This window comes from Silene latifolia, chromosome 4, assembly GCF_048544455.1.
Source record: "Silene latifolia isolate original U9 population chromosome 4, ASM4854445v1, whole genome shotgun sequence".
NCBI classification, from domain to species: Eukaryota; Viridiplantae; Streptophyta; class Magnoliopsida; order Caryophyllales; family Caryophyllaceae; genus Silene; species Silene latifolia.
In genome coordinates, this window is record NC_133529.1 from 98,096,511 (window position 1) to 98,168,599 (window position 72,089).

Here is a 72,089-nt window from a genome sequence, read left to right on the forward strand (position 1 = left end):
GATTTTACAAATCTTAATAAAGCATGCCCTAAAGATTGTTATCCCTTGCCTCGAATAGATAGCTTAATAGACGCAACGGCAGGCTACACTATGCTGAGCCTGCTCGACGCCTTTTCAGGGTACCATCAGGTATTCATGGCCGAAGAAGACATGCCTACGTGCGCATTCATCACCATACACGGCACATACATGTATAAAATGATGCCGTTCGGTTTGAAAAACACTGGCGCAACTTACACTAGGCTGGTGGACAAAGTGTTTCAAGATCAAAAAGGGCGAAACATCGAGGCTTAAGTCGACGATGCTATTGTAAAAAGCAAGTCGACAAATGAGCACTTGGCCGACTTGAGCGAAACATTTTGTTCACTAAGGAAATACAAGATGAAACTTAACCCAATGAAATGCAACTTCGGTGTCCGGGCAGGTAAGTTCCTCGGTGTACTTGTCAGCGCCAGGGGAATTGATGCCAATCCAGAGAAAATCCAAGCAATACTGGACCTACCGGAGCCGAGGAATCGAAAAGAGGTTATGATGTTGACTGTGAGGATGGCGGCTCTTGCTCGTTTCATCTCTCGGTCAGCCGACAAGAGCACCCCATTCTTCAAAGTGTTGAAGGGGAATAAAGACTTCAGCTGGGGGGAGGAACAGAGCACAGCTTTCAGGCAACTGAAAGCTCATCTTCAAACTCTCCCAACCCTGTCCAGGCCGATGCTGGGGGAGACGCTATATCTATACATAGCAGTTACCTCGGTCACGGTCAGTGCCGTAATCATCAGAGAAGAAGACAAGCAGCAACACCCAATCTACTTTGTCAACCATACACTGTTGCCCGCCGAAAGAAATTACCCACTGATTGAAAAAGCAGCTTTTGTTGTCGTCGTTGCCGCAAGGAAACTGAAACCTTACTTCGACGCGCATCCCGTGACGGTCTTAACCGACCAACCATTGGAGAAAGCATTGGAAAAATTTGAACAATCCGGCAGGCTCATCAAATGGGCAGTAGAGCTATCCGGCTTCGGCATTCAATACAAGCCGAGGCCCTCGATAAAGGGGCAGGCACTTGCAGACTTCCTCGCCGAGTGCACATACCAAGAAGAGCCAAACCCCGGAGTGTGGGAAGTATACACCGACGGGTCCTCCACGGCAAACAGCTCAAGGAGCCGGCATCCTTATCATCAGCCCAAACGGGGACGAGTTTGAGTACGCCTTGAAATTTACCTTCTCGGCCTCAAACAACGAATCCGAATACGAGGCGGTGATAACTGGAGTCGAGCTAGCTAGAGCTGCCGGAGCAGAACACATTGTATTGAAGACAGACTCACTATTGGTTACTAACCAAATCAGAGGAGAGTATGAGGCTCGGGACGACGGGATGGTAAGATACATGGAAAAGGTAAAAGCTGACACAGCAAAATTGAAATCTTTCCAAATCCAATGCATTCCCAGGTCTGAGAACAACCGAGCCGACGCTCTCTCAAAACTTGCCAGTTCAAGCATCAAGAACGTCACCGGACCGTCTTTGGTGGATATCGGAATGCTAAAAGCATCACCGAGACCCGTCGGCATGGTGGGCGACATAGAAGCCGAGACGACGTGGATGACTCCGATAATGAAATTCAAACTTACAAATGAGTTACCGGAGGACCGCAGTCTCTCCCAGAAGATAAGAAGAATCGCCGCAAGGTACTTAGTGTTTGAAGGAGAATTGTATAGAAGGTCCGTAATAAGACCACTTTTGAAATGTGTCGGCCCCCACCGACGCAGAGCTCATCTTGACAGAGATTCATGAAGGCATCTGTGGACATCACATGGGGGCAAGAACACTAGCCCACAAAGCTCTCCGAGCCGGCTACTTCTGGCCTACCATGCTTGAGGATTCCTGAGCTAAGACCAAGAAGTGTAAAAATTGTCAGATGCACGCTCCGGTGATACATGCACCTTCCCGAGACCTGCAACCGGTGCTTAGTCCCCTTCCTTTTGCACAGTGGGGGATGGATTTATTGGGGCCCTTTCCAACGGCCTCCGGAGGAAGAAAGTACCTGATTGTCGCCGTTGACTACTTCACCAAATGGGTTCGAGGCAATCGAGACACGCCAAAACCACGGCGGCCGTAAGAAAAGTAATTTGGGAGAACGTCATAACTCGATTTGGGTTGCCCCAAGTCATGGTGTTTGACCACGGCCGAGAGTTTTGGAGTGACATGGTGATGAACTGGCTAGAAGAGCTCGGTATCAAGTTTGCATACTCCTCCGTCTGCCACCCTCAGAGCAACGGGCAGGTGGAAGCAGCTAATAAAACAATCCTAAACGGGCTGAAAAAGAAGGTTGAAGATCTAAAGGGAAGGTGGGCTGATGAACTACCCGGCGTCCTATGGTCCCTTAGAACCACGGAGAAAGAAGCAACGGGGTACAGTCCATTCCACCTAGTATATGGGTCTGAAGCCGTCCTGCCAATTGAAGCATCGGTGCCAACATTCAGAAGGCAAACCTTTGACCCAGCCGAGAATGAGGAAGGTCCGAGAGTCTCCTAGACACAGTCGAAGAAAGCCGAGACACGGCACGGCTTAACTTGGCAGTATATCAAAATCGAATGAGAAGAGCATACAACCGTAGGGTCCACAAAAGAGACTTAAGAGTAGGAGATCTAGTCCTAAGAAAGTCAGCCGCCACCAACAAAGGAAACATCCATAGCAAAATGACGGCCAACTGGGAAGGACCCTACAAAGTGGTTGAAGAAATGAGGTCGGGTACATACCGGCTGACAGACATGGAGGGAGTGCCTCTAATGAGCCACTGGAACACCGACAATCTTAGAAAATACTTCGTATAGCGGCGGAGGTGTCCGAGACCGTTGTAGGCACCCCAACGCTTGATTATATCTAATGAAGAATGTTCCAAGTTTTCTATCAAAGTGAAATGTCCCTCCCATAGTCATACCCAGATATTTACAACAGCAGTCAAAACGTAAACTCGTTCATCTCGGCCAAAGACGGGAGTGACGAGGGAAACGCGACTTGCCCCACAGCAGTTGTTACTCGCCACAACGACCAACATGCTTAGGAACGTATAAGTACGGTTGAGAAATGCAAATCGGACGCCTCGGCTAGACCGAGAGTGAAAGAGGAAGCGATCAACACGTCTCAGATCTGACTGTAACGCGCGTAACCCCGATTGCCTCGGCCAGACCGAGAGTGACGGGGACACAATGACCGATACGCTAACATGTTCACAAAGGCGGTTGGGAAACGCAAATCTGACCGCCTCGGGCGGTGGAGGAAGCGACCGACACGCCAACATGTTTAAAAACGTTAAGTACAGTTGAGATACGCATTCTAACTGCCTCGGCCAAAGCCGAAGGTAGAAACGAAAGAAAAAGCCCTCAATTAATAACGAAGGAAGACAACTCCGACAAAAATGAGAAAAAGACCTCGGCCAAGCCAGAGGCAAAATAAACAAACTCTTATTAAAAATGTTTACAGGTAATACAAGGAAGAAGTCGACGGCCGTCCCCATAGGGATAGCCTAAACACTACCTACTAAAGTTTACAAAAAAGAAGGAACATCAAAAGGGTACAGACATAAGACATGAAGTGGCAAAAGATGGCAGGGAGAAAAGGCTTAATAATTGGCCCCCGAACAGCTGAAGCTATCCGAGATGCCGGGTGAACCTGGTGACGACCGCGCGTCTCCCTATGCTCGGTGTCTTTGCTCGCCACCGGCGACATCGCAAAGCATCATCTTTGGTGGGCGACCCGAAGGAGCCGACTTGGCGGCTTCGGCTTCACCGCCTTTGCCCTCTCGGCTTCCTCCCCGGCCGTCTTCACCTTTTCAAGATGGGCCGCCTTCTCCATGACCTCCTCTTTCTCTTTCTTCACCTCCGCTCCTCCTCATGACCTTCGCCTCCGCGGCCTTCGCCTTAGCATCAAGCTTATCATCAAACAGCTCGTCAAATTTTTGCCACGGGAAGGAGCCTTCAGGAAAGAGCTCTCCGATCACTTCCCTGGCGGCTTCTTCGGCCAGGTCCCGGTATTGGGCGCACATGTTAGGGAGGACGACGCTTTGGAGCATCTCAATGTCCAACTCCCTCTGGGCGATGATAGCCCTCGTGTTCCGATGCGCCTTCGCCTGGGCCGTATACAGGGACTTCCATTCCTCCCTCTTCTTGACAGTGAAGTCGAAGGCAGCCTGAAGCTTGTCACGCTCCTCCAGCAGCTTAGCGGCATCAGCCTCCGCAGCCTCAACCTTGGCTCTCTTAGCAAGGACCGCCTTTTCAGCGTCCTCCCTAAGTTTTCGCTCATCAAGGACAGCCTTTTCAGCCTCGACCTTGGCCCTCTCGGCTTCCTTCTTCGCAGCAGCGAACTCAAGCCTGAGCCGCTCAAGCTGTGGGGCAGCTTCGGCCATGACCTTTTCTTGCTCCATAATATGAGCACTGGCCATATCAGCCCACTTCGCCAAAGATCTTCCTAATGCGGGCGGGGAAGGCTTCGGGAGGAGGAGACGACGGCGGCATCTTTATCACCCTTCTGCGCAGGTCGCTTCTCAATACGCCGTTCAGTAGGACCGGTAGACGGCGGCGGTTGATCTACAAAAAATTCGGACAAAGCATCCATGTCAACGTTCATTGACATGCCAGAGAGCCTGTCATCAGGAACGCCTAATGAACCAGCTAAATCTGAGCCACAGGTTAGATCTGTACCAGGCTTGGCCTTCTTGGTTGGAGGACCCATTTCTTTGCCGGCCTCGGTAGCAGTAGCAGCGGCAGCAGCAGACGCTGTCTCTTTCCTCTTACGTAAAAGAGGAGATTCCTCGGCAACGGTGACCTCCTCATCGGTAATGTCGACGACCACCACCTTCTCCTTTTGGACCACAGGGATCGAAGACGGAGCCGGAGCCGTAGTTGACGCCGTCGCCGCCATAGATATTGCCTTTGGTTTACGGCGCGGCACTTTACTGGCAACCTTCGCCTGGGCCGCCGTCACATCTAGGGCCTTCAATTGTTGATCCATGAGGTCGTTTGGCGCCGGTCTGCGATCACGTGTCTCGGCCTTCGGATGCAACTCAACAACTTTCTTGTCCTTGTCAAGTCCCATCCTCTTGAGGATATCCGCAGACAGATCCGGGCCAAAACGGTTTGTAAAAGAAACGAAGCAAGAGTTAAGTAAAAGAAATAAATCAAGGTTCAAAAACAGAAACATTAAAAGCAGAGATGGGCCTCACACCGACCCCACTCACCCTGTTCGAGGGCCGGTATGAGGCCGACGTGGTGAGAGGCTCATCTCGAAGAATGATCTGCGTCGGGGGCATCCATCCCTTCGGCGTCCCATCCTTCTCAGCCTCAAACAGCTTCATCGCCCGCCTTTCGTCCTCATTGAGATGGACCCTAAAGGCATCCATCTTAAGCTTACTCCGGGAGACATATTTCTCACGCTCCCCCCGACTCTCACACCGCAAATTGACGCGGCTTTGGAAGGACCGGGGCAGTGGATAATCCCCTGGAACCTCAACATATACCCACCGTGCCTTCCAGTCCTTGCAGGAAGTAAGCTTAGAGACGGTGATATAACCTGGCTCGGTCTGTATGCTATACCACCCCTTGCCACCTTGGACATTCAGTCGAAGGTGATGAAGCCGGCGGAATAGGTTCACCGTTGGGGCCTCCCCCTTAAACTGGCATAGCCACACAAAGCCAACAATCGTCCTAATGGCCAACGGATGCAGCTGTGCCACAGCGACGTTCATTGCTTTAATTATGACAGCAACGTATGCATTCAGAGGAAACCGGAGCCCATACTCCAGGTGTCTCATGTATACGCCGATACAACCCGGGGGAGGGCAACAGACGGCCTGACCCTCTTTAGGAATAACAATCCTATACTCCCTGCCGAAGGAGAAATGATGTTCGAAAAGTTCAGAACCAGAACAACTGGCGAACTTGTTGGTCCAAGCACGATCAGGGCCGATCTTACAGGCGTCGCCGTGATCCAGGAGATGCGGCCTCTCCTCATCGGAATGAGTCCTTTCCTCATCATCACCATCATCATCAACATCATCACCGTCATCATCACCATCATCATCATCCGAGAAATCCTCCAAATACTGATCGTCAACCTCAGGAGAAGGAGACCTAGGGCCCCCGGACCTTATCGGGATGGCGGCCAGTGCCTCCTCTTCATCAAGGCGCGACGGGGAACCCCCCGGCGCAGGATTACTAGGTCCGGCATCAGCAGAAGACATGACAACGAATATTTAACAAGAAAAAGATTGAAGAATTTGTTTGATTACCTTGGAAGGAAATGTTACACCGAGTAACGCTTCGAGAAATTAGAAAGAGAAAGGAACTCTGCGAAAGAAAACGAAACGAGAGGAAATTTTGAGAAAATGAAATTTGGAAGGCCAAAATGAGGGGGTAACTGCCCTATTTATAGAGCAAAGCCCACTCAATCCGACCAATCAGGGCAAAGCCCATGAAGCGTCAACCAATCAACGCCGAGCCACGTGTCAAGCATGCAGCCATGGAATGTCAATCGACAAACAGTTACAAAACTTCTTCAACACGCTCCTTGACAGAATGCCAATCGACGTATCTTCTTCAAAACAACCCTTGGTATCTACTTGCCAAACGGCCAGCGGTTCAACCGAGCTTGGCAAAGACCGGTGGGGCAATCAAAAGCACACGGCACTCACAACCTCGGTCTCGGCCGAGCCATTTTCTTTTCCACATTTGATGCCCTTTACACATCCATGTGGAGGGGGATACTGAGACGGCCTAAGCGAGAACCAAGCCGAGGAAGAAGAAGCCGGGGCGGAAATTTTTACTTGCGCAGAATACGCTCAACACTCATCGAAGGTCCATACCACGGCATAGACTACGCTGGGGGCAAATTGATGGGGCATATTCTCGCACACCACGACCGAGTCAACATATTGAGCAAGGTCAAAGATATCCACTGCAAGTCAACACCTTGGACGACCCTAACCGACGCAAATCGGCTGTCACTGGGTCTCGGCTAGGCAACTAGCCAGCCGGGATACACATCCGCGTACTCACATCCAAGACCCCTCGGCATGGAGTCAACAGGGCCCGCCGGCCTGCCATGGGTCCCCCGGCCGAGGGTAGAACAGTCTTTCCACCTGCTAGCCACTTGGCCACTTGGCCACTACGTGACAAAAGGTGAAAGTCTATAAATACTCCTCAACCCTCATTGAGGAAAGGATCCGCAAATAATCAGTTAAACACACTAATCTGGTATAAACTCCCTTATCTCTCTACAATATACTTTGTGCCAAGTAACACACAACTTAATCCCCTTTAAGTTTACTGACTTGACCGTCGGAGTGAGTTCGCTCGGTACCAAGCCGAGCCCTCTGTTCATTGTTTCAGGAGAGGCCGAAAGGAAGAGTCAAGCAAAGCCATCATTCTACAAGCTTACGTGGTAACAAATCTGCTCTGGAATTACACCCGGAACAGTTTCTTTAAATAATAATTTCATCTAAGTAATGAAACAATTCGATTACTCAGACCGTATCTTATTTAATCAAATTTCAATAAGACACGTAAATATTACTTCCAAAATCGTCCGTCAATTTTAAGTAATTTAATTGACTCGTAACGTTATACGATCAATTAAATGATCAATTAAGAGTGTTACCCTTTAGGTATGACCTAAGGGGATCAACTGGTCACCACCGTCTCACGACAGTAATGTCAAACTCTAGTCAGCCAATCATTACCGATATGTGTGGACCAGTTGACAGTAAAATATTACTTCCCAATTGTAATCTTTAAAATGAGACTTAAACATGTGATCATCATGATCAACAGTTGTGATCGCATTAGTGTCGGAGGACACATATTCCAACAGTAATGGCTTATATGATCAAAGGGATCTGCCGTGCCATCGAAGAAAGGCATATTTGGATTTGTGAATCCCTTTGGCATTGTTGTGATGGATATGGTGTCCATGAATGGTGAGTCGGCGTAGCCGTCAGAGTCGCTTGCTTTCGAGTGGGGGTGGCAACCCCGGGACCCGCTCGTATTTCTTTTAACTCAATCCGCTTGATTTGTGATCTTTGTGAATCTGGGTCCGCTTTGTCTTTTTTCTTTGGTTCATTATAATGCCTCCGATCCGAGCTCTTGATGGTTACGATGCGTTCATTTGCTAGAGGAGTTGTTGTATTTGTCCCCCGCCGCCAATCCATTTGTTGGTTTGACTCAGATCCTGCTCCAGGCGTCTGATCGATCGTTGTGGGGCTGCTGACAGGGATGCCACCTGCTCGTGCTTCCATACTGCTGGCCGCCGGCCAGTTACCCAGCGTGAGGTATCCCAACCCTTGTGGGGTTATCCTTCCATCTGATGGTATCGTGGACAGATCCAATCTTGTTAATAATTCAACCGGCACTGCCGAAGTGGATTCCTCGCCGCCGATGCCCCGCGTCGGATCTACTAGTGTAGGCCTTCCCACGTCTGTCCTGCTTGCTGGGGTGACAGACTGCTGTTTCAGGATGTCTATCTGTGCCCAGAGCTCTCTGTCCCTCTTTCTTGCTTCAGCTTCAGCTTTCCTCTGGTCTTCTCTCATGTTTTCCATAGCTTTCTGAAGATTTTCTACGCCAGTGAGCAAGATTTGTGTGGGACTAGGTGGCGGAGTGACGCCTGTACTTGTTGTTCCCTTATCTGACCTGGCTTGGGCCACGACAGCAGACTCCTAGGAGGTAAAGAGGTTTTTGTTGTCGGTATGATTCTTGAGGTGTGTCCGGGAGCCTGCGTGGCCACTGTTGATGTTGGATTTTGAGTAGATGGTGGCGGTGGCGATGGTTGCCTGCTCCCTGACACGGCTTCAGATGCTTGCTTATCCATTGTGTACCTAGAATATCAACGATTGATGACCACAATGCCCCACGGTGGGCGCCAAACTGTTTAGGTTTTTTTACCCAAGTCGATTAATTAGGGTCAATGTAGTCTTACTCGTTGGTTGATTGTATGATCGTTCGTATGTCAATAAGTAAATAGAAAAATAAAGCGCGTAATGTAAATTGACACGTAAGATTTGGTGACGCGGAAAACCCAATGTGGGAACAACCGCGAGAGGGACGGTACCCTCCCAAGTATTGCACTATATGAATAGGAGGATGATTACAATTGTGGCACAAAGCTAATCCTGCTGGCCCTAGGCGTCAGGCCTGCAAGATCTTGGACGAACGTATATTTGAGTATAATATTTCGAGGTGTGATCTTGAATGTGGATGTGTGAATACGGGTGTGTTGAATGAATGAATCCCCTTCTTGATTTGCTTTCTTGGCTATTTATAGGGTAAGAACCCTAGATATGTCCTACTTCGAATATGGAAAGGAAATATAATTTCCATAAGAACTCTTTCCATACTTGGCCGCCTTTCCCAATTCTCCCTGATCTCCCTAACTTCTCCCTAACTCCTATTTCCTTAATCCGGACGTCTTCTATGATGGGCTCCTGATCTCCCTTGAGCCCGTTTCCCCTTCCCCCAACCGCGGGCTTCCTTCCTCCTTATCACTTCTTCCATAGCTTTTATTTTATTAAGTGGGCCTCCTTTGTTGTGCTAATTTTAGCCCAAACAACCGGTTTCATTTAGGATGTGAGTAGTACTCTCTGTAAGGCATGTAACATCAATTTGCATAAGCATGAGTCTAGTCTTCTTAATACCTATATGCATTCGGTCTGTGGATGGTGACACATGTTAGGAGAGGCAGTTCCCTTTTATTTCATTCTACCCATGAGCCCCACATAGCCAAATTGCCCTTTTTGTCCTATTAGCTACAATCTATAATTTTTCCTACCCTAGCCGAGCTAGTGATGCGTAGCTGTCTGGAATGTTTTACTGCAGTTTGGTTATTTTTATCTGATTTCAGAAGTTGGTGGAAGAATAGAAGGGAGTGAAAAGAAAAAAATGATGAATGAGAATGAAAAGAAAAAAAAATGAAAAGAAAAAGATTGGAAATACGAAAAAGAAAAAGAAAAAATCATGTGCGAAAAAATGGAAAATTGTATGGATGATTTTCACTCCCATGTTTTACTTATATTTTATGGGGAGTTGACAAGTTTATGGCGTATTGTGAGTTGAGTGCATTGAATTTGCACCGTTTTGTTTTGTTATATTGAGTATGAAGTTGGGATACAGTTCAATATTTGGATTCGTTGTTGCTAGCCTGGCTATAAACTCCACATATCCAAATTCATCTTAGCCTCTTCTTACCCATTACCTCACTTACCCAAATGTAAGTCCTCGGCATGTGTCTTGGTCATTAGTATGGTTGGAATGCGTATGTATGGTTGTAGAGACTTTATTCATGTTAATTGCATGCATGTTCTTATAGGTCGAGTTAGATGAGTGTCTTTACTTCTTTCTATCTTTCACACATATATACTCACCTCGTGCCCAAATTTGAGTGATGAGCGACCCGTGAGAGTCCGATACTTTTGAGTCTTGCAAGGTCGACGGTTCAGTAAGTTTGAAACATTGATTTAATTCGTTTGCACTTATCATTTGCCACTTTGTTAGTTGTTGCATTAAACTTGTTTTGGTGGGTGACTTGTAGTTGATACGTTGGTCCCGTTCCACTTTTTATTCTTAGTTGTATTCATAGTTTGCTTGGGGACAAGCAAAGGTTTGGTTTGGGGAGATTTGATGCGTGTATTTTATATAAGGTTTTTACCTCATTTTTACACGCATTTCTGTACTATTTACGTGACATCTAGCTACAAATACCCCCGAATAGTCTACTTTGGTTTGTTTTGTATAAATTGCAGGAATAGACCAAAGAGAAGATAAATCAAGCCTAAACTCGTCCCATTTGCATGCATTTATGGAGAACAAGGAACCGGAGCTTGAAATCTGTCACTTGAAGACGCGTGAGCTGGTTTCGGAAGGTGTCTTAGTGCCTAATCGTGCTGAAATAGCTCGATCGACTACTTTTCCAGTCGATCGAATGCTTTACATAAAGAAGATTACACGATCGAGTAGTTATAGTACTCGATCGAGGAGGCAAAACAAGGAGTTACTCGATCGAGTGGTTTATTTCCACTCGATCGAAGGGTTTGTCGCTTAGTTGCTCGATCGGGTGATTTATTTCCACTCGATCGAGTGGTTTGGCCTGTAGTAGAGTTTTTCAGCCTAATTTCGTATGGGCTTTTGTAATTAGGCTATGGATTAGGTTTAAGGGGGAGATTTCGTATGCTACAAAAGACAGTAGACTGCGTAACTCTTCCTGATTCATTCACTTCTACATTTATCTTTTGCACTGCTTCTTTCATTTTACTCTTCTTCTACTCTTTTCTACTCGGATTCGGATTTGTAATCGGTATTATTCCTCCTTTTATTTCTTAATCACAATTATCATTTTGTTTCTATCTTTCTCTTATTGCTTTTATTACTGTTTGTTTGATTCTTCATTTTCTCATTATTATGTTTAATTCTTGTTATCTACATAGTATTATTGTTGATTCGATAGTAATGTGTAGCTAATTCCCCCTTGCTAAGACTAGGGAATCCATGATTATGAAGGAATAGTTATTGCCATCTTAGGTCTTGTGCTTGTGTGGTCTCTGTTGTTAATCGCTGCATTTAACTGTTTCTGTCTAATTGAGTCGACGCAATTAGTCATTTTATCTTAGTAAACCTTGACCTAGACCGGAAGGTTGGAAAGGGCGAGACTTGTAGCGAACATTAGGGCACTGTAGTGAGGGCGGAAGCTAAGCCATTTGTGCTTTAGGGCGAATTGAGACCGGAAGGAGATATTCACTGCTCCTCAGACCATACTTGCATTGACCTGAGATTTAGGTTGCTTGACTGAATGATCATGGTGAACCGACTGTCTTAGCTGTTTTCTCCATTTTTTGCTTAATCTTTATTCACTTGCTTTTCCTCTCTTTGTTAGTCTTTTTAGTTTAAAACAATCAAATACAACCCCCCAATTTGGTTACCGTGACGAACTTAGGCAAAGCTGACATTTTCCCATCTCCCTGTGGAGATCGACCCGACTTCCCTAGCTATATTAGTTAGAGGCAGTTGGTTATTTTTGATAGGTATACGACTGCCCTGTCACATAATTCTATTATTTCATATGTTATGTTAATTGTGTCAAATTACCAAATATATAAATATAAGTACTCATAGGACATTCTTTTAACTAGATAGTATAGATTATTTATGATAATTTCTTTGTTCCTAAAAATTTAAAGACTACTTTTGAATATTAAAAGATTAATTGTAATAAAAAATTTCACCTTAATATTTAAAAGGGCTCGTGCTTTTGCACGGGTACAAAAACTAGTTCTATAATGAAAAAATATACCAAATTGATGATGCCATCAAGAAAGAAAAAATGCTCATAACATTATTTTGAGGTAAATTTCGACATCAATTTGTATATTGACATGTATTTTCTGGGCATATATATTGAGATTTCGAGTTTTGTATGATTCATTCTGTGCTTTCGAGTAAATTTCTTGAGCTGTAATTTTTTTAGCCTTGTATTTTTTTTAGTTTACAAGCAAAGGTTTCGAGTTTTTTTAAGATATATTCTGAGCTTGCGAGTAACTTTTCCGAGCTATGTAAGAAACTTTACGAGCTCTCTAAGAAACTTTACGAGCTCTCTAAGAAATTAAATTTTCCGAGCTATGTAAGAAACTTTACGAGCTCTCTAAGAAACTTTACAAGCTCTGTAAGAAATTTCCTATGTATCTAGTTTCAATTTTGTGAGTTATTAATAAATCTAAGTTTAACAAACTTGACTTTGTGGATTGACTATGAATTGTGATTTTTGGAATCCGTTTTACGAAAAAAAAATCATAACTTATGTAATAGTTTCAGCGTTTCAGAAAACGTAAAGATTAGAGAATAAATTTTATGAGCTTTATAAGAAATTTACCGCATAAAGTTCTAGAATCGCGTAAATTTGATGTATCTTCCGCCTTAAAAGCTTTGTTCAGCACAGGTTGTAATTATTGATTAAATCGTTGAATTTTTTTAGAGAGAGAATTAAAATAGTTAAAAAAACGATATCGGGGGAGAAGATGATTGAGTAATTGGAGAAGAAAATAAGGAGAGAAGTTAGAGAGAGGAGAGTTACGTTGAATTTATTTTGTAGGTTAAAACAATTATAAGGGAAAAAAGACTAAAGTATCCTTGGTTGTATAATAGCACTGTACAACAGGAGGTATAGTCTATTAACTGGAGAAGTTAGAGAGAGGAGGAGAGTTACGTTAAATTTATTTTGTAGGTTAAAACAATTATAAGGGGAAAAAGAATAAAGTATCCTTGGTTGTATAATAGCAGTGTACAACATGAGGTATAGTCTATTAACTGCACATGTTGTAATTATTGATTAAATCGTTGGAATTTTTTTAGAGAGAGAATTAAAATAGTTAAAAAAATGATATTGAGGGAGAAGATGATTGAGTAATTGGAGAAGCAGTTAGAAAAATAAGGAGAGAAGTTAGAGAGATGAGGATAGTTACGTTGAATTTATTTTGTAGGTTAAAACAATTATAAGGGGAAAAATACTAAAGTATCATTGGTTGTATAATAGCAGTATACAACAGGAGGTATAATGACGACTGAACAAATTATTCGGAAATATATTTTTAGGGTTAGCGTTAGGCGGGAAATTTTTTGATGAGGAATCGACACGTGTACAAATTGATGTGTAGTGGTTCCTCTATTATATTTTTATATTTTTGTCTAAGAAAGTCATGGTTTCCAGTGCATCTATTTGATTGTAATGGTACTCACCTATTGTAGATGGGTTTATATTTTTATATAGAAAGAATAGAATAGATATAGATAGAAACTAGAAAGGGGATATGTTTTAAACAATTCGAAGGAACTCAGAGGATTAAGAGGGTGTTTGGTTAGGGGTATTCAAGAAAGGGAAAGGGAATTAAAGCAAATGATTTCCTTTGTTGGAGTTTGTTTGCCTTTTTCAACCATTCCCTTTACCCCTCTCTTACCCCCATATAACTCCACCTCCTTACCCCTCACCCCTCTAATGAATGAGATTTCATTACCCCTCATTCCCTCAACCACCTCACTTATCATCAACCACTATCACTTGCAACCACCACCACGCTTGCCGCCACCACCACCATCACAACCACCATATCGCCACCGTCTCTAAACCTAACACCACCACCACCACCGCCGCAAGCCCTACGACCACCAGCACCGCCCGTTACCACCTTTTAACTATTGTTACCACCACCGTGTGAAAGGCAACACCTCGGAGACATCTTCAGACCACCTACATCGACGCCACTCATGCCCCACAACCCCTCACTATCAGTCGAAACCCCTGTCATAGACTCCACCCACCGTGCGAAAGGTTTGAAATGCGGGGCGGGTTGAGTACTGTGGTGGGGCAGGGGAATTTCCGGCAATAATAGCAATGCGCTGGCGCCCGACGGTTGTTGAAGGTGATAGGCGAGACGGTCTTAGTCATTGGTGGTGGTGGTGGTGGTGGTGGTGGAGTATAATAAGGGGGTGGTGGGTGTTTATTCATTCTATTCCTTTGAAACAAACCAAACAATAAGGTATATTAGAGGTGATCCCTTTCTATTCCCCTTATTTCCCTTTCTTAATTTCATTCTTTTTCCCTTTCCCGAACCAAACGCCCCGTAAGTTTGTTAGAAAACCCTATCTAATTTCTACAAAGAGTGACTATACCTCATTCGTCCCAAACGAAAAGCAAAAAATTCCACTCACAAATCCAATTGACAGTCTCATAATTCCATCGACATCTACTGCCTCAATCGTAATCCCTCCAATAAAACTCCCCGGTTCAGCATCTTCTTTCTTCACCACTGTCCGGCGTCTCATCATCAACCCACAAACAAGGTCAATAATCTCCTAGTTTTGTTTAATTGCAATTTACATGTTTGTGAAAAATGCTCAAGGTTTCTATAACAAACTTAAGATATGAAAGTCAGGGACTCAAACGCTTAGGTGAATTGTAGTTGATCTTGTAACATGGGAATGAACTTACATTAAGAGCACCTCAAAACGATGTCACTAGTTACTACATAAAATAAATCCATGTTTGCCGTAGTATATACTAGGATTGCTGGGCAAAAATGAGGGACTCGTTACAAAAAGGAACAAATTAGTCATCTGAAGTCGAAGCAGCTTCCTTGAGGCACAATCTCATGATCTCCCCTAGCTTTTTGCAGGCATCAAGGCACACCTTCATTCCCTGTTTTCATATGTTAAAACTTAGTGTCCAACTCCAAAAGGCTCTCGATTATAGTGAAGTTGGCAGTCAAATACTCGGGTGTAGCCTAACCCACGTATTGGAAACACAAACTCAAAAAATTCTATCAACTGAATGTTCATAATATAGGAGACCTAGAAACTTTAGTATCCAAAAATAGTGAATTTTTGTTTCCATTCTAAATGAGGATTCATGAATTCTTCCTTTATATAATTTGCAAACCATCTCAATTCATGGGGGTTTATATCAGGTAACTGGAATGGTATGCAAATCAGATCAACTATGAAAGGCAGTTTGAAATGAAGAATCAAACGAGCAATTAAGCATGCAAAGAAAAAGAAGAATGTCTTCAAATATTTCAGGATCTAGCAGTCGTTAACTTAGGAGAAATGTCTTCAAAAATTTAGGACAAAAACAGAGGTAAAAAGCAAGACAATTTTGCATCTAGTCAACTATTATTGAATTAGCAGGTGAGACTCAGAGAAGGGAAAGTAACTGCATTGGAAAATAAAAAGGAGACTGATGATAAGGGCAGGTGGCTTACCTCGTGAACTTTTGAGGTAGTCCACTCTCCAGTTATAGTCAACTGGGTGACCTCGGAACGAGAAGGCATATAGGTAAGCGTTAAACTCCCATCTTGGCAGCTTTCCTCCTCCAGCAGAGGATCAATGATCAAGTTGGTGCCAAGGGAAGACTACAAATGCGATAAAAAAACACTATCAAAAGGGAAATGCAATGGCGTATATGAAATTATCAAATACTGCAGCCAGCTACCTGAGAGACCAGAAAAATCTTTCCCAGTCCTTACCAACAGGAATAACTAGATACAAGTATTAGCTAAAGGATAAAAAAAAACTAAATATAAGAAAACTGAAGTCTTCAAACAGGCATAGATAAAAAAACGGCAAGAAGAAATCTGAAGGATGTAACCAAGAGAGCAAACATAGTTCTCATCCCGTCTAGCCTCATAGCGGTCCTCGTAACATTTTACATAATAAGTGCTCACGAATACTGAAACATCTCCTTTAAACGACCACCAATGGCTTACAGCTAGCCTTGGCATATTGCCTAAACCATTCATAATATATCAAGTTTACCAAAGACAGATAAGAGAGACGAAACATAAGTAGGTGTCCAGGTGAACCTTGATAACTGAAATCAACAGAGCCAAAAAAAACCAGCAGCGAGAGTCAAAGACAAAAAATTAAATAGATCTACTAAGCAGGATGCACGCTACTAAGCTGTAACGGTAAAGAGAGCTAAAATTGCAGGTTGAGACTGAGACATAAATAAATTACAGTTCACAGACTGAAACAAGTCTCTTGTCTCTAGAAAATTAAATATTACCAAACAAAAACTTCAGCAAAGAAAACACGAGAGGAAAAATAAAGTTTATTGTACAACAACTCAACAAGTACTTTTTTAACTAGCTGTTTCCTGCACTAGTATCCAAACAGAAATCCACAATTAGTTGAATAATACATCTTTATCATGGATATCACGAGTGCTCTCATTATCTTCTATTACAAATATATACTAACTTTAGTTTCAATACGACATTAAGAACACAAAAATAATAAACTAAAGCTCCAATGCTATATACTTTTACACTTGAGGTTCCCTAAATTTTGAAGCCTTCGACATAGCAGTACACTGATGCTCAAAACCCAAGGAAAAAAAAAGTGAGAATACAGTATCTAAAATCTAAATTTGAGAGAAGACTTGGACAAGGATATTCTCCATCCCTTGATCGCACTTAAGTATCCCATTTACATGTCTCAAACATTAAGACTCCTTTGTAAGATCAGCATTATGGAAAAGTAGATGATTTTCAGATGTTAAGGACAAATGATTTTATATTTTTCTTCTCACAATCTAAAGAGGTAATGAATGAGACAATAAAAAACAGTGGTACAGAGACAAACCATAGAAACTGCAGTAACCAGATCATACAACATGATCCCAGCATCAGCTAGAGCAAGACTGGCACATGATATAATAACCGGAAGATCACCTGCGGCGATAAAGTGAATAACTAAAATCAGACAAAGGGGCGGCAATAGACTTATGCAAAGAGACAAAAACATCCAACATGACAATTTATTCCCCATATTGTCTCAGCTGCCTTCACTAATCCCTGATCTTTGAATCTTCAAATGCACTCTAAGCTTAGTTTGAGAAGGTGCGAGGCGCACTGTGGCGATGGGGTCTCAAGGGGCTCAGGCGCAAGGCGAAGGCGCACGCCTTTTGGGCACGAGGCGCACTGATTTTTCAAACGAACATCCATATTTCACAATCAAATTTTGTGCGAGAATAGTCCCTTTTTTGTTTTAAAAGGGCTAACACGTATTTAAAAGCGAATATTAAGGATAAGGGGGGAGAAAAGAAGGGTAAAATAAAAGACTTGAAAAAAATATGGAATTGCACACTAATGCGCCTCGAGTGCGCCTTGGGTGCGCCTCACTAGTTGCGTCTTGTGCGCCTTGAAGGTGCCTCATGCGCCTTAGGTGCACCTTTTGTATTCCATGCACCTCAGACATTCTGATGCGATCTAGTTGGCGCCTCACTGCGCCTTGCGTCTAGGCACGCGCTTTTTTAAACTAAGACTCTAAGTTCCTACGTCCATTTAAACTAAGACTCTAAGTTCCTACGTCCAGATATAAAATCAACTTAAAGAAGAAAGGAGGTTGTTGGAATGTAAGAAACCCAAATGTGAAGCCCCACATTGGTGGTGGAGTAGAGAGTTGCTCACTATATAACTATATAAGGCCTAGGGGTTCTCAAACTCCCGATTGGTTTTAGGAAAGATGGGGTTGCCTAGGGTTTGTGAAGTGGGCCCCCTCTCTACTTTCCGGGTATGGTCAGGCCCATTTCGAATTCTAACATAATATGAGAGCCTGGGTTTCCATAAATCTAACTGAGCTCTAGTGCCACTGGAAGAGGGCCCTCTGACCCTCTCTTTAGAAGATTCTGAGTCTGGGTTCCTGCTCCTGCTCCAGCGCGCTCCCATGGTGTTGTCGTGGGTTTGTTAAGTGGGCTTCACATGTGAAGGGGAGTGTGTGACGTCCCAAATTGGTGGTGGAGTAGAGAGTTGCTCACTTTATAAGGCCTAGGGGTTCTCCTCCTACTCCCGATTGATTTTAGAAAAGATGGAGTTCCCTTGGCCTTATGAAGTGGACACCCTCTCTCCTTTGGGGTATGGTTAGGCCCATATCGAATTCTTACAGAGGTCAAGAAACAAAGAGCAGAGCGAGAAGGACGTGTCAAGTAAATGTGTCAGTGTCACCCATGACCTCCGGGGTATCAATGAATAAAAGATGTTGGAAAACAAAGTACACAGATAAAAGCTCATCCAAGTCCCTCATGCAAACGTTTTTATAGGCAGACATAAACATTAGTTAAGCGGGTGTTTGGGTATGGGTTTGTTCAGGAATCATCCCCGGCTGGTATGGGGTTGGAACTTGATTCCTCATACCTTCCGTTTGTTTCTTGTGGGTGAATGAGGTTGAACTCAATTAAAGCTAAAAGAAATCAAAAATTCAATATTTAAAATAATAATTTTTAATATTTTAAAATCATGTGAATAAAGATTTAATCAAATAAATATAAAAACATTTCATTTACTATATTTCATATAGGTTTCTTTCATAGTTTTTTCTTTTATAATCAGATACCCATGGTATCAATCTCATGTCAATGACCATCACGCCAGTATTTATCTAACCAACTATTTCAACCAAAAAAAAAAAGATTCTCCTCCAACACCCCTACCACGCAACGACGACAGACCCACCACTATTCCCAACTCACCTCCCTCCCCTTCTCCGTCTTGTCTACCCTTGATTTATAGGTTCCTAAGAAAAAAGGCAGTGTGACAATGCAAGTATACAAAAATACAACAACATCAGAGCCTTAATCCCAAAATGATTTGGGGTCGGCTGACATGAATCATCCTTTAGAACCGTCCATGGGTGAACGCACACCTCAGAAATGCGAAAAACAGAAAAGAAAAAGTGAAAAACAAAAGGGGAGTGAAACATAATACGAAAGCCAAGTAAACTTATAGGTTTTAAAATCGAAGTCCGGATTTCTTTTATAAAAACTTAGAATTTAAATCGAGAATAAAGATTAAAACTTAAGGGTCCGGATTACCTTAAAAGTGAACCAAGTATTAATATATAAGCAAGTTGTTGGTAAAAAGGTGTGATAAATCCGAAAAGAAACAAATAAATTTTAAAAATTAAATAAAAAACATTAAATATATCAAATAACGTCAAATACTAAAAATCCACATGTATCATTGCCCTCCATTGTGCCCTCTCCGTCACCATTCCCTCATCAAGCACGAGAAATCTCATATCGTGCTGTATACAGAAATAACTTAGTAAAAATTGTGCTAATAGGGGATCTGGGGAAGTTCAAGTGTTTAAAGCGTAGCAAAGATGGTTACTAGGAACTGCAAGGAAAAATAATAAACTCCTAGAATTGTAAGCATTGTTAAGGAACTTGAGAGTTGAGACAATGTTAAACCACAAAAGTACAGATTTGAACAACTCACTTCCACCGGATTCAATAACTAATGCAAAAACATCAACCGTTGTCTTGGGAAAGGACTCCATTATTATCGAACCCTCCAAAGATTTGTGAAGCATAGACGAAAACTCTTTGTGTTCTGAAACCTAAAGAGAGAAGAGGGGGGGCTTCAACAGACTTACAAACTTAGCAATACGATTGAACATGAGAAAATAAACAACGGATTTGATACTAAAAAGTATGTGACCTGTCCTCGAACAGGGGTAGCAAAAGGTGCATAGCTGACGCTGCAATTCAACCGGCCTGTGTCACTGTACATCATTGCCTTCTTACTTTCTCTAGGCCCAAATCTGAACAGTAACCGAAATCATGACAAATAAAACATGACAAACTTAAAAGGGTATTGCTATGTGAAAGCCTTACGACATAATCCGGTCAGAATATAAGCACAGTTAAAGGCGAAAACTGGTTGAATTTTGGAGTATTTCAGTTGCAAGCATTAGAGTAGCAAATATGTAATAAAAAAGAAAAGATATACTCACACGGAGACGATAACTTTGGTGTTACCAAACTCAGCATAGGCAGAACCAGCAGCGGCATTGACAGCAGTTGTCCTTAAGACTGAAACCAAAACAAAAGGGCAATTAACATAAACATAGTCCAACATCCGAATAAAGTGAGTTAAAAGAAGAAATGACATACAAGCAGGGCGACACTCGTAAATGCCACGACCATCAGCTCGAACTCCATCTAAATCTTTGAAACTAGGGTTTTGTTGTTTCTTCTTTTGGGTACAAGGGGAATATGTTGTCCCTAACTTTGTAGCCATCGATTTCTTTCTATCTTTCTATCACTGAATAAAAATTGTGACTTGCTGGATAAAAATTCAAATACCGAGAGCAGAAATCAAAGGTGAATTTCAAATTAGGGTTTTGTTTTGCGATGAGCTCGATATGTGTCGTTAAACTGCCCGGAAAATTGGGGTTTCCGGCGTTAAGGGAGTAGAATCAAAGGGGTTTCAGAAATGCGCTTATGAGGGTTTAAGATTTTAATTTCTTTTTGGTTTTTTTTTGTACAGTAGAGGGACGAGTCCTGAATTAAAAAAACGAACTAAGAAGCTAAAATATGAGTGATCCAATCCCTTGAATGTCCTCTTGTAGAATGATCCAGTGATTAGGGGAGCAGCATTTAACACTATCAGTAAAGGAAAGAACGCCTTGATTAGTAAGCCAGTCACTTGCTCGATTTGTCTTCCAGTAAAAATGCTCTAGTTGGACAATCCAATTGTCGCTTCTAATCAGTTCTTTGCACCGTAAGACTAGGGGACGAATACCAGGGCCGTCCCTGACATTATAGGAGTCTTGTGCGAAATTGAAAAAATGGGCCTCCAATATATAACAACGTTGACAATTTTTTAAAAAAATATCAAAAAATTTTGATAAAAGAAGCTAATGAGGCCCAACAGGCATGTAAGATAAATTAAATTTTGCTCCCTTAATATCTTATAAGTAAGTTCCTTTGCCATGTTGGTTAACTCTTTACTCTTTCATGAAGATGGGGTGGGTTCGAACCTCATTAACAGCACTGAGAAATCGAACACAGATTGCAAGGAGTACAGCGACACACTACTACCACTATAACGCTACCATTGTGTTGATAATAAAGCGCAATGATAAAAATATATTAGGGAGTAAAACGTAACTGGGCCCTAAATTGGGCCCCTAAATTTGGGGGTCCTGTGCGGCTGCACGGGTTGTACATCCCAGCCCCAGGATTAGATTTTGCATTATACTTATTAATAGCACGGAGAAATCGAACACAGACTGTATTTTGCATTATACTCATTAATAGCACTGAGAAATCGAACACGGGTAAGGAGTACAGCGACACATTACTAGTTTACTACCACTATAACGTGTTGATATTATAGCGCAATGATAAAAATATATTAGGGAGTAAAACGTTAACTGGATCCTAAATTGGGCCCCTAAATTTGGGAGCCCTGTGCGGCTGCACGGGTTGTACACCCCAGCCCCAGGATTAGATTTTGCATTATACTCATTTAAGGGTATAATTTATAGTATAAATGATCAGCAGGTAGTCAGGTATATTTATACATCGTATGTTTTAAAAACATCCATATGTATACCTATTGCGAAACTAACAACTTTTGTTTTTTTTACAAGAGTAGCAAGCTCCAATTCAAGTAAGGCGTATTCTAAAGTCAAGTTGTTCTCATGAGGTTTGATATTGGGATCAATGCACAAATTCTTATTTCAGACGGATGGATCCGTCTGAAATATAAGGCGGGTCAAGTTTAACCCATTTAGCATACCATTAACCCATTTAAATATAACAATGTTAACTTTATATTCATTGTGTCTAGTAGTAGCAGTAGCGTAGGTCAGTAATAAATAAATAGGGTGATATTTTTTTTCCTCATCTTCCTAAGGAAGTCAGAAGAAGAGAGAGTTCAAATCAAACCTTCCAAATTCACTTTCTAGTATAATCACTCACATTTCTCATATCTAATTCTCTATTTTTTGCTTCTTCAAATGTTCTACTATAATTCCTCATTTTTCTGTACTCCATTTTTTCTCCAAAACCATTTGAATAAGAAACCTTCATATTTATTTATATCTTGTGATAGGTAAATAATCTCCATTTTTTATTTTTTAATGTTACTTGTTCTTTAATTTTATACGATAATATTTCTTCTTTGATGAAATAGATCAAAATTGTAGATCACAAATTTTTGTTGTTCTTTATTACTCTATTAAAATTCTCAACTGCTAAGATTTATTCTCTTTCATCTTTCCTCATATAAGGGGTCGTTTGGTTCGTTAAGGGAATTGAAGTTCCAAGGAAATAAAAGTTCCCATGATTTTGTAAATCACATGAAATGGAAGAATGATGTTTGGTTGGAAGGTGGGAAGTTAATTACACAGGAATTCACACTTACCTAGGGGGGCCTAGGTAAACAACTTCCCACATCATGGAGGAATTGAAGTTCCTATAGAACTTCAATTCATGTGATTTGGGGCAAACAAACAACCCTCCCATTTTGCAAATCCCATGAATTGTAATTCATGTGTTTTAGAATGGGTAACCAAACGACCCCTAAGTCCATCTTGCATTTTTTCTTCTTTACAAACTAAAAAGTAGAAAACTTATCATTATACAAAAGTTTATATAGATTATTCAGAATTTTTGGGTCTATTTTATTGACAAATAATGGGTTGTGTGTGTAGTTATTCATATTGTATGAAGAAAACTGACCCATCAAATTTATTCATGTAGTATCTTTTATTAAATATGTGACCATTCTACTTATTTTGGAATTGAATCTTTTGAGGGTTTCACATAAACATATTTATACTCTTTCTCTTATTTAGATGGGTTCTCACATAATTTCATTATTTTTCATTATTTTTGTGTTTTTGTTAAGTTTATCAATGACAACATGATAGCTTTATTAGTGATGAATGCGTTCATTTGCAAGGGTATTGTTTTTTTTTTTTTTTTTATATACACAATACGTTGTTCATGAAAATGGTAACATATTTGCGAGAAATGTTGTCAAAGAAAACTAGATAACACTGTTAAACTAAACTGGTAACATTTTATGTATTAATAATTGCTCTATAAATTCAGAAATAAATGTTCACAATTTCGTAAGACATGAAAACAAACACCTAACAGTTGAATAAGTGATCACGTCATTAACGCATGTTATCATTTATGTATGATATGTTACCATGTACTTATAATTAATTATTCTATTGAATAATTAGAGATAATAATGGTAACAAATTATTAGAACATGGACACAAAAACATATTGTCACCTTTAAGATTAACATGTTACTAATTCAGTTCTATATTTTATAAACCAACATGTTTTACATCTTAAACCAACATATTTTACAAACCAATAGGTTTGAAAAAGTTCAATATGTTGTCACATTAGTACAACATTGTTAAAAAAAAAATATTTTATTCCATTTAAGTAAAACTTGTAACCATTTCAGTAAAACATATTACCACAATTGAATACGTTGACATTTCAATCTTATAAACAATTAATTGGTTGATTATGTAAACTTACTTATACAGTATGTACCCTTTAAGTTAAATTTGTTATAAACTCCAAAATGTGTTACCATTATGTTTAATATGTTACCAATTTTATTCAACATGTCAAAATTTTAGTTCACATGTTTCCATCTCAGTACTTAATGTCACCTATTTCCGCATCAACAAATTCAGTTCAATATTTTACAAAGCCAGCATATTTGATACCATTTGCATAGGTTACCACTTTACTTTAATATGTTCTCACTCCAATTCAATATTTGTCCATTAAATCGAAATATATGATGATAAAATATTTTACAGGTTTTAAATCCAACTTAATCTCATTTTTATTTACTATCATCTTTACTACAAATCTTGCAACTCTCTTATTTTTCTATCCATAGGTTTTTCAAACAGATGATGAGTTGTGATTTGCGTTTCTTTGATGTTTTCTCCAGCCTCAACTTTTTTTAACCCCTTGAACGGATGGAGTTGCACAGTAATTTCTGTAAAAAAAATCAAAATCAAAGAAACTAATAAATAAGTTATCAAAAACACATAGCTTATATATTCAAAAATATGACAAGGAAATGGTAACAAATTATACAAATAGGAAAATAAATTATTCACAAATTTATTTGAATAATGTAAAATATTGACTTAGTTATGACAAATAGGGAAATAAATTATACACAAATTCTACTTATGCTAAAATGTTAACTTATTTATGCAATATGTTACCATTCGATTGAATCCAGCTTTTATTTGCAGCAACAATGGTGACATATTGCACAAATAAGGTAACATAATATCTTGATTAATACATACACTAATATTCATGTATTAATGAATTGTAACAAAGGAACAAATCACACAAATATGGAAACAAAATCTTAATATACAAATATTTATGCAAATCATATATATGCAATATATGTTACTATTTGTTACTAATATTACTTTTAATACAAATCATGACAAATTATATTTAAAAGCTAACAATATAATTTGACTAATCCGTGTAATATGTTACCATTGATGTTGCAAAATGTCACCATTATTACTAAGGAAACTATACAAAATAAATCAATGAATAGACATTCATATAAAAAAAAATTGTCTCTGCAATAATATGTTACCATTGACGTTCCAAAATGTCACCATTATTGTTAAGAAGACAACACCTAATAAATCAATAATTAGACATTCATATAAAAATAACTTGTCTCGTGCAATATGTTACCATTTTTTTATTTTTATTTTTTTTGCAAAATGTTACCATTATTACACAGGAAACAATACTTAATAAATCAAAAAATTAGTTAAATCCAACAAAAAAAACTAGATTTTTCGAGTTTCAATCAAATTCAAAACACAAAATTTTATAATAACCAAAATACATTTTGAAAGTTTATACAAACATTGACCCATTAAAATGTGCAAAATAAAGATAATAAAACTTACCCAATATCTTTTTGTTCACATATTTTTTCACCATCTTTGATGAAGATGAAATTTTGCAATATTTTTTTGGGACAAATTAAGTTGAGTGTAAGAAAATGAATAAGAAAAGGGTTTTCAAAAAAAAAATTGTGGTTTTCTTTTTTGGAGGGATTTTCTTTACCATTTTTTTTCTCATTTGCTTTTTATTTTTTTGGGTTTTCTGTAATGAAGAGAGAGAAAATGAATATTGATGGAAAGAGAGGGAAATGATGGAATGTGAAGTATCTGAGATCTTGTGGGTGTAGTATACAAGATTTGAAAATTTGGCACTATAATGTCGTGTCAATCACTAGCCTTGAAATTTTGCATGCCTATTGTACTACCCTACATTACATATATTAATATCACTCCCAACCCGTTTTTTAGCTATTTGACCCATATTTTATAATATGATATCAAAACGACCCGTCTTATTAATAAGACGGATAGTCTTGGTCTTAAGTAAGACTAATTGGGATCAATGTAAATTCAAATCAACTCTGAACTATTTCGAAGCATCATACTTAATTCAGCCAACACATCCTGATAAATCAAAAATAGAGGGACATTGGAAAGCACCAGCCAGTCCACTGAATCAGGAGTTCTATATCAAGTTATATTGCTTAGAACTCTGAATAAAATTAAGCACGTTATTGTTAATTACAAGATCAGTATTAAGCATGCTATTGCAAAATATGGCAACAACAGTACATAACAAGATACACCAAGAATAATTGGCATTCAGACTAGAATTTAGAGTGATGGAGGAAAAGCACAGGAAAATTAGTATACAAACCCTTTCAAATCATCGATATATGAAGAATCAGATGGGTAAAAAGTACGAAATAAAACCCTTTTTCTCCCCTATAATTCTCTTTTGAACCCTCAGTTGAAACAAGGCATTAGTCTTCTAAACCTTTAAATATCAAAAGCTTAGAAAGGGACTAGAAATCTAGAATGGTTATTAGCAAATGGTAGTAAATAACAAGTCCTCAAAATAGGTAACCTCAAGCGTATAGGGTTAATAGGAAATATGTGGGCACTTTATCAAAATATCATCTTTCTGATGCAAGGATTCCCAAACTCAATTTTGGTCTGATCACACATAAATTAGGGATATTATACATTATATTCCCGAGTTTTTGGATTTCTAAGTTGTACCCATATCTTACCTTTTTATAAAAATATAACTCTTATAATAAATTCCATAAGCATTCACTGTTAAAGATATTCCCGTATCATCTTCGATATCTCGTAAATAATACGTTTAGGAAATTGTAATTATTATTAGCTTTCTTTCCTTAGTTCGTAATATGTTTCTTGCACATATAGTTTACCCTAGATTTTGTATTCCATAATATCGTACATTGTAATTGCATAAATACTCGTAAAATCAATGAAAGAATTATCACATTCAAACACTAAACTTACATGGTATCAATGAGCCTCAAACCCTAATCATCCATCCGGCTAATTTTTTTCGCAACATCCATGGGAGGCAACCACGGTCTCCTTCCCAACCCCGATGAACCAAACAAACCCATATCCGTCATCACCTTTTAAAACTGCATTCAATTAACCGACACCCTCACCTACAAACAATGGAGCTTTCAAATCCGTGCTATGATGAACGGCCACGCCTCTTTCACTACCTCGATGGCAGTGTTCCCCCTCCTCCTGAACAACTCACGACAACAGCCGACGATAACAAAACCGCCACCACCACCAACCCCGCATACCTCACCTGGTATCGTCAAGACCAATTCATCCTTGGTGCCCTCACTAGCACCCTCTCCTCCACCGTAGCCCCACTTATTGTCCACGCCACCACCTCCCACGAAGCTTGGACCACCCTTGCTACTACCTTTGACAAAAAGACCCGCGGCCACAAACTCCAACTCAAGGCTCGTCTCTAATCTCTCAAGCTTGGTGATGGGACTATCACGGAGTTCATGTAATCCGTCAAATTATGTGCCGATGACATAGCTCAACTTGACCGACCCATGGACATCGAGGACATCCTCACGGTTGTTTTCGATGGCCTCAACTACGACCTCTATGGCCCTGTTATCGAGTTCATCAAGGCTCGTGACACTCCCATATCCTTCAAGGATTTACACAAAAAGCTCATTCAACATGAACTCCATGTGAATCGTACCAAAACTACTACCCCTGCCAACTTTCAACCCACTGCCAACCCCGCCCATTCGACCTCCACCTACAACCGTCAAACCTACACGCCTCGCCCCTCTTATTGATAGGTTAAATCGCACACCTAATAAAAAAATAACCAACTTGCCTAAACTAATGCAGTAGAGGAAGTCGGGATCGTATCCACAGGAAGACAAACGTGTTCTATCTGCTAATTATGAGTCCGTCTAAGTAACAAGTCTGGGGGTTTGTTTTGTTTGGTAACTAAACTAAAGTAACGAAAGGTAGAGAATTAAAGAGTAGTGTGTGAGTCTAAAAATATAAGGGGATATAGCTAGGATAGTCGGTTTACCATGGTCTAACAACGGTCAAAGGTAAGGTCAAAGACCGGTCAAATTACGGTCTGAAGGGCAGTGATAAGGTCCTCTCGGTCCACTAATCACCCTAGAAACTTTCTAATATGCTCTCGCTCTATTTAAAGTATTCTATTGTTCGTAGCAGATCTCACTCTTTCCAATCTCTCGATCTAGGTCGAGTTTATCAGATTAAGTAACTAGTCGCATGCATTCAACTAATTAAATAAGAATTAATTACTACGATTAACAATTCAGACATATAATTGTTCCAGATCTAATATCCCGATTAAAACCGTCTCTCAACCATGGATCCCCTAAATCCCAGCATAAGAAGTTTTGCTACGCATAGTCAAACTAACTAAATCAACAATAATAATGATAATTGAATTAAACATGATAATAAGATATAAATAATGATTGAACATAAAATTTGCAACTAACAAAGATGAAGAAGAAATAAGTAATAAGAATTAATTGAGGAACAAGGATTAATTAATTACCGAGACAAAGAAAGAAAGATTACAAAGCTTCCGATCCGAAATTCCAAAGAGCAAAGTAATGTGTAAACAATGTTTTTGCAAAAGTAAAGATGCCCTTATAAAGTTCTCAGTTTGTCTTTATATAGAAATAGCTGAGAATTATTAATTAAACGACTAATGGGCCGAATTAACAAGTTAAGCGAACACGGCCTGGCATGAAAATAGTCGATCGACTAAAATTCTAGTCGATCGACTAATCCTCTGAGCAAAACCAGTCGATCGACCATTATAGGCTGTCGATCGACTTTTCTGGGAGAACAGCAATGTCCATCATCACTTTATCATGCTTCCTTACGTCTTCACACATTCCAAGATGATCATTCCCGAGTTTAACTTCACTAGTATCTCGAATGCAACTCCGGGGACGAGTTTTGGCTTGTTTACACTCTTTCGGGTCCAAATCTGCATAAAATACAAAATAACCCAAAGTAGCCGATTCATGGGAGAATAGTAGCCAGCCGCTACTAAATAAGCATAGAAATGCATGCATATGAGTAAAGTAAACGTATGAAATAGGCACGCATCAAACCTTCCCAAACCAAACCCTTGCTTGTCCCCAAGCAAGCAAAGACTAAGGACATAAACAACTAATGGAACGGTAGACGAGCTCAGAGCTAACTATGCTTCACACGCCCAAACTAATTTAATGCAAGCAGCCAAAACCGAAGTACAAAATCAATTGCAAACGAGTTATACGTATGAAACAACTTACTGAACCCTCTACCTTGCAAGACTCGTATATATTGGACTCTCACGGGTCGCTCATCACTCGTTAAAGAACATAGTGAGTATATAGTGTAAGATAGAAAGAAATATAGCCACTCACCTAATTGCAACCTATAAGAACATGTATGCAGTCTAACATGATAGTTATCTCTACCAACCGTACATATGCATTCCATCCAAACAGGACCAAATCACATGCCGAGGACTTACAAATATGGTGAAGTGAGGTAATTGGGTAAGAAGGGGCAAAACATTTTGGAGATGCGGAGGTAAGAGCCAAGCTAGTACCGAACGAAACCAATAGTAAACAAATCCCGCTTCAACAACCCAACCGTTTAACATAAAACGATGCCACAACTGGCATAAAACTCACGCATCAAATCAAGAATTACTCCTCAGATAATATGGAATATGAGCATAGGAGTGAACCATCTTTTTTTTCAACTTCTTTTTCAACTTGATTTTCATATTTTTTCTCTTTTTTTCATATTCACGTTTTTTTTTCTTATTCAACTTCTTTCTTTTTCTCATTCTTCCATTTCCTTCTTCTCAGACCCTTCACAACAAAAAGATATGCCAAGATTGACAGATACACACGTACCCAAAAATATTAACCGTACTAGCTTGACTAAGGTAGGCTATATAAGAATGTGGTTAACAATTGGGTCAACAAAAGTCAATTTGGCTTATGTGAGGCTCGAGGGTAAAATAAGAAGAAAAAGGATGCCTCTCCACATGTGACACCGCCATTAACCCGAATGCATACAGGTACTAAAAGACAAAAATCATGTTTATGCAAATTGATGTTACATTTCTTACAAGGAATATTACTCACATCCTAGATGAAACTGATCATGAATGTCATCAGTTTATGGAAGCTCTATACCTCAGAAATTTTGAGTAGGTTGCCGATATTAAGTCAAGTCTATTCGTTCAGAAAAGTTAATCACAAACTCGTAGATTATGCAACGACCGTACAAGAATGGCAAAGCAAGGCTTGGGCTATAAATAAGCACAGACGCGGTTTCATCATTGTTATCTAACCGTTCCGACTCGTTTCTTTTTTATTTATTTTTTCTTTTTTTTTATAGTGGAAAAGGAATAACAATGCATACGGAAATGCAAGAAATATGTAAACAGAAATGCAATAAAATGCAAATGGATGCACATAGACAGATACATACCCTTCCCAAACCAAATCACACAATGGCCTCATTGTGTTCAGCAAACACCAGCAGCAGTGCAAAATATAAAGGGAAAAATGGGGTACGCGGACGAAATGAAAACAAGCAAAGGAAAACAGAGGCAACGGGTACTTACAATTTAATGACCTTCCCAAACCAGCCAACAAGAAGGGGAGGTCGTGGCCAGCTGCCACTATTCATCACCCACAGCAAAATCGGGATCATCATCTTCTTAAATATGCGATGGTTACCAAGGCTAGTCGATCGACCAACAAAACCAATCGCTCGACTATCAGCTCCATTCGATCGACTATCAGCTCCAATCGATCGACTTTTTCCATCTTATACTCAGCACAAGCACAATCTCGTCTTGCATACATAGTTTGCCAAGACGACTCGCCTCTTTTCCGATGCACCTGAAAATAACGCACACATCTCCCAACAAATACCAAAGCACGTGTCCTAATTGTCTCAGTGGCAAACGGAAATAAATCCTAATTACAACGCAAACAAAGCAAACGATAAACGAAACTAAATGTCCTTTGCTAAAACAAAGCTTATTCAATCCGCGTTGCCTCCCGGTTAGCGCTAGTTTTTGAGGTCCCGCTCAACCTTACTTCATAAGTCATCAACAATCAGGCGGCGTACAGCTTGGCCGCTGACTAAATGAAGTCCCCTCAACATTCTTTACCTTAGGCCACCACTCAAACTTGGCTTTGAAAATAGAAGGGCGCCCCGCAGTATAGGCTTCCTCACAACACTTAGCCTTTGGTTGTTCCTTCTTTGCACGCGACAAGGGATCTCCGTTCTGTCCACCACAATCAGCATCGCCAGCCTCAGAAAACGCACCCAACGCACCAAGTCCACCTGCCGAATCCTCCTAGTAGCTCAACCTGTCAAGTCCTGCAGAAAGAGATGCAAAAGCACGGTCCTCCATCTTGCTCCCAGCATGGGGCGGAGGTGTCACAGTAATAGCAAAACATGACTCAACTGTAGGACTATTAGTTACTACATGGCAAGCTACAACTTGCATAGGTGCCCTACAGAACTAGATTGGGTGTAGGTTAGCTTCTCACCCCCCACTTTAAATGTCAAAGTCCTCGCTCCTACGTCAATAATTGCACCAGCAGTGTGCAAGAATGGTCTCCCTAAGATAATAGGGGTATGGGTATCCTCAGGAATGTCCAAAACAACAAAATCGACGGGTATAAATAATTTTCCTAACCGCACAGGAACATCTTCTAAGATCCCTAAAGGACGCGACAAAGAACGGTCTGCCATTTGGACAGTCATATTTGTGCATCTAAACTCAGTCAAACCTATCTTTTGAGCTAAAGACAGGGGTAAGACACTGATGCTCGCACCCAAGTCACATAAAGCATTATCTATAGTATGGGTGCCTATAAAACAGGGGATGGAGAAACTACCTGGGTCAGCCAGTTTGGGTGGAGACTTGTTTTGTAAAAGTGCACTACACTCCTCAGTAAAAGTGATAGTCTCTATCTCATCAAAACTCCTCTTACGAGACAGAATCTCTTTCATAAATTTAGCATATGAGGGAATTTGAGTAATAAGTTCAGTGAACGGTACGATTACCTGCAGATTCTTCACGACTTTTAAAAACTTCCCAAATTGCTGCTCAATCTTCGTATTCAGCTGTCGGGTTGGAAAGGGAAGCTTAATCGCGATGGGTGGCTCAACGACTTTCTTCTCTTTATCGGAATTAGGTGTCTTTTGAGTTCCAGTAGACGACCCATCAGCGATAGGTAACGGATTAGTAACTCCGTCTGGCAAAATAGTCGATCGACTATCAACTTCAGTCGATCGACTAAAGCTCTCTGTCGATCGACTTTTTCCAGCAATCGCAGTATCTACTTCAGCAAATTTAGTCGATCGACCAAAAATACCTGTCGATCGACTTTTTCCAGGCGTAGCAACAGCTTCCTCAGCGCATTCATCTTCCGCATCAACATCCAGATCCTCAACAATGATATCGTTATTCACTCGGGGCATCTCTGGTCCATCATATGCAAGACCACTTCATAGATGTATCGCATTAACGGTCTCATGAGGCTTATCAGGCTTAGACGGCAACGCACCTAGCTGCCTACTTGTATTTTGGCTCGATAGCTGGGCAATTTGATTGTCCAAGACTTTATTGTGAGCCAACAATTGAGCAATTAGAGCTTCCTGCTTTTGTGAAGCCGCCATTTGCTGTTATAACATAACTTTAATGTCCGACATATCACTGTTTGAAGCCCGAGGAGGAGGCTGCATCTGTTGAAAATGCTGTTGAGGCGGCCTATTAAAGTTCCCTTGTGGTTTTGTACCACGATTTTGAGGGATGATGTAAGGATTGGTCGGCGGAGGGGTAGGATGAAACCCATTTTGATTTCTCTCAGCGAAGAAATTAGAATACGGAGTACCTTGGTTGAAAGATTGATAGGCATGAACTTGCTCTAAAGTACTCATACATCCAGCTGCAACATGACCATGAGCACCACATCGCTCACAACGGACCTCCTGTTGAACCAAAGCATTAACTGTCTGTGGCGGACCCAAAGACTGGGTTGTCCTCATCTCGGCAATTTGGGCGGTTAGAGCTTCTAACTGAGCTGCAACTGCACTATCCGTACCACCTCTTCTTTTGCTGCCTCTTGGATTACCATTGATGAGGCTGTCGCAACCTATCAAAAATAACCAACCGGTCTCTTACTAATATAGCTAGGGAAGTCGGGATCGTATCCACAGGGAGACTAAAATGTGCTCTACTTGCTAACTAAAGTTTGTCTAGGTAACAAATTCGGAGTTGTTTGATTTTGTTTGCTAAACTACAAATAGTGAAGAGAAGAGAAATAAAGGATTAGAGAATGAGTATAAAAGTATGGAGAGAAGAACTAGGATTGTCGGTTCACCAATGAATGTCTAACGGCATTATCTAAGTCACAGATCGGTCGCAAATATCGGTTTAAGGGGTAGTGAAAAGGTCCTCTCGGATCGCTAGTCGCCCTAGAATGCTTCTAACGGGCTCTCGCAACTTATTAGGGCACTCTAATGTTTGTAGCAGGTCTAACCCTCACCAGGCTCTCGATCTTAGGTCGGGGATTACCGGATCAATTAATCAATCATGCTCATTAACTGACTAATCGCGATTTAATGTTATAATTAACAACAAAGGCATGAAGTAATTGACCAATCTAAAACCTAATTAACAACCGTCATAAATTCATTGGCTCCCCTAAATCCTAGCGGAGAAATTAGCTAGACATAATGGAAATAACAATAACAACAATGATAATAATGATAAATAGAGATGAATTCATGGTGACTAAATGATAAAAGAAAATAAATATAAAACTAAAGATGACAAACACAAAATAGAGGAAAAACAATAAGAAATAAAAGGAGCGAAAGAACAAGAATTAATTGAATTACCAATAATTTGAAAGAATAGCCAAAAGAGAACACAAAGTCTAAATCTCAAAAGTTGTAGAAGAGTTCTACGTAATTGAGTTTTTTAGCAGTTAAAGGCAGAAAATAAAGATAACCTAATAAATTGTTTTTCTAGTGTTTTTATAGTAAGTCTAAAAAAGAGAAAACAAATTGGTAACTAAAGCCCAAACACGAGCTAAATCTCGGCCAATGAAACATCTGTCGATCGACACTAAGTCCCTGTCGATCGACACACTTGGACCTTATCGATCGACACATACATTAAGTCGATCGACAGCCATAAATAGCTCAAAAATAGATCTTCCTGTGACGACGGCATGAATGTCGATGGACATATTCCTCTGTCGATCGACACACCTTCCTCTGTCGATCGACACAGCAACTCTTCATTGGTCGTCCGTCTACAGCTTTCAACACAAGGTCAAACACGGACTCATCTCCTTCCTTAATTAATGGGTTTTGGCTCATAATCGCACATTCGGACCTAAAACCTGCACAAGTCACACAACTTACCCAGTAGCGAGAAATGGGAGGAAATAGTAGTGTATGGTCGTAATAAACCATGAAAATGTGTGCTAAATGAAGGGAAATATCGTATGTAAAGAGCACGCATCAACCATACTCAGCAGTGTGAGTAGCTATCTGATCAATTAGTTTCCAGGCATTGGCATCATTAGTGTTGTCCTGGAATCTCCCGGTGGCAGCTGAATCAAGTAAGGCTCTATGATCGTCATACAACCCATTGTAAAACTGGTTAAAGAGGAACCAGATATGGAACCCATGATGTGGAACAGATCGTACTAGTCGTTTAAAATGAACCCACGCCTCATTAAAGTCCTCAGTAGGACCTTGTTTAAAACTTGTAATCTGGCTTCTAAGGGCATTAGTCTTCTGGGGTGGGAAGTACCTCTTGTAGAATGTAAGAGCCAATGAATTCCAGTCTGTAATACCATGAGCTTCCGTATCCAAGTCACGTAGCCACTCAGCTGCATCATCTCGTAGGGAGAAAGGGAAGAGAGTTTGTTTGACTTGGTCCTGAGTCACCCCCGCAGCCAAAGGAACAGAGCAGCAGTAACTAAGCAACTTCTCCATATATTTAGCGGGATCCTCATCAGTTCCTCCTCCAAATAAATTTCGCTCCACCATATTTATGTACGATGGACGAATTTCGAAAGTACCCGTATCCGTAGTGGGTTCAGAATGACTTGCTAAAGTCGACATGATTATAGTAGAAGTAGAAGTAGAAGTAGATGTGTCTTCCTCTCAAGATTGATTTTCTGCAATAAATGCGGCGTAAGCTGAATCAAACGTACTCAAGTCTTCTGCTTGATATCTCCTTCCAAAAGTTTCGTCTAGCATGGAGTGTCCTTTCTGGTTCTGGATCAAACGGTATGAGCTCAGACTTGAAAGACCTGGGCATAAACAAAACTAGCACTAAAAGGTGAGAAACGACCTCAAGGAACACATGTTCCTTGAGACAAGAGACAAACTAAAATAAAAAAAATAGAAAAATGCGTCGCCTCCCAGGCAACGACGCAAAAATTTGACAAGCTAAATCGCACACCTAATCAAAAATAACCAACTGGCCTAAACTAATGCAGTAGAGGAAGTCGGGATCGTATCCACCGGGAGACAAACGTGTTCTATCTGCTAATTATGAGTCCGTCTAAGTAACAAGTCTGGGGGTTTGATTTGTTTGGTAACTAAAATAAAGTAACAAAAGGTAGAGAATTAAAGAGTAGTGAGTGAGTCTAAAAATATAAGGGGAGATAGCTAGGATAGTTGGTTCACCATGGTCTAACAACGATCAAAGGTAAGGTCAAAAACTGGTCAAATTACGGTCTGAAGGGCAGTGATAAGGTCCTCTCGGTCCACTAATCACCCTAGAAACTTTCTGATATGCTCTCGCTATATTTAAAGTATTCTATTGTTCGTAGCAGATCTCACTCTTTCCAATCTCTCGATCTAGGTCGGAGTTTATCAGATTAAGTAACTAGTCGCATGCATTCAACTAACTAAATAAGAATTAATTACTACGATTAACAATTCAGACATATAATTGTTCCAGATCTAATATCCCAATTAAAACCGTCTCACAACCATGGATCCCCTAAATCCCAGCATAAGAAATTTAGCTACGCATAATCAAACTAACTAAATCAACAATAATAATGATAATTGAATTAAACATGATAATAAGATGTAAATAATGATTGAACATAAAATTTGCAAATAATAAAGATGAAGAACGAAATAAGCAATAAGAATTAATTGAGGGACAAGGATTAATTAATTACCGAGACAAAGAAAGAAAGATAACAAAGCTTCCGATCCGAAATTTCAAAGAGCAAAGTAACGTGTAAACAATGTTTTTGCAAAAGTAAAGATGCCCTAATAAAGTTCTCAGTTTGTCTTTATATAGAAATAGCTGAGAATTATTAATTAAACGACTAATGGGCCGAATTATCAAGTTAAGCGAGCACGGCCTGGCATGAAAATAGTCGATCGACTAAAATTCCAGTCGATCGACTAATCCTCTGAGCAAAACCAGTCGATCGACCATTATAGGCTGTCGATCGACTTTTCTGGGAGAATAGCAGCGTCCATCATCACTTTATCATGCTTCCTTATGTCTTCACGCATTCCAAGATGATCATTCCCGAGTTTAACTTCACTAGTATCTCGAATGCAACTCCGGGGACGGGTTTTGGCTTGTTTACACTCTTTCGGGTCCAAATCTGCATAAAATACAATATAACCCAAAGTAGCCGATTAATGGGAGAATAGCAGCCAGTCGCTACTAAATAAGCATAGAATGCGTGCAAATGAGTAAAGTAAACGTATGAAATAGGCACGCATCACTTATCAACGCAAACCTGCGTACTCTGCCCCTAATTCCGACCACAAGCGTGCACCCTACAAAGGACGATGTCACTACTGTGACATCAAAGGTCACGTTGCCTCCGACTGTCGCAAACTCAAAGCCGACTACTCTATGATTGCTTTTCCCACCCGACAGTTTCGACCTGCCCCTCCCCATGCTCACACCGCAACCCATGCCCCGACTCACAACCCTAACACATGGACCATCGACACCGGAGCTTCTCACCATATCACTCACGACCTCAACACTCTTGCTCTCTATGACCCCTATGAAGGCCCGGATGACTTAATAATAGGTGACGGGTCCTCCCTTCCGATCTCTCATATAGATTCTTTTACTATTCCTTCTTCTTCCTCTCATCCTTTAATTTTTAACAATGTTCTTGGTGTTCCAAAAATTTCCCGCAACTTGTTTTCTATCACTCAATTTTATGCTGATAACGATGCTATTGCACTTTTCTCACCAACTTCTTTTCTTATAAAGGCTCGCACAACGGGAGCGGTACTCCTCCGGGGTCCGCTTAATTATGGCACGTATGAATGGACACCGGCCTCACCTCATGCTCTTGCCGCATCCGTTTCATCGACACAATGGCATCACCGACTAGGACATCTATCATCCGTTATTCTCAAGCTTTTAAATACTCGTTTTAATTTTAATATCTCCGAATATCATCATTGTACACCGTGTTTAATCAATAAAAGTCAGAAACTTCCGTTCCAAACTTCTTCACTAACTTCGAAGGCTCCACTAGACTTGATATTTTCCGACTTGTGGACTGCTCCTATTTACTCTAACGAGTTACATAAATATTACGTTCTATTTGTTGATCATTACACACATTATATATGGCTATTTCCCGTTCAAAAGAAATTCGACACCATTACTATCTTCAAGCAATTTCGTGCTCTTATTGAAAAACAGTTTAATCGACCGATTCTTCGTTTTAATTCCGACAATGGCGGATAATTTCACAAATTAACTCCTCTCCTCTTAGATTCTGGTGTTTCCCATCTCACTTCACCTCCGCACACTCCTGAACACAATAGGTTTGCGGAGTAGACATTGACACATAGTTGAAACTGGTCTAGCTTTGCTCACTCACTCTCAATTGCCCACGAAATACTGGCCTTATACGTTTACCACTGACTCCTATCTTATAAATCGCCTCCCGACTCCAACTCTTCAAAACGATTCTCCCTTTTTCAAACTATTTCACCAACATCCAAACTACATCAAGCTCCATGCCTTTGGTTGTCTTTGTTTCCCGTGGCTCCGTCCTTATACCCATCACAAACTCGATCCCCGCTCTGCCCCCTGCGTGTTTTTAGGCTATTCGAACACACAATCCGCCTTTTATTGTCTCGAGCCACGAACATCGCACATCTATACTTCACGCCATGGTCGATTCGTTGAAACAGAATTTCCCTATCATCGACTCCTCGGCACTCACCCCCCCGCCACTTCTACACTTGCCCAATGGACCACCTTTGAACTCCCACTTGTGCCCCCGACAACCCCCGTACCTTCTCAACCAACCCCTCACCTCATACACCATCACCCACAACCCCTACCACCCCATCGACTCCTCCTTCTGCTCCCACATCTTCCCCTGCCACTCCACCCGACACCCCTGCTTCACCCACTCCACCTGACACCCCTGCTATACCCACGTCACCCTCTCTCTCACCACCTCCACCACCCCTCATCCCCTCCTCCTCGTCCTGCCACTCGCCTCTCCCATAACATTGTCAAACCTAATCCTTGCTACTTTTCTCCTCCCCGTAAATCCGCTCACACTGCCTCCCTTAACACACCATACATCACCCCAACAACGATCAAACAAGCTCTTGTTGACCCTCGCTGGCGTGATGCGATGCTATCTGAATATGATGCCCTCACCCGCAATAACACCTGGACTCTTGTTCCTCCTGCCCCAAACCGCAATGTCATAGGCTGCAAATGTATTTTCCGAATTAAATACAACCCGGATGGATCGATTAAGCAATATAAAGCTCGCTTAGTTGCTAAGTGTTTTAATATTTATCCTGGTATTGATAATTCCGAGACATTTAGTCCAGTCATTAAACCTACCACGGTTCGTCTTATGCTCGGTATTGCCATCGCTAATGGCTGGTCTCTCAGACAACTCGACGTAAATAATGCGTTCTTGCAAGGTCATTTATCCGTCGATGTTTACATGATTCAGCCACCTGGATTTGTGGACACGAGTAATCCGACACATGTTTGCAAATTAACTAAAGCGATATACGGTCTCAAGCAAGCACCTCGGGCGTGGTTCACTGAATTGTGCACATATCTTACATCATATGGGTTCGTTAATTCCATTTCTGATTCATCGCTATTTATCTTTACTAAACATGATATTCGTTTATTTGTTTTGGTTTATGTGGATGATATAAACGTCACTGGTTCCTCTGTGGCAGCCATTGACACGTTTATTGAAGCAATTTCCCGTCGCTTCTCGCTCAAGGATTTGGGTCCCTTGTCCTATTTCCTTGGTATTGAGGTCACTCTGACCCAACGCGGATTGCATCTTAATCAATCGAAATATATATCCGACATCCTACTTAAGTATAATATGGAATATTGTCGACCTGTTTCCACACCCATGTCCACGGACACCTTGCTTCTTCGCCAACCTGATTTACCCGTCCACGAAGAATCGTAGTATCGTGCCCTAGTGGGTAGCCTACAATATTTGTCACTCACTAGGCCTGATATCTCCTTTACGATAAATAAGCTAGATCAATTTCTTACTCATCCGACCGAGTCCCATTGGACTGCATTAAAGAGGCTGCTCCGGTATCTTAAGGGCACTCTTCACCTTGGTATTCATTTGAATCGCTCTTCTCCATTTGTTCTTCATGCGTACTGTGATGCTGATTTGGGGGGTGATATGAATGACTATGTTTCTACTGGTGGCTATATTGTGTTCCTCGGCTCGAATCCTATTTCCTGGTCTGCGAAAAAGCAGCGTGCTGTGCCTCGATCTTCGACTGAAGCCGAGTTCAAAGCTGTATCCGACACCACAAATGAGATTCTATGGCTGCGTGCTCTGCTATCCAAACTTGAAGTGTCTCTCACGCACACTCCCACGATCTATTGTGATAATTTGGGTGCCCCTCACTATTCTGCTAACCCAATTTTTCATTCTCGTATGAAACATCTTGCTTTGTCATTTCATTTTGTTCGTGAGCAGGTCCAACAAGGTCACCTTCGTGTGCAACATATAAATGGCTCAGATCAAATTGCCGATGTCCTCACCAAACCGTTGGCTCGTTCTCGTTTTGTCACGTTGATTTCCAAGACCGGTCTCACTCCTAGACTGACCGTCTTGCGGGGGCGTGTTAAAGATATTCCCGTATCATCTTTGATATCTTTTAAATAATGCTTTTAGGAAATTGTAATTATTATTAGCTTTCTTTCCTTAGTTCGTAATATGTTTCTTGCACATATAGTTTACCCTAGATTTTGTATTCCATAATATCGTACATTGTAATCAATACTATATATTAATTCCAGAAACCAAGGGATTTCAATGTAATTAAATAAATCTATACAAATTAATTATACTATATAGTTTTTAATCGCTAGCGCTGTGTGATGGACCTGAACAAGGGACTTCAATGTAAATATTATATAGTTTTGGTTGAAGTATAAATTTAGAGAACACTAGAATATGGTGAGTTTCCTTAAATAAACATGCCCTACTTATGGCATTAATTAGTATAAAGATGTTAATTATTTAACATACACAAATATAATATAAGTCGTTATATTTTGGAAATTATTAAAAGGTAAATAAATCATTTTATATTTGCAAAAAATATAATATTTCCATAATTCATTAGATTTGTAATTTAATTAGTAAATAATAATGATTGCTCTTAAATAATATTCTAATCTAATATTTCAGATTTATTTAAGTATATAACTTTAATACAACTATATAATCATCAACTAATATGATAGTAACCACCCATGTGAGTAGTAAAAGCAACAATAGTAGCAACAGTAGTGAAACTTATACTATCAACAATGGGAGTAGTGAAATTAACACTAATAAATGCGGAAGTGGTGAAAGAAAAAATAATGACGGCGGGAGTAGTGAAATTAATAATAGTCACAACATATGCAATGAAAGTAACAATAGAAACAACGGAGAGAGTATGAAAAATTAATTAACAATTCAATTTTAGAAAAAATTAATTTATTTAAATATATGAGTTTGATAAAACTAACGGATTAACCGTAAAAATAGTAGGAGTAGTTAAAGAAACTACCGTAACAGAAAAAGTAGTGAACGTAATAGTATTAACAGAGGATGTAATGAAAGTAATAATATTAACAGCGAGAGTGGTGAATGTGTCTCATAATTTGCTGATTAATTTTACATCTCATCATAATTTCAAGATATAAATTGTAAATGTATGTGTTAACCAAATTTAGCGAATCATATTTCATAGAAAATAAATTTTAAATGGTAAATAAAGGTAGCCTGGGCGTAGTCGGGCATCAAACCTAGTTGTATAAATACTCGTAAAATCAATGAAAGAATTATCACATTCAAACACAAAACTTACATTCACAAATTGTCATTTCATCCTCCATAACTCACATCACACCAATAGCAGTCTCCCATTATTGAAATACAACCAAAAACCAAAACTACCCCGATCCAAACAACAATTTGCCCAACTTTTGTGATCTTTAGATTCTTGACGTTGACTTGATCCGGAGATGACCACCAATTGTCCGCGTCAAAATCTCCCAAGTGCTCAATATGTTGTAGTCTTGTATAGGGTATTTGACAAATCGAACTTGGATAACTTGATGATCACGAAATATATCGCTTTCCTTAGAAAGTATTTCTACCCTATTAAGCCTTTGGGTTACAAGAAATCTTTCGTAGGATAATGCACCAAATTTCCCTCTTGTTCTAAGGCAAAAACAAGAGACAACTTATGAAGTTTTTATTTTGTTTGTTATACAAAAATCCGAGTAATAAAGTTTGTTTTATTATTTTCTCTCTAACCTTTCCTCATGCATCCTTTGTGTGTATATATATATATAAATACTTATGCAATGTAAGCAGAAAAGGAAAGGTAGTTATCATCCAAACGGAACATAAAGACAAGTATGAAACAATGCAACACGGTTCATAGAACCCGATAAACATCACTCACCCCGATCGGGGTTAGTGTCCCCAATCGGGAACGTAGCTTTTCAAATTTACGTAAATAAATTTTGTGGAAATTTTGACTTAGACACCATCAACCCTGATCGGGGCTAGCAACCCCTATCGGGGTTAGCCTATTTTCCAATTTTTGAGCCACGATAACATCGAATAATTTGCATTGTAGCTTATTCTTTAAAATTGCAATTTCAAACTCGTTTATATGAGCGTGTACTCCACACTCCCTAACCCATATTATAACGGTCAAACTTGCTACGATTTTTGGCCAAATCCCGATTGCATTCAATGATATCGTGATTAACATAAATCACCAACATTCCTCCCCCATATAAATGCAATCCTTGATCCAAAACAACAAACCAAACCAAACTTATACATAAAACGAAAATGTCACGAACATTGAATTTTCATCTTAGTGAATTATACATTCTGCGTTCGAGTATCGGGGTGTCACAATTGATTGAACCCTTCAAAGTCATTTGAATACACGAAGATAAAACACATATAATTTTATTACAACTTCATAAGCTTATTAAACGAAACTATATTACATGGCCTAGTGTCCATATCCATTCATGAGTGCTTGAAAGCCAAGCCCGAGCTTCTTGAAGCGGCCAACTTCACACTCACATAGGTAGACTCTTTTCTTCATGCTCCTACAAAAGCAATTTTTCCAAAGATCCATTAAGAAGATAAACTTCATCCTAACATATCATGTAGGTCTAAGCACATACCTTCGGGATTATCTAAACTTGTGCTTCAACTTAAAATAATAGGCTTTCCACATTGAATTCTACCTCTAATGTCATATTAGAGGGGAATTGGGTGTCCTACCACCATAAGTTAAAAGGGCTTTAAACCCATCCCGATCATTGACTTGTACACCAAGTCCCTAGCCAATCCCTTGGTTAAATGATAAGCTAGATTTTTTTTGAGATCACCGATATCACCCTTTGAGTGATCAACTCTCGTACCGCGCTATATCTAACGCCTAGGTGTCGCGACTTACCATTATATACTTGGCTATATGCCTTAGCCAAAGTACGCTCATTATCACAAAGAATAGAAATTGGTGATATAGGTTTAGGCCACAACGGAATCTCATAAATTAAATTCCGTAACCACTCCGCCTCTTTTCCGGCTGAAGCTAAGGCTATGAATTCCGAATCCATTGTCGAACTTGTAATGCAAGTTTGCTTCTTAGAAGCCCACGAAATGGTGCCTCCACCAAGCAAGAATACCCATCCACTTGTTGAAGAATGATCTTCCACATTTGAGATCCAACTTGCATCCCAATATCCTTCTATTACCGATGGATGTCCTATATATGTCAAACCATAGTTCATGGTTTTCTTTAAGTATTGCAACACACGTTTAACAGCTACCCAATGATGAGTACTTGGGTTACTTGTGTATCTACTTAATCTTCCTACTGCATAAGCAATATCCGGTCTTGTACTCGTCATTGCATACATTAAACATCCAATCACTTGCGAGTACTCAAGTTGTGAAATTGCATCACCCGTATTGGGGATAAGTTTCACTCTTGGATCCATGGGGGTACTAACCGGAGAACTATTATCATACTTAAATCTTTTAAGTACCTTCTCAATGTAATGAGATCGAGATAATGAAATTCCTTTGTTCTTCCTTATAATCTTTATACCAAGTATACCATCCGCCTCCCCCATGTCTTTCATTTCGAAACTTGATGATAAAACGGCCTTTGTGAGGTCTACTTGATTTTGGTCGGTACCAAATATCAACATATCATCAATATATAGACAAATTATAACACCATTTCCGGCATCATCAAATTTGCTATATACACACTTGTCGGATTGGTTTAGCTTATAACCATTTGACAAAACCACTTCATCAAATTTATTATGCCATTGCTTAGGAGCTTGTTTGAGTCCATATAAGGATTTGACAAGCTTACACACCTTATGCTCATTTCCCGGCATAACAAACCCTTCCGGTTGTCTCATATAAATTTCCTCATCTAATTCCCCATTTAAGAATGCGGTCTTAACATCCATTTGATGGATCACTAAATTATTAATCGCCGCTAGTACAATTAATAATCTAATAGTAGAAATTCGAGCAACCGGAGCATAGGTATCAAAATAATCAATACCTTCCTTTTGTCTAAAACCTTGGATTACCAACCTTGCTTTGTATTTGTCGATTGAGCCATCGACTTTAATCTTCCTTTTGAAGATCCATTTGCAGCCCAAAGGTTTGCATCCATGAGGTAGATCCGTTAGGACCCAAGTATTATTTCCCATGATGGAATCCATCTCATCATTTATGGCTTCCTTACAAAAGGCAACATCTTGAGACTTCATAGCCTCACCAAATGTCTTAGGATCTTCATCAACATGGTAGCAATACTCATATTGACATCCTACCTCCTCTCTTGATCCTTCAACCAAATGGGTTTGAAAATCTGGACCAAAAGACTTTATTTTCCTAATCCTTGTACCTGTACGGAGTTCGGGTGACTCATCTTGAGGTTCAACATTTATGTTCTCCTCATTTGTTCCATTATTTAATGAAACAATGTCCTTTGGTCTTGGTAATGAAGAAAATCTATTTTCATCAAATATTGCATCTCTAGATTCAATTACGGTGTTTACCGCAATTGATCTATTAGATTCTATAACATAGAATCTATATGCCTTGTAATGCATAGCATATCCTATAAATATGCATTCAATGCCTTTTTCACCCAATGTTTTAATTTTGGGTTCCGGTAATCTTACTATTGCCCGATATCCCCAAACTCGAAAATAATTCAAGTTTGGTGTCTTCTTGTACCAAAGTTCATATGGGGTTACGTCATTGTTCCTTTTGTTAGGAACTCTATTTAATAAATAACAAGCTGTTAACATAGCTTCACCACAAAAACTATCACTCAAACCCGAGTAGGATAACATAGAATTAACCATCTCCTTTACAGTACGATTTTTCCTCTTCGCCACACCATTTAATTGTGGTGTATGTGGTGGAGTAACCTCATGCACAATGCCACATGAATTAAAGAACATAGGATCATAATACTCTCTACCTCAATCTGTGCGCAATCGTTTAATCATAATCGATTGTTGTAATTCTACCTCACTTTTAAATATTTTAAACTTTTCAAGGGCCTCATCTTTAGTTGACAAAAGATATAAATAACAAAATCTGGAATAGTCATCTATGAAAGTTACAACATATTTTTTGTTCCCTAAAGATGGTGAATATTTAAAATCACACAAATCACTATGAATTAAATCCAAGACAAGTGAACAACTATGAATAGTTTTAAAAGGTTGTCTTGTAATTTTATTCATCATGCAAGTTTTACACTTTTGAACATTAGAATCAAAAGGTGGAATTAAACCAAGTTTAGACATATTAATGATCCTTTTAAAGTGAATATGTCCAAGTCTAGCATGCCAAAGATATGGAACATTTTCATTATGACAAACCATGAAATTAGAAGCAACATCATGCATTTTATTCATAATATTTAGCATAAACATTCCATTACATAAATATCCAAATCCTACAAATGTACCACATTTGCTTATTACATATTTATCCGACTCATATACTTGCCTATAACCATACTTTGACATGAGACCGCCGGAAACTAAGTTTTTCCTTATTCCGGGTACATGAAGAACATCATAAAGATGAATACATTTCCCGGAACTAAATATTAACACTACTACACCACGACCAAGTATTGGAGTTGTTGATTCGTTGCCCATATAAAGAATTGAACCGTCATTAACCGGTTCATAAGTATTGAACCATCTACGGTCCTTGCACACATGCTTTGTAGCACCCGAATCAATCCACCATGCAATCTCATCATCCTGCACATAGAATTCCTCAGAAATTAGTGGTATATAATTTACAATATGCTTAATACCATTGTCAATATTCTGACCTTGATGAGTAGGAGGGCCTTTGTCCTTAGACACTTGCCCAGATTTGTTCTTGTAATTAGAACCCTTCTTGGTCTTCTTCAACCGACAATCATTTTTAAAATGCCCGGTCTTACCACATATCCAACAAGCACCCTTGGGTTTCTTGTTTGTGTCATCATTAGTGTTAGACATGGGGCGTTTTTTCCCCTTGAATCCCTTAGAACTTTCACCTACTTCCATCATATTGATTGAAGATTGTTCCATAGTTTCCTTATTCTTGCCCTTAGTACCCTCTTGCGCTCTAAGAGACTCCTCTATGCGCAAGTGCCCCCCTAGTTGTACAATAGACAACTCCTCTTTCTTATGCTTGAGCATATGCTTGAAATCCTTCCAAGAAGGAGGCAATTTGTCAATTATACTTGACACCGAAATGGATTAATCCATTTCCATCTTGTGTTGGGCAAATTGTCCCAATATCCGGAGCAATTCATTATATTGCTCCATTACCGGCCTTGAGTCCGTCATCTTATAGTTCATGAAATTGCCTACAAGAAACTTCTTACTAGAAGCATCTTCGACCATGTATTTAAACTCTAATTCATTACAAAGTTCTTTTGCCGACTCATAATTTTGATAGACATCAAATAAAGAATCAGATATACCATTTAGAATGTGTCCCCGACAAATGTAATCATCATTTTCCCACTTGAGACGGTTGCGGGCTTCCTCCATTGTTTCATCATCTCGATGCTCCGGCATTGGGGTACTTAGGACATACACAACCTTGAGGGTGGTGAGTAGCAAATGCATTTTCTTTTGCCATCTCCTAAAATCAACCCCTTCAAATTTCTCAAGTTTTCCAAACTTGGATGTCATTTCCTTAACATTCGACATTGTCAAAACAGTAAATACTTTCTAAGAATGTTGTAGTCTTGTATAGGGTATTTGACAAATCGAACTTGGATAACTTGATGATCACAAAATATATCGCTTTCCTTAGAAAGTATTTCTACCCTATTAAGCCTTTGGGTTACTAGAAATCTTTCGTAGGATAATGCACCAAATTTCCCTCTTGTTCTAAGGCAAAAACAAGAGAAAACTTATGAAGTTTTTATTTTGTTTGTTATACAAAAATCCGAGTAATAAAGTTTGTTTTATTATTTTCTCTCTAACCTTTCCTCATGCATCCTTTGTATATATATATATACTTATGCAATGTAAGCAGAAAAGGAAAGGTAGTTATCATCCAAACGGAACATAAAGACAAGTATGAAATAATGCAACACGGTTCATAGAACCCGATAAATATCACTTACCCCGATCGGGGTTAGTGTCCCCGATCGGGGACGTAGCTTTTCAAATTTACGTAAATAAATTTTGTGGAAATTTTGACTTAGACACCATCAACCCCGATCGGGGCTAGCAACCCCTATTGGGGTTAGTCTATTTTCCAATTTTTGAGCCACGATAACATCGACTAATTTGCATTGTAACTTATTCTTTAAAATTGCAATTTCAAACTCGTTTATATGAGCGTGTACTCCACACTCCCTAACCCATATTATAACGGTCAAACTTGCTAAGATTTTTGGCCAAATCCCAATTGCATTCAAATGATATCGTGATTAACTTAAATCACCAACACAATATCATCCAGGCCACCGAGAACTTACCAATAATATGAATGGGATTGAAAAGTTCTTAAATCTCTTATTTTTCTCATTTTCTTCATTTTCAGCTATTTCTTTTAAGATAGTCCAAGATTTCTTTCTTCTCTTAGAGGTGCCACTGGCTTTTGCTATTTCAGCAGAAGCTGAGCTAATCAAAGCTTCATCATCTGATTTCTTATGTCCTTGTTTTTTCCTTTTCCTCTTACTATCCAACAATTTGACACAAGCTGTGGCTGTCAAATTTGCTGGACTGCCGATTGGGAAATCAATAGAATTACTTACTGCTGGCAAGGGAATTGCATTTGCCTTGTCCATAGTGGCATTGCTTGGACTATTTCTCTCCACTGTAATGCCTCTTTGTATTGCAGAGCTTACAAATTTATTTATTGAAGAATTGACCCTTGAAGGAGCTATTTCTTTCACATATCCTTTAGGGGTCCCGCGTTTAAGTTACAATGCAAACAAAAATGGCAGGTATTGTAATACTACGATTTTATGTGTCTTAGGGTACTCTATCGAGTGGGACTTACTCTGTCGAGTAAGTAGCTTTTTACGCAAAATAGTAGTCTGCCTGTAGGATACTCGATCGAGTAAGCTTGGCACTCGATCGAGTAAGGGTCACTCGATCGAGTAAGTGACTTACTCGATCGAGTAAGTGACTTACTCGATCGAGTAAGTGACTTACTCGATCAAGTAAGTGAGTTTACGGGCCGAGTTTTGACGGGTTTTGTTAATGATGCGAGATTAATATATAATGATACCCTCAATTTTCTTAAACCTTTTTAACTATTCTAAAGACCTAATTGAGAAGAAAGGAGTTACGTAAGTTCATCTCATCGCATCATTAGCAAATCCCCAAGGCTACGTTCGTTGGATCATCGTGTTCTTTACGCCCTTGTGATCCTTGTGTCGAGGGTAAGCTTTTCATATAAATTTTATAATGTTTTGTTAAAGTTGGTTAAACCCTAATTGGGTGATTTGGGGGTTTTGGGTGATTTATGTGAATATGGTTGTGATTGTATGTATGTATGATAGGAGGAGGATTCGTTGAGGTGAGATTCTGACTTAGCTGCTTGATCGTCTGTGGTGTTTGCTTTCCAGGTAGGGTTTCCCTACTCAGTATTGGCTACACAAGTTGTTGGTAATTGTTGTTGTAACTGTTGAGTAATTGTACTGTTGGATTGGTTATGGTGTTGTTGATAGTATACTGTTGATTGAATGTGTAACTGTCTGTGATCTTCAGGGCGCGTCCCTGGCTGAGTGGAGTTACTTGCGGGAGTGGCTTCACGCCCTTGATTTGCCCGTGGAACCCGTCACAGAGGGGATGTGCACATTAATGAACTAGGGTTTTTTGCTCGATAGAGATGAGCGGGGATTTGGTGGGTACCGCTGCGGTCCCCCACTGGCGACGTGGAGTACTTGTTGCGATGGGTACTCTGGCAGGAATACACACTTTAGTGTGTAGTCAGTTGTGTGGAGTTTGGAGATAGAGACTGGGGATTTGTGTGAACTTCTTGAGCTGTTTGTGCTGTTGTTTCGTTGTGGCATTTGTTTTTATGTAATCAGTACTGACCCCATTTAAATGTTTTAAAAACTGTGGTAATCCATTCGGGGGTGGTGAGCAGTTATTGAGTAGGTATGAGACGATGCGTATGGGATAGCTGGGATGAGTCACCACGTTGCAGTTTAGTTGAGATGATAGTGCTGAGGCAGTTGTTTTGGGACCACAGATGGTACAGGAGATGGTTGAACAGGTTAAGCTGATTAGGCAAAGGATGAAAGCGGCCCAGGATAGACAAAAGAGTTATGCGGACTTACATCGTCGTGACATAGAGTTTCAGGTTGGGGACAAGGTTCTTTTGAAAGTGTCTCCTATGCGTGGGGTCATGATATTTGGTAAGAAAAGGAAGCTGAGCCCGAATTTTATCGGACCTTATGAGATTTTAGATCGTGTGGGTGAGGTTGCTTATCGGTTAGCTTTACCAGCTGATTTGGATAGAGTGCATAATGTGTTTCATGTGTCTTAGCTGCGGAAGTATGTTAGTGATCCATCACATGTGTTAGAGGTAGAGAACATCGAGCTGGATGAGTACTTGTCTTATCTTGAGATGCCCAAACAGATTCTTGATCGCAAGGTTAGGAAAACCAGACATGGTGAGACAATGTTGCTTAAGGTTCTTTGGTCTAACCATGAGGTTGAGGAGGCCACTTGGGAGGTGGAAGAGGCGATGAGGGAGCGATATCCGTCTCTTTTTGATCAGGTATGTGTGGTTTTGAGAACGTAACCTTATTTATTTTAGGGGTGTAGGAGATGGTCGCATAGAGTTTTTACATGTTTTATGTTGGTTTTAGTACAGTTAGTAGTTGTCTTGAGTCGGGTTGAGTTTTGTTTTGGGAGTTTTGTTTTGAGTTTTGTTTTGAGTTTTGATGATGTTGTTGTGTCGGGTTGATGTTAGTGTGTTTTGTTTTTGGTTGCGGTTTGAACTTCGGGGACGAAGTTCTTTTTTTAAGGAGGGAAGACTGTAATACTACGGTTTTATGTGTCTTAGGGTAATCTATCGAGTGGGACTTACTCTGTTGAGTAAGTAATTTTTTACGCAAAACAGTAGTCTGCCTGTAGGGTACTCGATCGAGTAAGCTTGGCACTCGATCGAGTAAGGGTCACTCGATCGAGTAAGTGACTTACTCGATCGAGTAAGTGAGTTTACGGGCCGAATTTTAACGGGTTTTGTTAATGATGCGAGATTAATATATAATGATACCGTCACTTTTCTTAAACCTTTTTAACTATTCTAAAAACCTAATTGAGAAGAAAGGAGTTACGTAAGTTCATCTCATCGCATCATTAGCAAATCCCCAAGGCTACGTTTGTTGGATCATCGTGTTCTTTACGCCGTTGTGATCCTTGTGTCGAGGGTAAGCTTTTCATATAAATTTTATAATGTTGTTAAATTTGGTTAAACCCTAATTGGGTGATTTGGGGGTTTGGGGTGATTTATGTGAATATGGTTGTGATTGTATGTATGTATGATAGGAGGAGGATTCGTTGAGGAGAGATTCTGACTTAGCTGCTTGATCGTCTGTGGTGTTTGCTTTCCAGGTAGGGTTTCCCTACTCAGTATTGGCTACATAAGTTGTTGGTAATTGTTGTTGTAACTATTGAGTAATTATACTGTTGGATTGGTTATGGTGTTGTTAATAGTATACTGTTGATTGAATGTGTAACTGTATGTGATCTTCGGGGCGCGTCCCTGGCTGAGTGGAGTCACTTGCGGGAGTGGCTTCACGCCCTTGATTCGCCCTCTGTGGAACCCGTCACAGAGGGGATGTGCACATGAACTAGGTTTTTTTGCTCGATGGAGATGAGCGGGGATTTGGTGGGTACGGCCGCGGTCCCCCACTGGCGGCGTGGAGTACTTGTTGCGATGGGTACTCTGGCAGGACTACACACTTTAGTGTGTAGTTAGTTTTGTGGAGTTTGGAGATGGAGACTGGGGATTTGTGTGAACTGCTTGAGCTGTTTGTGACGTTGTTTTATTGTGGCATTTGTTTTTATGTAATCAGTACTGACCCCGTTTAAATGTTTTAAAAACTGTGGTGATCCATTCGGGGGTGGTGAGCAGTTATTGAACAGGTATGAGACGATGCGTATGGGATAGCTGGGATGAGTCAAACACTTTTATAGTTTTGATAGTAGACAGTTTGAGAACTTTGTATTGCATTTAAACAGTTTTGGAGTTAGCATATAATCACTTCAAACTTTATTACTATTTAAGTATGTTTCCTTATTGTCTTTTGATTATCATTGCCTCGGGAGACCGAGATGGTGACGTTCTCATACCTTAAGTGGTCCTGGTAAGGCACTTGGAGTATGGGGGTGTCACAGGTATAAACAGCATTATTCTGTGCAAAAACCATAACTTTCGTGCGTCTCTTCCTCTTCACTCTATTTTTTCAATGCAGATGGTGCAGTTGAAACCCGGTTGAAGGATTATTTCACAACTGTACATTTAAGAAGGAACCAACATTAGTCAGGGAGAAAAGTGATTTCTGGTAACTAGGGTAAATCAAATTAACAGGACTACCAGCGTCGCATTGACCAGTTCAAAGGTGCAGGGCAGCAGCTGCAAACACAGATCACCAAGTAACTACAAGTTCTCTTCAAGTAACAAAGGGTTACGCAATTACAGTAAACTTTCAGGTTAAAGCCTACTTGAAAAAAAGTCATTAGTTTGTTGCTGAACTTGCCTAAACAATATAGCAAATATATGCATAAAAACATTCAACTAAATTGAAACCCAGAATCACATCCTAGTTGTAAGAGCAGTCCATGAAAGGACGGTCTAAAGATGTACGAGAAACTGGCCCTACTAAAATTCCATATTCATCTTCGTTTGGGATGAGAAAAGTTTGCTGAAGATTGGTTTTTTGGGGTTAACCAACCGTTATGGGATCACAAGCTCAACAGACAATAACAGCGGAACAGTTGTTGGATGTTGAGGACACCCAATGGGTGCCCCAGGAAAGGGAACCATTTGGCGAGATCAGTGACTTTGGCAATGTATGGTCCTAAAATAGGCACGTTTTTTATCCTATGCTACTTTGTCTCGTCTTCCGGAAGAAGCACGTGTGATACATAATGGGAAGCCTGGTCCCACTGTGCTCACGGCCCAGCTACCCTACCACTCTACCAGCGGTAGTGGCGTATTGTACCGCGGTCAGATCGGAAAGGAGGGGGGAATGTGTGAGACCGAAATCCACAAACTAAGGTGCACACAAGTGCTGGCATTCAAAACGCAAGACAAACTAAATGAACCAAATCATAACCACCTCCACCTCCACCTCCATTGAGATATCATCTATCATAGTCTATAGTATTGTAGAACAAGAAGCAAGTCCTACTGAGATTATCTATGTATGTTCGACATATTAGTATTGACATAACATGAAGACACTTCCCAACTCTTTAAAAAACCCAATGAGTGGTTACTGTTCCCAGAACAGTAAATTTTTTGCGTTTTTGCCTATTTTGCGCTTACCTTTCATTCTTATTATTTCCGTACCATTTTTTCTCTGATCAATAAGTCGCTTTAGTCCTCTGCTCATTCTCTTCTCTCTTCCTCTTTCTGTCATGCGATTTCCTTGGGGAAAGTAGCAAATGACCCCCAAAGGTTTGCTCTTATGTGCAAATTGACCCCATTACTTTTAATAGGTGAAAATTGGCCCCAAAGGTTTACCTAAAAGTGCAATTTACCTCCATTTGATTTTTTTTTTCAAATTTTTATTTAATATACAAGTTTTTTGCCATTTGATTTTTCTTATTTTAAAAAAATGGACCAATCTACCCCTATCACACTCCCTTTTACCATTGTAAAGTATCCGTCTGTCCCATTTTTTGCAGCGGACACCTTGCTTGTCCAAATTTGATTTCGTTCGTGGCAATACGGTATCTGAACTTATCTTCGCCTTCGTCTAACCGAGATCGAGGATGTGACAAAAAGTAGTGTGTGATGAATACCTAAGATCACGCAGGAACACAACCGTATTTTGTAAACTACTCCTGTGCACAGTTTTGTTGAAGGACAAATTAGAAATGTGCGTCATTGTAATGTACTCCGTATCATATAGAAGAAGACGAGCATGCTGAAATGTGTTTCCTCCTACAACTACATGATACCCACATCCGGAAATCATCAAATTCAATAACCAGCATCTTATCCCATTACTTCAGATATCCAATATTTAATACTCCGTATTTAGAATCCGAATAGTCTGAGCGGATGAATTTAGACCTGCATAGTTAGTCTTTATTCCTCCTTTATTTGGTGGGTTGTTGGTCAAGCAAAGTGGTTGGGTGTAGAAGTGTAGTTGGTTGTGTGGTTGTGGCACAAGAGCAAAACAATGGTAGAAGGGAGTGTGGTAGGGGTAGATTGGTCCATTTTTTAAAAATAAGAAAAATCAAATGAGAAAAAAACTTGTATATTGAATAAATTTAAAAAAAAAAATCAAATGGAGGTATATTGCACTTTTAGGTAAACCTTTGGGGCTAATTTGCACCCATTAAAAGTAGTGGGGGCAATTTGCACATAAGAGCAAACCTTTGGGGGTCATTTGCTACTTTTTCCCGATTTCCTTTCTTCTTTCTAAAAACCATACTCCATCTTCCCCTTCCTCCTCATCCTCATCCTTTTTGTGATCTTCTTCTTTTTAATTCAACCTTTTACTTCTTCTTCAGCACTGCGATTGTTTTGGTCGATCTTCTTGCAATTGTTTTTCATCAAAGGCGTGTCACATCATCATAAGAGGTTAACAACTATGTCGATCCGATTTGAATCAATCGTAGAAGGTAAGTTTATTGTGTTGAATTATTGATTGTGAATTAAATTATATAATTTAGGGATTAGTTTTTGTATTTAATTTGATTGCATGCAATAATTTGGGGCTTTTATTAAAGTTTAAACTGATTGCATGCAATATTTTTGGGTAAATTTTATTTCTGGGTTATTTTTGGTTCAATGAATCGGTACTTTGGTAGTACATATTAAGATAGCACGCTAGAGACTTTAAAGTTCACTGTTATATGAACGCTCTATTGGATTATTTTGTCTCAATAATTTGTTAAATCACTAGAAGGGAGGTAGTATGAGCTTTGTAACAATTATAACTCAGGTGGAAAACTTTGTTAAAATGAATGTGTGATTGCAGAATTTATTAAGCTTGTTCTATATTGATGTATGATTGGGCCAACCCTTCTTGTTGTAGCTTGATTTTGTTATGTTTTTTCACTGTAGGTAGAACTTCAACTTGAATATATCAATAAATTTGAATTTCTGGGTTATTTGATTTGGGTATAATTTAATTTTCCTATTTTGTTGAAGAAATTTTAACTAAATAGTTTAGATCCCGCGCAATGAATGCGCAGTATTTATAAAGTTTTTATTTTTATTAACTATAAAACTAATCAAAAAAATTGAGTAATGTCATGAAATGTGTATATTTTTAAACAAAATTAATGAAATTGTTTACAAATTTTTCATTAGCATATCTTTTAGGTACGATTTAGCATAAAAAGAACGAAGTTTTTTATCATAAAAATCTTAGAGACAAATTTTAAATAAGGGATTATGGCGCTGTTTGGTAAACAACATATTGGCCAATTTTTAGCATATTCAAGGGTTTTAGCATGTTTGACCAATCAATATGCTAGTTTTAGTGTTTGGTAAACAGCATATTGAAATAGCATATTTGGGGTCAATATGCTGTTTTACAATATGCTGCTTACCCCAGCATATTGGTTAGCATATTGTAAAATGGAAATTTTTCTCCATTTTACAAAGAAAAGTAAAAATCTACTAATCGTAATCAGCCAATTACCAAACACTCAAATTAATTCTGCTAATTATAATATGCTAGTCAAATCTTCTGATAAAATCTGCCATTTATAATATGCTTTTGCAATCTGCTTATGCTGAAATTAATCCGCTGTTTACCAAACATGGCCTATATCAAAATAGGAAAGTAAATAAGAAATTTTATCAAAATAGGAAATGTGCTTTAGGTGGGAAAACTTGAATCTTTTCCTATTCTTTTACTCCCTCCCATCCACACCAAATGTTACATTGACTTTATCACACTTGTCGAGACGCGTTTTGCAACGTGAATATTTTTAGTTATACATTATTAAAAATTATAAAAATTATAAAAATTTGATATTCTTATAGCATTCATGACGATAAACCAAACAAGATCTCACATGACTATATTTTCTCTTATAGATTAAGAATAATATCAAAGATTATCTACGACCATGAATAGTGCCAAAAAGTCAATGTAACCTTTGGTCTGGATGGGAGGAAGTAGTATATAGGGGATTTGGTACCATTTGGAGTGTTGTTTATCGTGAAATTTGAAGATACTTTAGAGAACTTCTCATGTTCGGATACAGGTTGCCCAACTTAAATTGTTCATCTCAATCCTGAAATTCTCGAGGCTGAACCTCTGTATATGTTGAGTGATTTCTCATTCTCCATTTCGTTTTGCATTTGATTTGTATTTTTAGAGTTATCCATCCCTTCATTTGTATTTTTAGAGTTATCCATCCCTTCATTTGACATACTATGAATGAGTGTCTGTTATCAAACACGAGAGGTAATATGAAGATGGTAGTAACATAGCTGATGGATTGTGCTTTGTCGCCTTGGAGCGCCTCATACCTTTTAAAACTAAGATGGGGAGGTCAAGGAGGGTAGAGATGCATTTGTCGAAGCTGTGGGGGTAGGGGTTACATGGAGTTTGATGAAGGAGAGTGGTTAGCCGACTGGTTAGAATTGTATGAAAGGGATGGGAGATGGCTCTATTAACCTTATTATATGGGATTTACATGCTAAGAGATATTTTTTTTAGTCTTCAGATCATGGATATTTCAAGCTTTTAATTTGCTTTTATCATATTGAGGATTCATGTTCACATGAGTCACCTGTAGTGTCTTGTACATACTTACCTTTTTTAGATCGACAAACGGAGAAAGTAAAAAAGACTACCTCTATTATGACCCATCACTAAAGAGCCCCCCTTCTCCTAGGTCCACAGAGACAAAAAAAAATGGAGAGCTTGGTGTTGTACTTGTTGGGTATAAGTTGCTTCTGCTCCATGGTGCATGCACTACTACAAATACAGGCAACTACAACGGCCCTTTAACAACGCTTATTCACGAAAATCATCAAAACACGTTGTAGAATTGATGCCGCGAATTTTACCAAACCTAATTACAACGGTTCTGTGTTGTTAACCGTTGTTATTGGTTTTAACAACGGGTCATACTTGAAAAACCGTTGTTAATATAAAAACTAATAACAACGGTTGAATCTGTAATACATTTTAACCGTTGTTAATAATTTGGCGCAAAATTAGTGAAAAGTAATCACAACGGTTATATTAGAACCCGTTTTTAATACTTTTTAACAACGGTTGTAGACTCAATAACCGTTGTTATTAATGTTATGAAAATCTTAAAAACAACAGATTGCTTTATTCTGCTATACGCTACAAAACACAAACACAAGCTAATACTGCTACTATATCATCCTCCATTCCTCCCTGATCGTCTCTCTGTCTTCATCTCCGTCACTGTTATCACCGTCTTCTCTCCCTCATCGTGTTGATCAATCAGGTATATATATGTTTCTTAGCAACGCTTATAGATATAAGATTTTTTGGGTTATTATCTAATTTGTTGATAATTTAGCTTAATTGCTTTCCTGAATTTCGTTTATTTGTTTGCCTATTATTGTATTTTCTGAATTAGTTGCCTATTATTACGAATGTAGAATAATGACTCGAACTTGGATGATTGATGCAAATATGAGTGACCGCACCTACAAGGATGGTTTTCTTTGAATTTTATGAATTCGTTTGAACAATTTGAAAGGTTCTTCTAGTATTGCATGTCCTTGTGAAAGATGTGGTAATATTAGCTATATGGCTTTTCCGGACGTTAAAATACACCTAGAAAAGTGGAGATTTAGTCGATCCTATACACGTTGGATTTTTCATGGGGAATCATTAGAGGAAGAGAATAACTCTGAAGAAGATGATGTTGAGGTACACGAAAGGCTAACTGATGATCTTGAGTTTGCCGGGTTTTTTGAGTTTTTTGAGTTGGAAGTAGAGAAGTTGAATGTTGGGTCTATAGATAATGAAGAGAATGATGATGAGTCGATTGCTTTTGAAGATGTAGGTGATGACACTAGTAATTGGGATGACCTTAACAACATGTATGAGAAGTTGTGTGAGTCTGAAGCACCTCTGTATCCTGGTTGTAAATTCACAAAAATGTCGGCTGTGGTGAAGTTGTATAATATCAAGGGGCAAATGGGGTGAGTGACACGTGTTTCACTAGTTTTTTAGCCTTGATAAAGGAGTTGCTTCCTGATGGTAATGTTCTACCTGTTAAGACATATGAGGCAAAAAAACTAATAAGATGAGTGGGTATGAACTATGAGAAAATACATGCATGTCCAAATGATTGCATATTGTATCGGAAATTATATCAAAACTTAACCAATTGCCCTAAATGTTTGGAGTAGCGTTATAAGGATAAGGAAGGGATCCCGGCTAAGGTGTTGTGGTATTTTCCATTGATACCAAGAGTCATAAGGATTTATGCGAATCCCGATGATTCAAAAATGTTAACTTGGCATGAAACAGGAAGAATAAATGATGGAAAGCTAAGACACCTGGCAGATGGTATGCAATGGAAATCGTTCGACGCTAAGTATCCCGAGTTCGGCAATGAACCTAGAAACTTACGTCTAGCATTGTCCACTGATGGAATGAACCCACACGGAAAAATGAGTAGCCAACATAGTACTTGGCCAGTAGTGTTGGCTATTTATAACTTACCTCCATATGTGTGCATGAAAAGAAAGTATTTGATGTTGTCGTTGTTAATTTCCGGCCCTAAACAACCTGGAAATGATATAGATGTATATTTGGAACCTCTTCTAGATGATTTGCGATTGTTGTGGGATAGTGGGATAGAAGTATTTGATGCATATAAGAACGAAACTTTCAATTTGAGAGCGATGTTATTGTGTACAATATCTGACTATCCGGCTTATGGCGACCTTTCTGGGCACACAGTTCATGGGAAAGAGGCTTGTCCATTGTGTGGGGAGGATATCGAGTCTGAATACTTGAAGTCTTCTCGTAAGTATGTGTATATGGGAAATAGGAGGTTCTTGTATCATGACCATTGTTATCGCAAGATGCAGAAAGCATTCAATGGAAGACAAGAAATTCGTCAACCTCCTAGAATTTTGAGTGGGCATGAAGTTTATCAGAAAGTAAAGCATATTGAGATAGATTATGGGAAGAAGAGCGGATCTAAATTGTCTACTCGTGGGTATAAGAAAAGATCCATATTTTTTGATAAACTTCCATATTGGCCTGACCTGGAGGTCAGGCATTTTGGCTCAAATTTGGTGAAAATATATTACAACGGGTATATTTTAACCGTTGTAATAAAGTTTTGACAACGGTTGACTTTTATTGACCCGTTGTTATTAACATATAACAACGGTTTTGCTTTGAGCACCCGTTGTCAATAGTTTGTCTTAATAAAAAACTAATTTACAAACATATACAGCATACCACACAAACACACACAACACCAGTTCAACCGTTGGTATCCTTAGTTTATTCTTATCTCTTCCTCGCTTTCTACATTCTCGTCGCCGGCCGTCGCCCAGTTTCCGACGCGCAGATTCCGTTGCCTTCCCTTATCATCCTGCTCGTTCTCTTTATCATCATCATCATCATCAGGTATGTTCACTTTAATTTTGTGTTTCGTCATTAGGGTTTTAAGACGATCATCTTTTTTCTTTTTCATGCATCTGTTTGTTTTTCGTCTTCTTTGTTATCTTTATCATCCCGCATCATCTACTTCACTCCTCTTATTAGGGTTTAGGATTTTAGAAGCTCAATCTGTTGTTTTAAATTTTCATTCCTATTAGGGTTTAGGGTTTTAGATAATACTCTGCATGTACGTTGTTAAGTTGTTCATTTACTATATCATTCATATTTGGGTTTTAGGATTATCATGAGTGAAAAACGGAAAAGAAGTCAAAAGAATAATAAGCCTGGGGATAATAAGCCTGGTGAGAGGGGTGCTACGAAGTGCCCGAAAGCCCTTGCAGCTATAGCCGCTAAAGACCCGATGGAAATAACATGGAGCTCGAAGGGTTTCCCTACTGGTCCAAATGCGGGTTATTTATCCAGTTGGATTGGATGTTGCACAAGACAGTTTGTGCCTATCCATTTAGATGATGATAGAAATTTGAATCCAAAATTGGCGAAGTTATACTTGGCTCGTGTAAAGGAAGCCTTTATTATACCCGATGAAAGCCATGATAAGTATTTAATGTATAAGGCAGCGGATGTCCACAGGCAGTGGAAGTGTGACGTTGCTAGGGATTGGTTGTATGTGGACAAGGCAACGGGGGAGATGCGTAAGAGCCCACCGGCAAAGAAGTGTCCCACCATCAGTCAGGAACAATGGGATATTTTCAAAGAGATGAGAACTACTGAGAAGTTTCAGGTTAAATATCCTCGCCTTTTAACGATTTACCTATCATTTTTTTAATTAATGAGTCCTTTATATAATCTTTTTATTATCTCATCTACTTGCGCTTTTATATAATTATTTGAAGGCCGTTAGCAGAAGAAATCGTGCTAACATTTCATGCAAGAAGGGGAAATGGTATGGTTCTCGAGGCGGTTACAGAAAGATAGAAGAGAACCTCGTAAGTAGCATGCATTATTCCCCTGTGAGACTTTATTTTTTTAATCACACTTGGACTTACATTGATACACATTTACATGTATAAATGTTACCATGTTAATGTGTAGGTGGCAAAGGGAGTGACCAACTTGGATTGGCATGTAACTTATAAAGAAGGGCACACGCCTAAAGGATCCCGGTCGCGTGACAAATATGATGAGGAAGTGTTGGCCAACATAGTAAGCATTATTTTATTAAGACAAGTTCATTACTAACTTTATTATTTTAGTCACAAATATAATTTGAAGTTTATTTAATATATTATAGGACAACGTATTAAAAGAAGTAGAAGAAGGGAAATTCACTCCCAGTGGTCGTAATGACGTTCTTGCTAGAGCGATTGGCTGACCCGAACATCCAAGTCGTTTAAGGGGCATCCCGTTACAGGTTGGAGTAACGAAATATTATGGGACAACTGCCCCGATAAAGAAGAAAAGGAAGACTAAGTCTGAGAAGGCTGACATGGTACCATTTATTCTATTATTTTCATTTAAGTTCAATTCACATGTTATTGTTGGGATAAAAATTGCTGACACATTACATTCTTGGCACGCAGCTTCAGTTAATGGCATCCGTACTAATAAAGTTGAATGCTGGAGGCAAGCTTTCCGAAGAAGAAGTGAAGATGATGGAGGATGTCATTTATAAAGGGGGTAATAAGGTACAACAGATTGGTCAAGAGGCCGCTACTACCTTGGCAATACATGAGAAGGAAGTATCGGTCAACGAGATTCAGAAAGATCAGGTACCTAGTGCTTCTGAAGTTGTAACAACTAAAGCCGATCAGGTACCTAATACTTCCTTTTTTTTTTTTTTTTTTTTTTTTGGGTAAGATCAGGGGATGTGTTTCCTGCCAGCTCTAATGCTATAACTTCGACGACATCGTGCCATTGGTTAATTTTATTGGTAAATAATGGGTCTGAAAAGGAGATGCAACTTGAGAAGACGGTGATGGAAAACAAAGATACATCCCCTTCAAGTCGGTTCCTGTTTTGAGTAAGGTATGCATGAAGTGTTTAATTAGTTAAATTTATATGAATTCTATTAAATTTTGGGATATAATAATGTGTGTGTATATTCTTCAGGCCGTAAACAAGAGGCCATTATTCTTCGACCCTAAATTCGAAAATCCATATGTGCGTGTTGGCGGGGTCTCGTAGAAATGCACACCAAATCGCAGCCAGTAATCGTAGTAGTTCATGGCGAAAAACTTTTGCCGAATCATAGAAAAGTAGAGATAACTACAGTCTTTCCAGGCCATGAAAACTTTCAACCGCCTGTCCCGATTCGTGACGACATTACCATTTTGGGAGATGCGGTTTGGGAGTTTCATCCAATGGCTCTGAAACTCACATCTACTTGGCTCGGTCGTCTCGCCTCAAAGAACGGTAAAGCGATTGGGGTTAGAAGAAATACCTTTATATATATGTTACATTTTTAATTGTTGAATGTTTTTATATGTTAAATTTATATGTTTTTTTTTTTTTGTAGGGAAAAAAAGCCGGCTTTGGCGGATAAGCCTAAGTCCACAGACATGCCAACTACCTCGTCGAGACAACAACTTGATGAGGTATTTAATTAACTTCTCCATTTTTATGAAAACCTCCCTTTAATTTTTTTTGTTTCTGTATTTCTAAAAAGCATGGAAATTTTTTGTATGTAGGGAACAAAAAAGCCGGCTAAGGCGGATAAGCCTAAGTCCCCGGACATGCCAACTACCTCGTCCAGACAACAACTTGATGAGGTATTTAATTAACTTCTCCATTTTTTTAAAAACCTCGCTCCCTTATATTTTGTCTGTATTTCTAAAAAGCATGCATGGTAATTTTGTGTAGAGGACAAAAAAGACTGATAAGCCTAAGTCCCGGTCATACTGCTACTACTACCTCATCATTGAAAGAGCAGGTTGATGAGGTATTTAGTTAAGTACGCTTTTATTTTTATTACTCCAACTAGGATATGTTACCTTTGGATTTTTTATTATTTTAATTATCTACATGTGTAGGCTGGTGGTAGTAGCACAAAATCAAAGAATCATTATTTCCCCGACCTGAAAGAAGTTAGGAGTTTAAACTCCTCACAATATTCTGGGAAGGATTACATGCAAAAAGTAAGAACGGTGACGATGAGGAAGCGCATGAGGAGGCTGGTCGTCGCAGCAGCCAACGAGCAATTGATAGTTATTCCGCTCGAGGAGGATATTCTAGGGGTTGAGCGCGAAGCACTTATGTCATGGGATATGCTAGCCATTTGGTGGCCTAGACCAAATTGATGTCCAACACCTATTTGTTTGGATGAAGTAAGTTTCTTAATAAATAATTTCATATTCTAATATTCGTTCTGACTACTAGATAGTGTTTTAAATACCGGAATTAATACCGTAATAATGTAGGATATTGAAATTGAGAGTGATCCCCGAGAAGAAGATTCCATCTGATCAATACGGATTCCTGTGCCCCTATGTTTTATCTTTATTTATTCCGGAATTCTCGTTCGAAGATCGGGTAGATTATATTGCTCAAAGAATTGGCGACAACCAAGAAGCTGATTTTTGCCCCTTATAATGAAAAAGGGTAATAAACAAATTAATATTACGTTTCCCCCTACAATTGCATTTTCATAACTAATATATGTACTTGTTAATAATGATGATGTCTCTTGATGTAGGACTCATTGGGTGCTAGCAGCCATCATGCCGACAAAGAAGAAAGTTTTTTGGTTGGACTCTTTACATAATCAACCAAGCGAGACTTTTAAGCGCTTGATTAATAAGTAAGTTTATAATACTGATTTATTTATAATAACATTAAGTTTCAATTTTTATTTATAGCAAAAAGCTCATTTTTGCCCCTAAAAAAATGAGTTTCTGCCTCCTTTTTTTTTTTTTTAAAAAAAAAGGGCCTTTGAGAAGAGAAAAGCTAACGATCAGGATCAGCCCACGAAAAATTCTGATGATGACCCTGATTTTATTACGATAACAGGGGTACGTGCTCAAATACAATACATTAAGTGCAAAAATAAGTGTTTAATACTAATACAATACCTAAAGTTCAAGATTCTGATGTGAGCCTTCTCTCGTCTGTTTGTTTTTATGTAATAACAGGCCCCTCGCCAGCCGGATAGCATACAATGTGGATACTACGTTTGTCGGTTCATGTTGGAGATTATTAGGCGAAGATATATCCTTATTCCAGAAAAAGTTAGTAATTTAATAATGTGTTTATTACTTTTTTTAAATTAGAGCTGATGTTGTCTTGCTTTCTTTGCTATACCATGATGTTGCTATGCAAGATTTGATGTTGTTACAATAATGTCTTGTCTTTGTTTTTTCCGAAGTATGTAATCAACCCGTCACAAGAGATTCAAAGAAGTACTCAAGTGTAGATATAGACGAGGTAAGGGACATGCTGGGCAAATACGTCTTAGAAAATAGAAATGCATGATACTCAGAGTTTAGATCAGCTTATTAGTAAATTTTTTGTTGAAGTTAGGGAATGATTAGTTCATGTAAATTTAACTCCTTGTAAGTATATATATATATATGATGCTGCTGTTGTGGTTGAATTGAATCTATTGAGTTGGGTTTTTGAATGGCATGAAACAAATTTAATTTTTAAAAACATTAGGAGTTCGTAATAAAAACGGTTACTAAAAAAACCGTTGTGAAGACCTTTCACAACGGTTACTAAAAAAAAAACCGTTGTGAATACCTTTCACAAATACCGCGCATAATATTCAACAACAGGTTTTAAACGAAGAACCGTTGTTAAAAGTCTTCACAATTTTGGAGGGAAAGTTACAACAACGGGTTTTAAACTAAGAACCGTTGTTACTACAAATTTCAACAACGGGTATGTATCATATACCCGTTGTTAAAAGTCTTCACAATTTTGGAGGAAAAGTTACAACAACGGTTATACATATGACAACCGTTGCTATATTATTCCCACCAAATTTTTGAAACACTTTCCACAACGGCTTACACGCAACAACAACGGCTTTTAACCGTGGTGAATACTTTCGACAACGGTTTAAGTAAATATCCTAACCGTTGTAAATACCTTTTACAACGGCCGCTTTAACAACGTCCGCCTTTTGTTTTTACAACGGTTTTTACCCGTTGTTATAGCCTGTATCTGTAGTAGTGATGTGTAGCGGTTATTCCTACCGTCTAACCTTCTCTTATTCATCTGCTTAATAAATGAAATTTGAAAAGTACTCTCTTTTGGTGTGTGTATGGTAACATAAAGTCATAACTCATAAACCAATGATCACGTCTGTTTCTTTTATTATTTCTCATGGTATCATGGTATCTTTCATACTACAACTATTCCGTATTAGATATGCTTTATGTGTGCTTGTTTAGCTTCTTACGCAATTTTTAAGTATTTTCTTTTTGGTTTGTCAATTTTATTAATTCTTAATTTGATTCGTCATTCATGTCACTAGGCACCATTTGTAATAAATCAGGGTTTTACTACTGCGGCTGAAAGCGCAACACAATGCTCTGCAGATTCTCAATCAGGACCCCGTCCTCCATGTAAAGGTTGGTGTACTCCACTTTACTCTCTTGGCTTATACATAACTGAAGTGCATCTTTAATTTATGTATTGTGTACTACTCCCTTTGTCCCAATTATTTGCTTACCTTTTGTTAGAACACACTTGGTTGATGATGCCAAGTTTCATTGTTATTTAATTGTTTGCTTCTTAGTTAAATGTTTAGCAAATTGAAACATCCAATGATTGTTCAAAGAAGCCCCAAAGATGATCAAGATGAAAGACAAGTCAAGCATGCCCATTTTCTAGAATGAATGTTGTAAACGAGGTAGTTAAACATATCCTCTTTATGCATAAGTGATTGCAAAACCGTGCAACAGTTCCTGTGACTGTTGCACACGGGTTTCTGGTACTAACGTACGGAGAATTATCGGAAAAATTCACAAGTGTTTAAAATCTTTCAAAAGGTTTTATTGTTTTCTAAAAAATATCATTTTTCAAATCTGAAGAACAATTGAGAACAAAAAGGATATTCTTCCAAGCTAAATTAAAGATACCAATCCTATTAATGCAAGTGGATTTTCATGCTAAAAATAGGTTTTTTGCTTTTTCCATTTTGGGCAAAATTGTGAGTTCCCATAAATTTTATGGGAAACACTCTTTACTTTGGAAAAATGCAGCTGCCTTGAGCCTTACAACCTGATTGTTTCTCTTTATTTTTAAATGATAAACAACTTACAAACCCATGGACATTAGAGTGTAGAAGTGATAAAGATCCTTCTCTTACACTCTTCTCCCTTCTATAAATAGCCATCTCAATTATCATTTATTGCTAAGACTTTGAAAGAGCATTCATTGTAAACACTTTGCAAATCTTTTCAGCATTTAAGCTTTGTTCTTCAATAATTTGCAAAACCGTTTTCTGTTTTTCAAAAGTTTTCATTTGTTTTTCAAAGCTGTAAAATCTCCAAGTATCAGTTCGCTTCACTGTTGCATAAAGAATATGTTCAATGATTCTCGTGTTTAGGTCTTAATTGTAATCTCCATGTTCTTAAGTGAACCACTGAGATTCTGACTCTGTAAACCGTTGAGATAGAACTTTAAGTCTTGAAGCGGAGTAGCTTTGAGCAAGAGAAAGTCTTGAAGCGGAGTAGCTTCAAGCAATTGCAACTGGAGTAGGTTGGCGAGTTATTTTCATTGTAATGGTTTAGTTAAGTTTGAGTAAATTTCTAAACAAGCAATAAAATAGCGGTTGGACGTAGGCCCTGGAGTAGGAGCTGAACCAATTTTTAAACATCGTCTTGTTTGTTTATTTACTTTTACGTTTCTTATCATTTCACTTTCATACATTAATCTCGCTGCCAGTGCTGTGCAACAGTCTCTCACACTGTTGCATAGACCTGCTGTACCGTTTGTGAACTTACAATCCATTAAGTTTCTCAAACTCGTACTCAACAGATCTTACTTGTGTTAGTCTCTAACCAAGTAAAAGAGAATTTTTAAAAGGTACACCTAATTCACCCCCTCCCCCTCTTAGGTGTTTATCGTTCTAAACTCTTCAATTGGTATCAGAGCCTCGTGCTCTTGATATTGGTTAAAACCAAGGAGTTGATCCCATAGTTATGGACGATTCAAAACACACTAAGTATCCCATATTTAAGGGAGAAAACTATGCCTGGTGGAAACACCGCATGGAGCACTATGTCAAACGTGCGGACTACGAATGTTGGTTGATCATTCAAAATGGTCCCCTCAAAATTGAGGTGACTAATGCCGATGCCACTAAGTCTCTCAAAAGTGAGGACAAATATGTTGAAGCCGATTATAGAAAAGCCGAGAAAAATTCTAAAGCCATGTCCATCCTTCAATATGGCATCGGTGAACAAGAGATTAACCGGATATCCGGATGTGACTTGGCAAAGGAAATTTAGGACACCCTAAATCTTGCTTATGAGGGAACGTCACAAGTCAAAAAGTACCGTGTTGATCTTCTCATGCAACAATATGAGATGTTCAACATGGGAAGAGATGAGTCAATTAATAGTTTGTCTTCACGTTTCTCTAGTATCGTTAATGACCTCAAGAGTCTAGTTAGAAACTTCGAATCCGAGGATTTAGTCCGTAAAATCCTTCGTAGCCTATCTGAAAAATGGCAACCGAAGGTTACGGCTATTGAGGAAGCTAAAGACCTTTCCTTGCTATCCCTTGATGAACTTATGGGCTCACTCATGGCTCATGAGTTAACTCTCATGAAGCGATCTGGTGAAAGCTCTAAAGGGAAAGGACTCGCTCTCTATGCTCTCTCAAGTGATGAGGAGGATGAAGATGACGAGTTTGCAATGTTCACTAAAAACATTGTTGGCATGATTAATGGTCGAAACTCACAAAGGTCCAATAACTATAGTAGCAAACGACGCTTTCCAAAAAGGAAGTCTAGTTCCACTATTGGTTGCTTCAAGTATGGTGACAAAGGTCACCAAATCAAAGAATGCCCAAAGTGGAACGACATTAAATCTAAAGAAAAGCGTGAATTTGCTAAAAGAGAATACAAAAGCAAAGTAATGACTGCCATTTGGGGAATGGCTGATTCCGAGGAGGACGACGTCCTTGAGGAAGAATTGGACGCCAAACTTAGCATCTCCTCTCAATTAAGCAATGATGTTCCAAAGTCAACAAAGAAAGAAAATGTCAAATGTCTTATGGCTCACTCCGTGGACTCAGATTCAGATTCAGACATTGAGGTAAATAAGCTCAAGAAAAAGGTTCGATCTTTCTCTAAAGACAAAATTTGTCTTCTCCTAGACCAATTCATTGATAAGTGTCGTGTCCAAAACGATAAATTAGAGGCTATGCAAACTGAAATTGAAGACATAGCCGAAGAAAATGTTGGCTTAAAAGAATGTCTAAATGAGGTCGATCAACCTAGTTCATCATCGAGTCTTGAGAAGGAGATTAAAAAGCTCCGAAAACAGAATCCATTTCTTGCTAAAAAGGTTGATGAAATACATGCAATAGATCACTGCAATGTTGCATCTGTGTCTAACAAAAGAGACGAGTCCTTCGACAAAACTATGTCCCCACTAACCAAAGAACGTGACCAACTTTGATTGATTTAGCAACATGTGAAAGTGAAAAAGGGGATCTTGTCAAAATTGCTAAAATGTTAAATGACGAGTCAAGTCATGTTAAAAGTGCTTTAGATCGAATGCAACAATCAAACAATGACCTTCTTGTTCAAATTGAAACTCTAAAAAAGGCTGAACAAACTCATGCAACAGACGATGCAACTGTTGCATCTAAGTCTATGAAGGAAATTGAGACTCTCACAAAACGTGTGTCTTCACTAACTAAGGAACGAGACTCTCTGCTAGCTGACCTCACCGTGTGTAAAAGAGATAACAAGCAACTTGAGCAAATTGGCTTATTGCTTAGTGATGAAGTAAGACATGCTAAACATGCTTTCGACAAAATAGGTCAACTAAATCTTAAGCATCTTGCTAAAAATGAAACATTAACCAAAGAGCTAGATGAGGCTAAGATGTTCTATTTGAAATGGGAAGGAAGTCAGAATGTCTTGGAGTTTCTTCTAAAACAGCCTCAAGAATACGAAAACCGTGCAAAAAATGCTGGACTTGGTTTCAAATGCAACAATACCACGCACTGTTGTACTCGAAACCAGGACCCAAGCGAGACTGATTTTCGAAGAAGAAAGTATGTTGGCCTTCCTGAATACATTATTTGCAACTACTGTGGTAAAACTGGTCATGAATGCAATGGTTGTGAAAAGAGAGTCCTTGACTTAGAAAGAAGCACTAAAGCGGCTAAACAAGTTTGGATTAAAAAGAAGGAAGTCAAGAAAGTCGTTGTCAAGAAGGAATCCAAATGTTTTTGGGTTCCTAAACTAAACGTTTGATTTCTTATAGGTATTAGCGAAGGGCAGTAGCAATTGGTACTTAGACAGTGGATGCTCTCGTCACATGACGGGAGATGAAAGCCAATTTCTTTCGCTAGAAGCCTACGATGGTGGCATGGTGACTTTTGGTGACAACAAACGAGGTGAAATCATTGGTATTGGAAAAGTTGGTAAGTCAAAGTCACTATGTGTCGACAAAGTGTTGCTTGTCAAGGGTTTGTAACACAATCTTCTAAGCATATCACAATTGTGTGATCGAGGTAACATCGTTGAATTTTTTGCTAGTGAGTGTAGAATAATTGATGGAAAGACTAGAGAACTTATTCTTGAAGATAAACGTGTCAAAGATGTTTACATGACTAACTTATATTCATTGTCGAGTCAAACATTATCATGCATGAGTGTTCAAAAGAATGACCCTTGGCTTTGGCATAAACGACTTGGTCATGTAAATGCTAAAACACTTAATACCCTAAAGAGGCTTGATCTAGTTGATGGCATTCCTAACATCAAATTTGAGTTTAAATCACTTTGTGATGATTGTGTTAAAGGTAAACAAGTAAAATGCCCCTTTAAATCCAAAAAGGTTGTTAGCACTTCCTTGCCTCTTGAACTCATTCACATAGACTTATGTGGACCCATGCGTATTGTTAGTAAAGGTGGAAGTCGCTACATTTGTGTCATTGTAGATGATTTTACAAGATATGTTTGGCTTCTCTTCTTAAGTTCTAAAGATCAAACTTTTGACGAATTCTTAATTTGGGTTAAAAGGGTCCAAAACAAATTTGGTAATAAACTTGTCTCCTTGAGATCCGACCATGGAACCGAATTTGAGAATTTGTCATTTGAGTCTTATTGCAATGAACATGGTATTAGCCACAACTTTTTGGCCGCAAGAACCCCTCAATAAAATGGGGTTGTGGAACGAATGAATCGAACTCTTGAAAATATGGCTAGGACCATGCTCATTAGCTCTAAAGTGCCAAGAAACTTTTGGGTCGAGGCCGTTAACACATCTTGTTATATCTATAATCGTGTCATGATTAGAAAAATTATTGAGAAAACTCCTTATGAATTACTACGAGGAAGAAAACCTAACATCTCACACTTAAAATGCTTTGGTAGTAAATGCTTTGTACACAATAATGGAAAAGACAACCTAGACAAATTTGATGCTCGTAGTGATGAAGGTGTTTTTGTTGGTTATTCTGATCATAGTAAAGCTTACAAAGTGTATAACAAGATAACCATGAAAATGGAGGAAAGCGTTCATGTAATATTTGACGAATCTAGTCTCTTTGTTTCAAATACACAGGTTAATGATGAAGAAGATGATGAGGAAGACGATGACTTCGAAATTGGAATGATACGTCATGACATGGATCAAGTAGTGGAAGAAGTTGAGCAACAGTTGGAGCCACTGTTGCTTGAGGAGGCTGGCCAAAATCCAGGAGGAACTAACCCTCCCTCATCTCAAAATGGAGCTAGGTCATTCAGGGGGAATGAGGACTGCAGTGAACCAACCACTAACGAAATTGAAACCAATCCACAAACACCCTCACAAAATATTCCCTATGCAATAGTCACAGCCATTGTTGCATCAGAACCAAACGAAACAAACGAGGCCTCTAACACTATTGTTCCAAAGAAATGGAAGCATCAAGGTTCCCATCCTTTATCAAATCTAACCAATGACCTTACCTCTGGAATCAAAACCAGATCATCACTCCAAAACCATTGTGCCTTTGAAGCATTCATATCACAAATTGAACCCATTAATATCATAATGGCATTAACGGACGAATATTGGGTCACGGCTATGCAAGAAGAATTGGAGCAATTTTAGGGGAATAAGGTATGGCATCTGGTCCCTAGACCATCTCAACATACTGTAATTGGTACGAGATGGGTCTATCGCAATAATAAGCTCGATGATGTTGGAGAAATCGTAAGGAATAAAGCTAGACTAGTGGTACAAGGGTTTAATCAACAAGAAGGGATCAATTATGATAAAACCTTTACACCAGTAGCTAGGCTTGAAGCCACACGAATGCTCATAGCTTTTGCGTCTCACCTCGGCATATAACTTTTTCAAAAAACCGCTTTCCTAAATGGCTATCTTGAAGAAGAAGTTTTTGTCGAACAACCTCCGGGCTTCATAAACAATGAGTTCCCTAATCACGTTTTCAAACTTGATAAAGCACTTTATGGTTTAAAACAGGCTCCTAGAGCCTAGTATGATAGGCTTTCAAAGTTTTTGTTAGAAAATGGCTTTCAACGTGGTTCGGTTGATAAAACATTGTTTATCAAGTCACAGTCAGAGGAACTGTTGCTTGTGCAAGTTTATGTTGATGACATAATCTTTGGTGCAACTAATGATATCCTTTATAAGTACTTTTCGGATCTAATGACTTCTGAGTTTGAAATGAGTATGATGGGAGAGCTTGGATTCTTCCTTGGTCTTCAAATCAAGCAAAGTGAGAAAGGAACCATGATCCATCAACAAAAGTACCGAAAGGAAATGATAAGTAAGTTTGGGTTAACTAGCTCGAATCCTATGCCTACACCTATGATTGCCAAGCTTAATCTTGACAAAGACGAAAATGGTAAGAGTGTTAGCGAAAAGGTTTATCGAGGTATGATCGGTTCATTGCTTTATTTAACCGCTAGTCGACCCGACATACAATTTAGTGTGTGTGTATGTGCTCGTTTCCAATCAAATCCTAAGGAATCACATTTCAAAGCCGTTAAACGGATTTTTAGGTATTTGATTGGAACACAAGGTTTATACCTTTGGTACCCAACTCATTACGACATTGATCTTGTAGGATTTTCGGATGCGGATTATGTTGGGAGCTCGTTGGAGAGGAAAAGCACCTCGGGTATTGCCACCTTGTTAGGACCGTGCCTCATTTCATGAGCATCCAAGAAAAAAAATACCGTTGCTCTATCCACGGCCAAAAGTGAGTATGTAAGTGCCGCTCTTTGTTCTGCTCAAATGCTTTGGGTACGACAACAATTGCGTGATTACGGTCTTATTTTCGAAACTACTCCCATATTTTGTGATAATACAAGCGCAATTAACATCTCGAAAAATCCAATACAACATTCTAGGACAAAACACATTGATATAAGGCATCACTTTTTACGGGATCAAGTCGAAAAAAGAAATATATGTCTAACCTTTTGTAGAACGGAAAATCAAATTGCGGACATTTTTACAAAACCGTTAGAAAGGGAACAATTCATAAAACTTCGGTTGGAAATTGGTTTGTTAGACGACATGTAACACGAGTTAAAATTATTTTTCCCACATGATTGACTAGAGAAAACGGATGTACATGCTCTCAAGTTTAAAGATTGTTAAAATTTATCATGTGTCAAGTGGACCGAAAAAATTGCATTGAAACTCCACATTTTGCACTTGAATTATTGCATTGAGCCTTACAACTACTTTATGTCCCATCAAGCTAATCCCTCTAGCCGTCCCCTATACCATCATTTCCCACATTTACACTCTACCTCACCTATTAACCAATCTCTCAATTACCCAACCGTCCACTCATTAAAACCCCATGTAATAACCCCACTGTCCCATTTACCCACAAACCTCCATTCAAAATTCAAAACAACCCAACCTCTTTCATCTCCCTAAAACCGTCAACCCCAACACCCTCAAATGGCTCCCAAAAAATCAATCAATAGAGAAATTCAAAATCTTAGAAACTCCTTCAACCCAAAATACATTGCCCAGCAAAAAATGGTCACCAAATCCACTGCAAACACTGAAAAATCTGACAAACCCAAACCGTCTCCTACCAAGCCTCAAACAGTTAAGCCCAGTGTTGCATGAAAGACATCCATGGCTACAAAGGGAATAGGCCGTGGTAGAGGAGGC

General features: G+C 39.1%; 1 protein-coding gene and 1 non-coding gene across 2 annotated transcripts; one reads left to right on the forward strand and one right to left on the reverse strand.

The window, feature by feature from the left end:
* Positions 1 to 14,947: 14,947 nt before the first annotated feature.
* LOC141653624 (exosome complex component RRP41-like) lies at positions 14,948 to 20,967 on the reverse strand. The gene is made up of 7 exons (XM_074461452.1): positions 20,474 to 20,967; positions 20,314 to 20,392; positions 20,019 to 20,121; positions 19,797 to 19,917; positions 17,164 to 17,252; positions 15,783 to 15,932; positions 14,948 to 15,220 (listed from the first exon to the last, which is right to left on the reverse strand). Exons 1-7 carry the CDS (start codon positions 20,598 to 20,600, stop codon positions 15,131 to 15,133), a joined length of 759 nt encoding a protein of 252 aa, XP_074317553.1. The 5' UTR covers positions 20,601 to 20,967; the 3' UTR covers positions 14,948 to 15,130.
* A 13,546-nt stretch (positions 20,968 to 34,513) lies between these two features.
* Positions 34,514 to 34,620, forward strand: LOC141654088 (small nucleolar RNA R71). The gene has a single exon (XR_012547664.1). It is a non-coding gene; the product is annotated as a small nucleolar RNA R71 (small nucleolar RNA).
* Positions 34,621 to 72,089: the final 37,469 nt, after the last annotated feature.

Coding starts and splice junctions, on each gene's coding strand:
- LOC141653624 (XM_074461452.1), bottom strand. CDS start 20,600: ATGGCTACAAAGTTAGGGACAACATATTCCCCTTGTACCCAAAAGAAG. Junction 20,393..20,473: donor TTACGAGTGTCGCCCTGCTT/GTATGTCATTTC, acceptor TTTTGGTTTCAG/TCTTAAGGACAACTGCTGTC. Junction 15,221..15,782: donor CTACCTCAAAAGTTCACGAG/GTAAGCCACCTG, acceptor ATATGAAAACAG/GGAATGAAGGTGTGCCTTGA.